The sequence below is a fragment of the Rattus norvegicus genome, chromosome 3, assembly GCF_021556685.1.
Source record: "Rattus norvegicus strain SHRSP/BbbUtx chromosome 3, alternate assembly SHRSP_T2T, whole genome shotgun sequence".
Classification (NCBI taxonomy): Eukaryota; Metazoa; Chordata; class Mammalia; order Rodentia; family Muridae; genus Rattus; species Rattus norvegicus.
Window position 1 is genome coordinate 146,746,239 of NC_141536.1, and position 61,258 is coordinate 146,807,496.

General features: G+C 48.9%; 1 protein-coding gene and 1 long non-coding RNA gene across 4 annotated transcripts; both read left to right on the forward strand.

Moving 5' to 3' along the window:
* The first annotated feature begins 923 nt into the window (after positions 1-923).
* Positions 924-7,394, forward strand: LOC148006580 (uncharacterized). Its single transcript, XR_015683935.1, has 2 exons — positions 924-1,457; positions 5,586-7,394. It is a non-coding gene; the product is annotated as an uncharacterized LOC148006580 (long non-coding RNA).
* Positions 7,395-21,162: 13,768 nt separating this feature from the next.
* Positions 21,163-48,190, forward strand: Lbp (lipopolysaccharide binding protein). Of its 3 annotated transcripts, NM_017208.2 has the most exon segments (15): positions 21,163-21,307; positions 23,607-23,721; positions 24,514-24,642; positions 27,963-28,118; positions 28,663-28,726; positions 32,693-32,756; positions 35,722-35,813; positions 36,304-36,480; positions 38,112-38,171; positions 40,623-40,790; positions 42,025-42,092; positions 42,503-42,545; positions 43,695-43,758; positions 44,474-44,550; positions 47,756-48,190. In NM_017208.2, coding segments are annotated over 15 exon segments (1,446 nt in total). In that variant the 5' UTR covers positions 21,163-21,183; the 3' UTR covers positions 47,801-48,190.
* The last annotated feature ends 13,068 nt before the right edge of the window (positions 48,191-61,258 follow it).

Below are 61,258 nucleotides of genomic sequence, written 5' to 3' on the forward strand. Positions count from 1 at the left end.
AGGCAAGCGGCTAGGAGAAAAACATGGCTTAGCACCACCAGCCCTATGAACGGGGCTAGCCACGTGAAGAGTGAAGTCTGCCAGAAAGACCAGAACGAAGGTGTGCCCTGGTTGCACTGGCGGAGTTCTTCAGACGATCGGTGGTGGAGTGATTCAGATTAGTTCCCGCCAGGCCAGATCCATTGATATAGTAACGGAACTCTTCTCTCAAGAACACACAGGTGCCTCCCACGTCTGCTTCGAGGAGGTCCATTACCTTTCAGTTCTGCATGGCAACCGGGGCCATGGAAGTGATCCGAAGCTGGAGGGAGGCCAGTGAGCTGCCAAGTTGTTGATGGCCTTTTGGAGACAGTCGCATGGCTCTCTGATCTCATGGCTTACGCCGATTGATCACTCTTGTGGAGGCCACAGTAGCAATGCCTGTCAGTGATGCAGTGGGGATGGTAGAAAAGGAGAGGATGACTATTCCAGTCTTCCCAGATAGTGTTAGGTCTGGTCTCAGCATCACAGGGCTACATGGAGAGGATGGGTCACCAGGGGATAGTCTTTTGACACAGGGTCGTTGTACCAGGAGAGCACCCACTGGAGGTGCCCAGACAGATACCTGTGTTAGTAGTGAAAAGAAAATTATACGAATTCTAGGTTTATAAATATAAAAATTAAAAAATAAACCCCAAAAGGCCACAGACCCAGGGCTAAGCCCTGCAGCCAAGACTAGCAGGCCATAAAGATAAAGGAGCACAGGAAACACTGTTCAGGCAGGACTGAAAAGCCATAAAAAAAAGGAATGCAGGATCCAGCTCAGGCTATCGAGGACTGACCCATAAACCATCCAAAGACGTCCCCCCAGCTTACTCAGAGTCATACTTTAACCAGATGTCCTCCAGACCCTGATAAGCCCCTACTTGTGCTTTTCAGCCATTGTGTCCTACAGAGAGCACTCCAAGAAACCGGACAGCCCAAGCCTAACCAGAGGTGTTTCAAATACAAATGCTCCATCAGTTTTGACAAACGTTTAAAAATAATGAGGACCTGAAGACCCTACCCTTCTCCTGATTTAGTAGCTCTGTTCCAGGAACCAGGGGGCCATAAAACCTTCTGGCGTCCCCTTATCTCCTGGAGCCATAAAACAATCTTGTAACTTGTGGTACATTCCCCTTTGACATCCCCCATCCCCTGGTGCTCACAGCCTCTGCCTTTAAATACTCTTTTTCCCAGCCTCTCGGGGCCGACACCTCTGTCTCCTGCGCGGGATACGTGTCGGCCCGGAGATCTCTGTAATAGGTCTCCGTAATAAACCTCGCCTTTGCTTATTACATCCAAAATGGTCTCTCTGTGTCTGGGGTCCGCGATTTCCCAAGACTTGAGTAAGGGTCTCTCTGCGTGGGATCTTTCATATTTATGGGGGCTCGTCCGGGATCTGCGCGACTACCCCAGACTCCGAAGACCCCTTGGAGGTGAGTTGGATGTTTGTCTGAGTGTTTCTGTGTGAGCGGCGCCGCAATTGTCAGTCTGTGTCTGTCTCTGTTTTGGTTCCGCCGTGTGTGTATATATGTGTGTCTTAGTACTGGTCAGTGTTAAGAGGGCAGATGGGTATTCCTGCCCTGTGGTAAGAGGGCAGATGGGTATTCCTGCCCTGTGGTAAGAGGGTGGATGTGTATTCCTGCCCTGTAGGAGAGTGGATGTGTATCCCCACTCAGTGCAGCTGCCTTTGTGGTCCGTGAGGACCCCCTGGCTGCGGAAGGGGGGACGCCCCGGGCCCGCAAGGCTGCAGCCCCTGGAAGACGTTCCACGGGCGGAGAACAGTCGGGAGAGCCCGGCTATGGACAGTCAGGAGGACCTGACTCTGGTTTTCTGGAACAAAGGAGATGGAATGCTCCTTTTACCTAGGCGGGAGTGGACGAGGAATCCCACTCCGTCAGAGGTCGAGTTCAGCTGCCTATTTAAATATAGGCACGGACAAGTGTGCTTAGTCGTTAGGACAAGAGGACACTCTGGAATCCTGTTGGGAGGTGGAATCAGATGGTCCATCTCATCCCAAAAGCAGCTAAGGTTAAGCTGCAGTTTGGGCCACGTACTGAAGGTACCAGGCATCTGTGAAAGTTGGTTATAAGATGCTTTGTCTTGATATTGTTTGTCTGGCTTGTTTTCTGTGGTATTGTCGAGTGTCTTTTTGGCTTTTGTTTCGTTTTTGAATTTTGGACTGACGACTGTGTTTGAATTTGGACTGACGACTGTGTTTAAAATCTTGGACTGATGACTGTGTTTGAAATCATGAAACTGTTTGCTTTGTTCGTCAAAGAGTTTTGCTTGGTCCTCTTGGTGCTTAAGTTAAGAGTTAAAAATAATTTACTTGAGAAAAATTGTTTTCTGCCAGGGAGTTTTGTCTTTCTCTCTTGAGCCTCCTCCCCAAGGAGAGAGGCCCCTCCCTTTACTCCCCTTGATCAGCCTAGCTGCTGTTAACAGTTGTGTAAACAGACATTAACAAAAACCTTGAGGACAAAACCTCTCGTAAATAAAAAAGTTCCCCAGATTAGGCCTCCGGTATAAAACAAGTATAGTGAGTAAGAAACTTAATTTTATGGACCCCGCTCTAGTGGCGGTGTGTTGGTTGATAGCCAATGTTAAGTTTTTAAAACATAGTGTTTTATCTGTGCTTGTGCTCCCAACACACAGTAGGGGGGAGCGAAATTAGCTGCGGAGCTGCTAAAGCGAGCATGGGGACTTCTCAAGTCTCACCCAATTTTTCTGGCTCTTCAAGAGCTGTTTAAAAGGAAAAGGCTTAAGGTAAAAAGAAACACTATAGAGAGATTTCTTAGTGAATTACTACACCTTGGTTCGCGATCTCTGGGAATCTCACGATGGACAGCTGAGATAAGCTAGAAAAAGATTTAAATTTTGCCTGGGAACAAGGAATCTTAAAGGCGGAGTTTCAGCCGGTATGGCACTTAGTGCGCAGCTGCCTAAAAGATCAGAAATGCTGTCAACAGGCTATAAAAAAAGGGACAGGCTGTGTTAAAAATGCTACAGGAAGAATGATCTAAAAAGGCTGAAAGTGAGGTGGGGGAGGACTCTAAGAAAAACAAGAACAAGAAAAGAATTTCTGCTTTTAGTGACCAGACCTTCAACTCTTGCTCACAGAAAGAGGGTGCTCATTAAGAGAAGTTCTTTAAGGAGCCTGCCTTATCTGCTGGCCCTATTCCAAGAGAGGAGCCAGTCTCCAGCATTAAATTACTTTTCTCACTGGTCATCATTAGCATGGAGAATGCCTTTGATCCTATCCCCACAGCAGCCAGTTCCTGCCCCTGTGGTAGAAATGTCCCAGGTTGGGGGGCAGAGAAGCCCCTAAAATAGTTTCAAAGAATCTACAACAAACTGTAAAGAACTTTGTTTTGTTTTGCCAGTTTGAATTTAGAATTCAGGCTTTGGCTGTGGCCGAGGTCAGGATTAATGTTTTCTTTTCCATGGGCCTTTAGCCCACTGAGAAAGTTTGGTAAAGGGCTGCTACTGAGGTCCTGAAAGCCCCAGGTGAACTGGTTACAATTCTTTTGTCAGCTGCTTAGTATCTAACACCCAGGTTCTATCGTCTCTCCATCCTTTTATTATTAGTTGTTACTGAAAGCCTAGTGCCATTTAGAGGATGGGTCTCTTGAGTGATAAAGCCACTGAGCTGGCACTAAAGGAAGGTACTCCTTAAGGGAAAATCTAAGTCCAGAGAGACAACCGGTAACAGATAGACTGCCCCTCTGCTCACTTTTCTGTTTCACAGACACAAGGTCTTTTTGTCCCAAGAAAGCCTCCTGGCTTAGCTGTGTGACTAAATGCTATTTGCCCTCTTCAGTGGACCTCTATTCTCAAGATTCTCTTGTTTTCTCACCATCCCATTTGAGATGCTTGTTAGTAACTGTTACAGGTCTTCTTTACCACCGAGGAAAGACAAAATCCTACTAGAGGCCAGAAAAAGTGTTCCAGAGATGGATGGAAGGCCCTCACTTCTGCCTGCTCTTTTCAGACGCCTAAAGGTAGGGAGTGCCAGGTCTGCCGCCAGGCTCCAAGGGTGGGTCTCTGAGGGGCTAAAAAATGCCCCACCAATCTGGCTAAGATAAAGAAAGGATATGAAGAAAAAGTTACAAAAATTTAAAGGGTTAAGTTAAGTTGCTGAGAGTTAGTACAAGTTACAGAGAAAGAGGTAAAAAGAACAGAAAGCTAAAAAAAAAAAAAAGAGACAAAAAGAAGAGGAAGTTAGAGAGATAAAAGACGAGAGAGGAACATATACTGGCCACAGTAGTTAGGGAACCTAGGAAGATAGTACCTGGCAACAGAAGAGAATTCCTGACTAAAGATCAGTGTGCCTAATACAAAAAAAAAGGATATTGGGTCAGGGACTGCCCCAGAAAGAACAAGAGGGGACACTGGAGAGCCTCTTGGTGCTGGCTATACACAGAGATAGAAGGGAAGCCCGCCCAGTTGTTTTTGTGGATACAGGGACCCAATGCTCTGTGCTCCTATGCCCCCCTGTGGGCCAATATCCAAAGACCTTGAGTGCAAGGAGCCACTGACAACGAACAATACTTATGGACTGCCCGAAGAACAGTGGACCTTGGCGTGGGCCGGGTAACCCACTAGTTCATAGTCATCCCTGACTGCCCCCATCCCTTGCTCATGAGAAAATTGCTCTCCAAATTGGCTTGCGTGGGCTGAAATGGCTGGATGAGGCCATGTGTATACATATCTATAGACTGTGTATGTGAAGCTTAAGACCTGTCTCAGTACACCAGTACCTGATGCTGGGAGATGTGTGGCTTAGTGCTTTTCGGCCTGAAACACATCACTCCTGCCAGCCGGGCACTAACAATTATCACCCAATCCAGGACTTAAACTGTGATAGAGTGGCTGATAGAGTGTCCAAAGATGGGACCACTGGTCAGCTGCCATGGACTAGATTCTCCACCGGTTGGGGACAATCTGGTCACCTTGCTGCCCAATCCGGACCTGGAGCCACCACAGCACAAGTGTCAAACACTGACAGAAGCACATGGGTGGAGGAAAGACCTCTGTGACTGGCTGATTGACCCCTGCTGAAAGCCGAGGACCTTGTCCACAGACGGGAACAGTTCTCTTCATGAATGAAGATACCTTTCCAGGGATAGATAGAAGCTTTCCTCACCAAACGAGAGACGGCCTCTACAATCATCAAGAAGATACTGGAAAAAATCTTCCCCAGGTCTGGAATGCCCAAGGTAATCTGGTCTGACAGCGGCCCTACTTTCGTTGCCAAGGTAAGCCAGGGTGTGGCCAAGTATTTAGAGGTCGATTAGAAATTACATTATATTTACAGACCTCAAAGTTCAGGACAGGTAGAGTAAATAAATAAAATTTTAAAAGAGATCCTGAACAGATTGACCATGGAGACTGGCACAGACTGGGTGACACTCCTTCCCTCTTGCTCTCTTCAGAGCAAGAAATACCCCTTCCAGACTCAGCTTTACCCCCTTTGAGATCTTATATGGGGCCTCAGCTCCCCTGACTGTATTAGATGATGTTACTGAACCAACATGTCATAGTAATAATGATTTGTGTGCCAGGCTAAAAGACCTACAGGTGATACAGAAAGAAATCTGCTCACAGCTGACAACAGCCTATGCCCCGGAGACCCCTGAGACATCCCATCAGTTCCAGGTCGGAAGCAGCTACACTGAGCCCAGACACTCGATCCTCGCTGGAAAGGACCATACCTGGTGCTGCTGACCACCCTGACAGCCGTCAATTCTCAGCCCTCACCAGCCGTGTACTAGCTGTTAGGGCTGAGAGCTGGGACCTAGAGAGAAATTCAGTCATGTTTGTCCTGGGTTCCATCGAGATAGGTGTGGGGATAGGCTTGATTTCTATTACAAATGATGTAACATTACATATGTTAGTACTCCTAACACTTCTTGGGACTGTGCCTCAGGGATCACAACCTATATAAGTTTAGAAGTTCTGAAAGACAGTCATGACCTTGGTGTATAGGTTCAGATAGTGTCCAGATTGGAATCCTGATGCTAAAGACTTAGTAAGAGACAAAAAAAAAGGAGTTGAGAATTACTTAGGGCTAGGGCTATCTAGGTGCTACAAGGGCAGCACAAGGACATCTGCTGTTGCCCTACAATACAAGGCTTATAGAGAATTCAGAACTGCCATTGACTCAGATATAAAAAGAGTAAAAGACTTTTTAGCTGACCTCCAAGAATACCTAACCTCCCTCTCAGAGGTAGTCCTTCAAAATAGAAAAAGATTAGACCTGATATTCCTTAAAGAAGGAGTCTGTGTGCTATACTAAAAGAAAAATGTTGCTTCTATACAGACCATTCAGGAGTAATTAAAGACTCCATAAATAAACTTAGAAAAAGGTTAGACAAAAGACAGACAGAAAAACACATCAGAGATAGTTCGAGAGCTAGTTTAATAGATCTCCCTGGATGACTACCCTACTCTCTGCTACAGGTGGGCCATTATTAATAATTTTCTTGGTTTTAGTTTTTGGCTCCTGCGTGACAAACAGGTTAATTACTTTTGTTAAAAATCGAGTGGGTGCTGTGCGGTTGATGTTGTGAGACAACAGTACCAGTCAGTTAGGACAACTGGTGAGACCAAATACGAGACTTGATATCAAAATTCTAAGATTAGAATTATTTAATAGGAGAAGACGGGAATGAAAAGAAAATTATACGAATTCTAGGTTTATAAATATAAAAATTAAAAAATAAACCCCAAAAGGCCACAGACCCAGGGCTAAGCCCTGCAGCCAAGACTAGCAGGCCATAAAGATAAAGGAGCACAGGAAACACTGTTCAGGCAGGACTGACAAGCCATAAAAAAAAGGAATGCAGGATCCAGCTCAGGCTATCGAGGACTGACCCATAAACCATCCAAAGACGTCCCCCCAGCTTACTCAGAGTCATACTTTAACCAGATGTCCTCCAGACCCTGATAAGCCCCTACTTGTGCTTTTCAGCCATTGTGTCCTACAGAGAGCACTCCAAGAAACCGGACAGCCCAAGCCTAACCAGAGGTGTTTCAAATACAAATGCTCCATCAGTTTTGACAAACGTTTAAAAATAATGAGGACCTGAAGACCCTACCCTTCTCCTGATTTAGTAGCTCTGTTCCAGGAACCAGGGGGCCATAAAACCTTCTGGCGTCCCCTTATCTCCTGGAGCCATAAAACAATCTTGTAACTTGTGGTACATTCCCCTTTGACATCCCCCATCCCCTGATGCTCACAGCCTCTGCCTTTAAATACTCTTTTTCCCAGCCTCTCGGGGCCGACACCTCTGTCTCCTGCGCGGGATACGTGTCGGCCCGGAGATCTCTGTAATAGGTCTCCGTAATAAACCTCGCCTTTGCTTATTACATCCAAAATGGTCTCTCTGTGTCTGGGGTCCGCGATTTCCCAAGACTTGAGTAAGGGTCTCTCTGCGTGGGATCTTTCAGTAGCACTGCAAAGGGAGCAGAGTCCTGAGTAGCAGAAAAGGACTTGGATGTCCAGGGAGGCTTGGAAGAGGGGTGCATCTTGTGTGGTGCTGCCCTTGGTTGGGGGGCGGGGGTCAGTCATTGGTATCATATAGGGACTAAATAAGGGCACTGTGATCAGAGCAGGGTCACCCAGAGCAGCACAGAGAACGCAGTTGCTAAGGTTGGATGGAGGCTTTAGCATGGTTAAGTAGGGTTGTTCCCTCCTGGATGAGGCCCAGTCAGGAGAAAGGTTCTTTTATTTTAAATCTGAAATAAAGAGGGGTCTCCCAGGTATGATTGGAGGAACTCCTTCTGCTGTTGTATGGCCTTGGTGAGGTTTGAGAGACTCTGGAGGAGGGAGGACGGGGTCTGGACATAAGCTCTCCAGATTTCTGTTTGTTCACATGGGTGTGCAGACGTGTCCATTTGATAGACCTGCCGATTACTCCCTGTGCCCACCGGTCATCCCAGAGGTCTTGACTATCAATGCAGTGTTGTACCATAGCAGGAGACATCAGACTAGTTTGGTGACCCGTTCTTGACCCTGTCAGCCACCAGCAGTATTTTTGTTCACACAATCTTAGGAGGTTTCTTTTAGAAGAGCCCCATGGGCAGCTCCCATATTCCTTGACCCATTGGGTACAACAGGCCTTGTCTGTCTGGTCATAGGCAAAGCAAAACATAGGGTAATTATAGCCCTTTGTGCATTTAAAGAGGGGTACCGGGATGAAGATAACTTCTTGGCATCCCTCAGGAGGACAGTTGACCTGGTCCACAAAGTCATTGTGGGTCTCATCGACTCCATGGTCCAAGGATCCCGAACATGGAAACACCAGGAGTATGTTGGATCTGGGTGAGGACTGAGATGACTATAAGCAAAATGGCAACCTGGCATGGGTGTCTTAGGGCCTGGCACTTGCTGCAGCACAGGCAACAAAGAACAAACACGACCTAGGAAGAGAAAGAGGAAAAGGTGAATCCGAGAGTGAATGCAGTCAGGCCTGGACCATTCAGACCTGTTCTTGGGGATCTCTGCAGAACCTGAGTGAAGTAGGTCCCATATGTTGGGTGGACCATCCATCCTGGGCGAGGGACTTCTTGAGCCCAGATAGATGGTACCAACACTGATGTCCCTGGAGTTCATCAGTCAAGGGTCTGGTGAGGATCACAGTGTAGAGTCCCATCCACCAGGGCTCTAAAGACTTAGAAGATAATTGTTTGAGAAGTGCCTGGTCCCCTGGACAAAGCGGTAGAGGATCCACAGTGGTTGTGTCCACCAATGTGGGAGTAGGGAGATGGTTGTCAGAGTGCGAGCTGAGAGGGAAGCATGGGAGGCAGGGTAAGTAGACAGCCAATGGGGGAGCTTGGGTTAGGAGGTGACTTTTAAAGAGGAATGGCCTGTAAAGGTACTCAAAAGGGCCAAGGCCTGTAGGAGACCTTAAGAGTGGCTTGGGCAAAGGGAAGAAGAGAAGACCAGGACAATCTGAGCTTGAGGAAAAGCTTGGTGTGTTGTTTGATGAGGCCATCAGCTCTCTCTATCTTTCCTAATGGCTGAGGGCAATGCAAAATATGAAGTTTCCAAGAGACGTTCAAGGCTTCAGAGCTGAGTTCGATGATCTTAGAAATGAAGGCTGGACTGCTGTCTGTCTGGAAGGTCTATGGCATGCCAAGCAGAGGAACGATGTGTTCATGGAGCTTCTGGGTCGCCCTGCCTGCTGTTTCCCCGAAGGCGGGGAATGCCTTGATTCACTGTAACAACAAAAGTTAGGAAATAGCGGAGTTTTTTGTGTGGGCATGTGTGTGAAGTCAATTTGCCAGCCTTCGCCCAGTTAATGTCCTCTGAGGTCATGCAGTGTCTGATGAATCTGGAGATCCCTCTGGAGGTTGGTCTTGGCACACATCTGGCAGGAAGTATGGACCTGTAAAATATAGACTCTAAAATCGGTGGGATAGAAAAGGGGGCTCTGGAAACTGGAATAGGGCCTTGGGACCAACGCATAGGCTCTGGTGGATGTCAGAGACGGTGGAAGGCACCATTTCTGAGGAAGAATAAGGTGGTTATTTAGGTAAAGTCACCCATCGTTTGCTTGTGTGGTCCCTTTGCCAAGGAATTTGTTTCTTTCCCTGGCTGGGGTTTGTAGGAAGATATGGGGAAGAGGATGTGTCCTGTGGGTCTGGAAGCAACCCCTGAGCCATTGAGTCAGTCCTGCATTACCCGGAGCTACAGGTCTGTGGAGGTCTGGAGCCCCCAGCAGTGAATTATGACCACATCTGCTGGGAGTCGAAGGGCCTCCAAGAGCTTTGCTTTAAGGGGACCACTGACAACAGGAATGCTCTGGGTGGTGAAGAAACCTCTTCCTTTCCATAGGACTGAGTGGCTATGAGTTATCAGAAAGGCATCCTAAGAATCAGTGTAGATGGTATCATGTTTGGCAATATGGAGTTCCCTGGTTAGAGAAATTCATTCAGCCTTTTGAAGAGGTTCCCACTGGGAGACGTTCACCTCAGTTGTTTCAGCTGAGGTGACTACCGCATATACCACTTAGTGGGTTCCTGAGTTTTCTGTAAGGGAACTTCTGTCCACAAAAAGGGTGAATTGGGGGTTTGTGAGAGGTAGGCCCAAGAGGCCCCAAAATGAAGGAATCTGATCTGCTGTACTTGGAGGTTATGGGTCCCTCAGAGCCCATGCTTGGTCAAAGGTGAGAGTCTTAGAGCAGTGGCTAAGTTGGCTGCTCAAGTATACTATAGTTGGAGAGCATAGATGAGATTTAGAGAGGGAGACGTGGTACCGCGGGGAGCCAAGAAAGTTTAGAAGTAAAGAGGTGGCCATCTGGGACAGACAGAGTGGGGTTGGAAAGTATGAAGTCATCTACATATTGCAGAAGTTTACTAGAGTTAAGGTCAGAACAGTCCATGTAGACTGAACAGTCCATGAGGGAGAACTGTCCATGTAGGCTGTCCCACAGCCCATATATCAGGGTCCTCCCAGGTGAAGGCAAAGAGAAAAAATGGGTCAGGGTGTAGGGGGACAGTAAAGAAGGCACCTTTGAGGACCAGGACAGTGAACTGGGAAGTTGTGGAAGGGATGTCCGAGAGGAGGGTGTAGGGGCTGGTAACCACTGGGTGGATTGGGATGACTGCCTCGTTAATGAGGCCAAGGTCCTGAACTAAGCAGTAGGCACCCAGAGGGCTCACACACCAGGAGAATGGGAGCACTGCAAGACGAGTCAATAGGGAGTAGGAGTCCCTGAGACAGAAGGCAGGCAGGTAGTGATGGGCTTGAGGCTGCAGAGATGGGCTTCAGAAATGGGAGACTGGGGTCTGGAAGAGAGGGAAGAGGGGTCCTTAAGGTGAATTAGGACCAGCTGGTAGTGAGTAGCAATTACCAGGGTAGAGATATCCCGTACTTGGGGGTCGACATGATCAGGTAGGGTAGGGACAGGGCAGTCTGGGGTAGGGATCTCTGAGGTAATTGGGGGAAGGAGATGATGATTATGGGGACCAGGGAGAGGGTGGCTCCAAAGCAGCTGAGGATATCAAGGCCAAGTTAAGGCACAGGGCAGACAGGCGTGACCAGAAAAGAATGGGAAAATTGTCCTAGAAGAATCGAAGGAAGTGGCAGGGTCTTGGGCGGAGAGGAGGGGGCTATGTCCACTCCCATAACAGAAATTAGTGATGGGACTGGGCCGTGGAACCCAGTGGGAAATCAAGGCAGAGAAGGTAGCCCCTTCCATCACTAGGGACATGATGGACTTACCCACTACCTGGAGCTTGGTGAGAGAGATGGGAATTTCCAAATCTGGGGGCTGTCAATCCTCCACCAGACCTCTAAGGCTAAGAGGGCCTGAGATGCCTACACTGGTGGGGCTGGACCTCCATGGTGTGTCACAGAGGATGAGCTTACATTAGGGCACTCTGACCTCCAGTGGCTGGGCTACCAGCTGATAGGGCATGGCTTCATAGACTGTTGAGGGTTGGTATGGCTGAAGGACCAGTGGCTTTTCATGCCTTGAAGGAGGCAGCAGACCATGACACCCCACCTCCCTCAGGCCATTTTGACCCAGTTGATAATCCCAATTAGGTCCAGTAGCTGGTGCTTCAATGTCACCCATGGAGGACTACGTGGTCCACTAGGTAGGTTTGGTCTAAGTATGTCTGGCTGCTGCCTGAACCTGTTTGTACTTCTTGGGAGTGAGAGTAGAAGCCCGGATGACATAAATGCCATGTTAAGTCATAGCAAAGGTAGCAGAACTCCCTAATCTAGGCAGATGAATTGGCAGAGAAGGAGCCTAACTGTTTTTCAACCTGGGAGAGGTCTTAGTGGTAGAAAGAAATGTGAACATGAACAACTTCTTCAAGTCCAGCCACAGGCAGAGCAGGTGATGGTGTAGAAAAGGGAGAGGTAGGTGAAGAAGGAGGAAGGGCAGGGGTAGGTGGGGAAGAAGGAAGAGGTGGGTACAAGGAAGAAGGGCGGTCACTGGGCAGAGCATGTGGTGGTGTAGGAGTGGGAGGAGTAGACGGGTCTCAGGGCAGGGGTGGTACCTCAGACAGAACAGAAGGTGGCTCAGGGCCTGAGTCCCAGATGGATGCCACGACCCTGGCCAACAAGACTAACATCATCAAGCACTGGCTACAGAGGGAGGAGCAGGAGCACAGTTCCCCCCAAAACCTGGATATAAGGGAGTTTAAGCCATTTGTCCATACCCCAGCAGAAATTTTCAAAACCATGAATGCTCTGGTCAAGAGTGCCCACTGGGAGACCAGTTGGACTTATTGTCCTAGGTGTATTGTGGCCAAGACACAGAGCAAAGAAAAACTAAGCTCTTTGGATATACAATGTGAGACAGCCCCGATTTGGATAAGTTTCATAGCAGGCACCCCAAGGGTGACTGAGGCTTGGGTTTAGACTTCGTATTGCCCATTTTCAAGCCTGAGTCAGTAACTAGAATACTATGACACAGTGTTCTGCATGATAGCCTGGGGTTGAACAGTGGGGGTTAGGGGGTAGCCCTAGAAAGGACTTCTCTGAATTCAAAGGCTCCCTGGAACAAAGATTGTCTTTGTTTTGGAAAGAACCGACTTGCCCTGGCACAGCTGCAGCTTGGCAGGGGATCCCAGGAGTCTAAGACCCAAAAGAGGCACCTGGAACCTCTTGAACAGCTGGAAGAGGTGACTAACCGAGAGTAAAAAACTGATTATGTCGAGTAGAGAAAGAAAGACTCACCACTTGGCTGGGCACTTGACCCACCAGGCTGGGGGCTCAACTCCTCCCAGGTTCTTGGCACCAAGATAATAGGTTTTCTCCACTGAGGCAATAAGCCAATTCAAGCTGAGTGGTTTAAATAAACTTGGCCCATGGGAAGTAGCACTCTTAGGAGGCGTGGCCTTGATGCAGAAACTGTAGGCAAGCTTTGAGGTGTCCTAGTGCTCAAGCTCCGCCCAGTGTAGAAGAGAGTCCTCTCCTGCTTGCAGAAGATAGTCTCCTTCTGGATCCCTTCACACCAAGATATAGAGCTCTCAGCTCCTCCAGCCCCATGTCTGCCTGAATGCTCCCATGCTTCCCATCATGATGATAATGGACTGAACCTCCAAACCCCAATCAAATCTTTTCTTTTATAAGAATTGCCTTAGTCATGTTGTCTCTTCACAGCAATGAAATCCTAAGACAGAACTTGATACCAGGAGTGGGGTACTGCTGTGATAGGCCAGACCACATTTTTGTTTGGAATGTGGATTTTGGGCCTTTGGATTTGGAAAGCAGTAGAATGTTTCAAGTGGGGCTTAATGGACCATAGTATTAGGAATATGGAAACATTGGTGCTGAGGGTGATTTGAACTCTGGGGACCTGGCTGAAGAGGTTTCAGAGGAGAGAAATTTTAGTGTGTTGTAGATATTTTTTTGCCCTCTTCTGGGGAGTCTGGCTGAGGCTAAGGTAAAGAGATTCAGATTAATTGCATTGAGAAAGGAAGTCTCAAAAATGCCTAGCATAGACTCTGCCCTATGGTTCAGTCTTTTGAAGAGAGTTTTTATCTATTGTAGCAAGCTGAGAAAGGAAAAATACAAAATATATGGTTCAAAGATTAAAGGGGCACCAGGAAGTAAAATGGAGCTAAGCCCTGTGTTCAAGGATATTAAGTGGAATTAAGGGACTTTGGAACAAAATCCTACCCAGTAAGCTTATCATTTATGTGTTTGTAGTTGAACAAGGGATGGTTATATCATGTTAGTCATTATTATTGCCTGGTTTTTGTTTTAATTTGAATGTAAGGCGATATGACTATGCGTCAAATTGACAAGTCATTAATGGATTGTTATGGCTATTCTCAATTGTCAATTTATCTAGAATGAACTACAATCCAGAACTTATAAAGATCTTGTGGAAAAGGTAAAGAAAGACTCACACCTCTAATCCCAGCAGTCAGGAGAGAAGAGACATGCAGATATCTGAGTTCAAGGTTAGGTTACAGAGTAGGGTTCAGGATGGTAAAGCTTGAGCATTGAAGAGATTGGAAAATAGAAAGCTGGAAGCTGGTGATGATGTAATAGAATGGGGAGCGGGGCATATTCTAGCCTGAGCAAGCAGCAGAACTCTGCAGTTTGGGTAATGTAACTCTGACTTTAGAGTTAAGAATAGAATGGGTTATTGAGAAAATTGATGCTGGTTGGCTGGAGCTAAGAAATTAGCAGAAGAGATTAGCAACTGTGGCAGGACCTTTCTGTAATGAATAAAGATATCAGGGGATCAATCACTGGGTGAGGAGTAGGTGGGGCTTCTGGATCCAAGAGGGGAAGAGAGGACGCAGGAAAAGGTGACTTGCCTTTGGACTGGGGGGCGGGGGTGGGAGAAGAGGGGAGTTGGGGGGAGCTAGGAGGACAAGATGTAGCAAACAAGTGGCCCCCAGTTTAGATTCGCCACTGGAGGATTTTACTTAAAATGGCTTACAAAATTAGGATGCTATTTGCTGCGCCCATGATCATGTTACCTGTTGATTCTAAATTAAGTTTGTATGGTGTTTTCCTTCACGAGGTGACTCAGCTGGGTTCCAGGGAGAAAGGAACAACAGTAAGGCATGGGTTATCGAGAAGTACAAATCAGCTAGCCATGTGAATTTGGATGTGTGGGGCTGGTGTGGCAGTGACCTGCCATGGGAACTTAGCGAGTTGGGTGGAGAGATTTTAGAGCACCAGGTCAGAGAGTCTGCCAAGGTGAGAACATGCCAAGGCCTGCTGGCCTCTGTGCCAGTGGTAGCTTTTTTAGTATTTCCTGTTACAAGCATTAGTGAGGTAAAAATCTTCTGGGAAGTGTTTTCTGAGAGCACAAAGAAGCTGTGTTCCAGAGATAGAGATTGTGCTGACAGCCATACTTAGTATTATGTAAAAATCACCCAGGTGGTACTGGCTTTAAAGGCATGAAGGGGTCATGGAGAGCAGCTAAGGCTTGGCACTGTGAGAGGCCATGGAAGGCGGTTGGTGAAGGTGCAGCCTCAGTTACATGACCCCAGCTGAAGAGGACACGCAAAGGAGTTGAGGCTTGGCACCATGAAGAGATCCTAGGAGAGGCTATAGGTGAAGCCTAGTTGCAGTGGAAAACCCCAGCATATTGGAGATGCCGGTACCAGGGGATGCTCACCAAGAGCAGCAACAGCAGTGGAGTGGAGTTAGCGAGAGCCTAGAATGCGACAGAGGGCAGAGCTGGAGAAGTGATCCAAGCCCTTTGGAGGAGCCCAGAAGACCATGTGTGGATCCAAGACATTAGAACATGAAGCTGTACAGTTGAAGTTGCCTTGGAGATCCTAAGATGTTAGAGATGTCAGAGCCATGGGATTCCTGCCAAGAAAAGCTGCTAACAAGGAGTGGAACCAGCCCAGGAGAGAGAGTTTGTTGTAGTCAACAAAGATGAAAAGAGTTGGAGATCTGAAGACAGCTTTGACGTCAGCCATGGAGATGCAGAGTTTGGAGTTTGCCCAGCTGCTTTCCTGTCTTGCTTTGGTCCAGTATTTCCTTACTATGATGTTTTGGAGTGGTAATGCATATCCTATGATTTTGGAAGTATGTGATCTGCTTTTTTATTTTATAGGAGATAACAGTTAAGAGATTGCATGAATCTCAGAAGAGACTGAACTTTGGACTTCTAAACATTGTTGCAACTGTGATAGATTATAGGGACTTTTGAAGTTGAACTAAATGTATTTTGCATTATGCTATGCCTTGGTATGCCCCCCACAAACTCATGTATTTGAACAAGCCTATGGGGGCTAGGGAGTGGAATGTGGTGGTTTGAATATGCTTGGACCATGGGAAGTGGCACTCTTAGGAAGTGTGTCCTTGTTGGAGGAGGTGTGTCCTTGTCGGAGGAGGTGTGTCCTTGTTGGAGGAGGTGTGTCCTTGTCGGAGGAGGTGTGTCCTTGTCGGAGGAGGTGTGTCCTTGTCGGAAGAGGTGTGTCCTTGTTGGAGGAGGTGTGTCCTTGTTGGAGGAGGTGTGTCCTTGTTGGAGGAGGTGTGTCCTTGTTGGAGATGTGTCCTTGTTGGAGGAGGTGTGTCCTTGTCGGAGGAGGTGTGTCCTTGTTGGAGGAGGTGTGTCCTTGTTGGAGGAGGTGTGTCCTTGTCGGAGGAGGTGTGTCCTTGTCGGAGGAGGTGTGTCCTTGTCGGAGGAGGTGTGTCCTTGTTGGAGGAGGTGTGTCCTTGTTGGAGGAGGTGTGTCCTTGTTGGAGGAGGTGTGTCCTTGTTGGAGGAGGTGTGTCCTTGTCGGAGGAAGTGTGTCCTTGTCGGAGGAGGTGTGTCCTTGTCGGAGGAGGTGTGTCCTTGTCGGAAGAGGTGTGTCCTTGTTGGAGGAGGTGTGTCCTTGTTGGAGGAGGTGTGTCCTTGTTGGAGGAGGTGTGTCCTTGTTGGAGGAGGTGTGTCCTTGTTGGAGGAGGTGTGTCCTTGTTGGAGATGTGTCCTTGTCGGAGGAAGTGTGTCCTTGTCGGAGGAGGTGTGTCCTTGTCGGAGGAGGTGTGTCCTTGTCGGAAGAGGTGTGTCCTTGTTGGAGGAGGTGTGTCCTTGTCGGAGGAGGTGTGTCCTTGTCGGAAGAGGTGTGTCCTTGTTGGAGGAGGTGTGTCCTTGTCGGAGGAGGTGTGTCCTTGTCGGAAGAGGTGTGTCCTTGTTGAAGGAGGTGTGTCCTTGTCGGAGGAGGTGTGTCCTTGTCGGAAGAGGTGTGTCCTTGTTGGAGGAGGTGTGTCACTGTGTAGGCAGGCTTTTAGATCTAGTGCTGAGGCTCTGCCCAGTGTGAAAGAGAGTCCCTCTCTTGGCTGCTTGCAGAAGACAGTCCCCTGGATGCCCTCAGACCAAACTGTAAAGTTCTCAGCTCCTCCAGTGCCATGTCTACCTGGATGCTGCCATGCTTCTCACCATGATAATGGACTGAACCTCTGAAACTATAAGCCAGCCCCAATTAAATGTTTTCTTTTATAAGAGTTGCCTTGGTCATGTTGTCTCTACACAGCAATGAAACCCTAACGAAGGCACAAGTCAAATCATGTGGGACCATGAAAGGTAGCCTGGGTGAGCTTAGGCTTGAAACCTGGAGACTCTGAAGGGACCATAGGAGTTTCACCTGCTCCCAGGTACCAGGCCCCTGTCACTAGCCACAACCCCCATAGATTTGTGGCTATCAGTCACATAAGGGCAACGCCCCAAGGCCTCCACATGTAGAGGATGTGACCTGTGGTCACATAGGCTCAAGACAGATCTCCATTTTAATGAGGTACCTAAAGGCCTGGAGGGCTTAGCCTATAAGCTTTCCTTCCCAGACACTCCTGCTGCAAAGGGTATTTCATCTCAGGCCCACCCTGAGAAGTGGGGTACGGTTTTACTCATCCACTTTCCGCCATGACAATAAATGCCTTAAAACCATGGACTGCCTCTTTTCTTCGGGATCTGCCATGGGGAACCATGGAGAAGGCCTTCACCCATAGAGCCACCGTCTAGTCTCCCGTAGAATGCCTCTCTGTGCTCCCAGTCAGACTACCACCTTCAAGCCAAGAACTCTCCCTGCTCTCCCTGCAGAACCAGCCAGAGCTCCCCTTCCCACTCTCCCCAACTCTCCCAGATCCTGGGCCAGATCCAGCCCATGGGCCCCACCTCTGTTCTCAGCTCTTCCGTGGCATCCAGGGGTACCTGGATGTCCTAGAGCCTGAGAACAAGTTGGCCCCAGTCTCCTTGCAAGTCTAGGGACCCCCAAGCCAGCTTCAGCTGTCCTGTGCCTCAGACTGAGCTTTCCCACCCCCAGAGCAGTGTCCCAGTTTTCCTATGGTCCAATACCCTCCCTGTATCCCAGCTCCCAGTGGCCATGCCCTGTGGCAGAGCAGACTCGGGACCCCATAACCGCACAAAATCAAGAATATGAAAGGATGTTTATTGAAAGATAGCTCTCGGGAGGATTCACCTAGCTCACAGGAGGAGGTCAATGCAGTCATAAAGCAGGGAGTTTTCTAGAGCTTAGACACTAAGGTCTCACCAGCATCAGGGCTATGAGCTCCCTGATGTCTCTGATGAATCTTCGGGCACTGGCAGGGACCTAAGCCAGAAAGGCCATCAGTGGGTGGAGTAGGAAGTCCAGGAGCAATAGCACAGTGACTGGCAGCTCTGAGGTCCAAAGGTCATTGCTGTGGGAATTTCCCATTCCTGCAAACAGCTACTGGCTGGGAACATCATCCTCAAACCACCTGAAACAGGAAAAACAAATTCCCATCCCCACCAGGCCTGCAGTCTCCAAACAGGCCCTCTCTGCCTCTAAGCTGCAAAGCCCAGGAGAATCTCCCATTCAACACCAGCACTTCACACAGGGAACTAAGGCCTGAAGGGAAGAGGCAGCCCAAGGAAATGAGGAAGGAGCTGAACATAGCAGGTTCAGGGGAAGCAGAGACTCCTTGGAGACTCTAGGGCATGAGCTCTGTTCTTCTCCCAGGCCTCTGTCCCTGCTGTTGGAACAACTCTTCTGATCCTAGTGCCTGGCCCTAGTACAACACCTCCTCGAACAGGTTTTCCTTGCCCAGCATGTGGGGATGGAACCCCACAGGACCTGCTGGTGGCCATGAGCTACACCAGTTACCCAGTTACCAGAGATTAAAGTACACACCCTAGAGAGCTGAGCAGGTAGAGGAAGGAGTGTGGGCTCAACCAAGACCTCAATAAACACAGCATAGCAGCAGCCACAGGGTAAAAGCTTAAGGGTAATGAGGCTTAGGGGCCGGCCCAGGGATAAAGGCCTCCACAATCCTCTGCCCCTGTGACAAGGACTGCATGGCACGTGGAGCAGGCAATCCCGTCGGGTTGCCTGTGCTGCACACTTAATCCTAGTGCTGCACACTTAATCCTAGTGCCTTCAGCCCTTCCTGTGTGTCACACCGTTATTCCCTCCACACTCAGTCTGATGAAGTTACTGAGGCAACCCAAGTTCATGGGACGTGAACAGGCTCCACCTTTGATTTTTTTTAATTAGTTTTTATACATATGGTTATTTTTCCTGTACGTACGTCTTGCGCACCACCCGTGTGCTGTGTCTGGGGAGGCCAGCAGAGGGCGCTGAATCCCCGTGGACTGTGAGCCGCCATGTGGTTGCTGGGACTCAAACCCTGGACCTCGGGAAGAGCAGCCAGTGCTCTTAACCACTGAGCCGTCTCTCCAGCCCCCAGTCTCCATTTTCAATAAAGAATACCAGGGAATCTGCAATCATGTTTCTAAGTAACCACTGTCACCACAAAGCAGACTGTGGTTAATGTCATGCTGGGGAAGACATGCAAGGGTTTCTGGGATCTCAGGGAAACATGGGAGTGGTGAGGGAAGGGTTCCTGGAACCAAGGGTGGAACAGAGTTTAAATTTTACTGGAAATTATGGAGAAAAGCTGAAAACACAGGACCTCCCTATTGTAAAATTTTTCTGCTATGGAATTTTATTATCTTTACTGACTACAAACATTAAAAATCTCCAGGACTACATCTCAGTACCCAGTAAACTACAGAGTTAAATGTCCTGTGTGTGCTGGGCAAACATTCTACCACACACTTCTATCTTGAGCCCCAAATACCCACAATCCTCCCCACCTGAGCAGAGACAGCCCTTCATAACTCCTTGACAATTTTGACTTTGATCAAAGGCATAGAACTCTAAAATAGTGTCATTAGGCATGACAATTCCCGTTTATGTCTGCAGTTTTGTCACCAAACCAGTCCCAGATGCTGCCCCCCTGCCTCTCGGAATCTGGTCCTTGGGAGATGAGAGCTGGCAGGTGGGAAGTCAGTTTTATTCAAGGGCTGGCAACCTGGATAGTCCAGGGAGCTCTAGCCCTCAAAGCTTCAATGTGCTCAACACAAAGAGGTTTCACAGGGAGACAAAAGACTAGACTGTGAGCAGGAAGGTTACCCATTCCTCAAGGTCTTCATGACCCCAGGTGAGAGTCGTTTTTATTTTCCTCTTACTTTCTGGCTGCAGAACACTGCAGTTTTGGGCTTACATACATGGGACTTTGCACATGCCTTAGCACTGTTCCTCAGAGCCTCGGCCTCCTGCGTTCACATCACACGCTTAGAACTTTGCTGTGTCAGGCCTTGGAGCAAGCAATTGGGGGAGCTGTATTGGTTACTCAGAATGAAAGGCTGAAGAGGGCAGGCACTGCATGCCGTGGTGCAGAGTGAAGTTCCCTGTTCTGTAAATCTTAGAGTGCTTAGCAGTTAACATCGTTATCATAAGCTGCATTTAGAATCCTAGCACTAGGAAAGTGGAAAGGGCTTGAAGAGGATCGAGAGTTCGAGACCAACCTGAGCTACATGGGAAGAGGTCCCCCCCCCCCCCGTCCCTCATCTCCAAAACCAAAGAAACGGAAGAATTTTCTAGAATGCAGGGAAACAGGGAGGACATGTGATCCTCACAAAGGGTGAAAGAGAAGGAGGGAACGGAAGAATGGCACTGCCATGCCCAGCTCTCAGAGGAAGGGCACCATTGCAATCTCGCTCGGAAAGGCGCAACCAGTCAGTCCCCTTCCCTGACTCCTTAGCTGGTGCTCACTCCTCTGCCTGGATCACACAGCGGGGCAGCTGACACATTAGAACATGGACTGTTGTGCACAGCAAGTTCCAGAAGGACTATTGCTGAGGTCATGGGGCACGAGGCTGTTTTGAGAGCTTTGTGGGAGGTGTTTGGTTTGGCGTGGTGCTGGAAAGATTTGCCAAGCTGCTGTCCAGACAGTTATCCCATAACAAGATTGGGAGAAGTGCCTATTTAAATAAACAGCTAAAAGAACGGAGAGCAGGAGAAGCCAAACCTACTTTTCCTTCCTGCTTTCATGGGCTGGGCTGTGACCCTGAGTGCACCTCAGTTTCCTGTCTTCCTTCCTAGCCCAGAGTCAAGAGATTGGCTGAGGCAAGGCAGAACCTCCAAGGAGTGTGGGGTTCCCCCCACCTCCATGCAGGGGAAAATGGGCGTGGCTTATCCCCTTGGAACCAGGCCTACCCTCCTAACCTGAGCAGCGGTAACAACAATGACCCCAGTGGTGTCGCAAGCAAACAGGTTCCAGTCTGTGGGCCTCTCTTTCCCGCTTCCAGGAGACCGCCCTCCCTCAAGAACCGCCCCCTGGCCCTAGGCTTTGGCTAGTTAAGGGCACCAGAGCCAGCCCACATTGTCACAGTCCTCACTCACCCACGGAGCATCCAGGATGAAGTCTGCGACTGGGCCTCTGCTTCCTACATTGCTGGGGCTACTGCTCCTGTCTATACCAAGGACTCAGGGTGTCAACCCCGCCATGGTGGTCAGGATCACCGACAAGGGCCTGGAGTACGGTAAGCAGCCGTACTGTAGGCTGGCCTAGGAGGTGCAACACCAGGCACAGCCTGGATGTGGAGGGCATTGTCCCTCCTCTGATAGGGAGCCTGCTATATGGATATGTGGCATCAGCTGCGATTCTGACTGGTCACTCAACACATGTGTGACCTCAGCTCATAGCTTGTCTTTTTGGGACCGGGAGGAAGGTTTTGGTTCCAACGCTGAAGCAGGAGGTAACAGAAAAAAGCAGTCAGCAGTGGGCAGATAGGCTGGGAAGAGAGGGCAGACAGCCCAGCCGAGAGAGCTTGATAAACCGCCTGGGACCGATCCTTTTTGGAAGAGTGGAATTTGAAAACGTGACCTAAAACCACAAATCATAAGTGGAGGCAATTAGAGACTGGGAGAGACCAAGCAAGGCTTGAGATGCGGCCTCGCGTCTGAATGGCAGTCATGTGACTCACGAAACATTAAAACTTATTGATCAGCACCTTCAAGCTGAGCGCTCCTAAGCGCTGCCTTTCTCTGCTACTCCCCGACTGCTTTTTTTTTTTTTTTTTTTTTTGCTTTCATTCTTTGTTTCTTCCTTTCTCCTTTAAATTCTCATGTCTTGCCGTACCAGGAATTGAACCCAGGGCCTCGCACATGCTAAGCAGCTACTCCACCACAGAGCTGTGGCCGCAGCTGCGCCTTCTCATTTTCGAACTTTGGACAGCAACTCACTGAGTTACCCAGGCTAGCTTTGAACTCACTCTATAGGTCAGGCAGGCCTTGAACTTAGGATTCTCCTGCCTCGGCCTCCTAAGTAGCCTCGGTTACATTTCTGCACCACCAGGCTTGATCCAACTTTACAGACTGAGGAAAGGTATTTGACAAGGTACTGAGAGTGACAGAATTGTTGTGGCCAAGGGATGAGGGAGCTGGGATGTTTGTACAGCCCACACCGATCACTTCAGTAGAGCCTCCATTGCCTTAACTAATGGAGGTCCTAATGCTCCTTCAGTTGAGTAAGGATGGTGGGATCTGAAACAGGCTATGAACAGAAGGGAAAATCAGGGATGGCTTCCAGGGGGAGGCCAAGTGGAACCAGTAAGAACGAGCCAGGGACAAAGGGTGGCGTTCCATCAGAGAGAACCTGCCAGAGACATCCTAAAGAAGAGGTCTCATTGAAAAGGGTGAAAACGAATGTCGATAGTGACCTGTGTGCACTGCCCGGCTGGGGGCAGACTCGTGGGCAGAGCCCTGTCAGAACACAGAGTGGGGCCACCAACTACATTTGTTTGGGAACCCCGAGTCAGGAGCATTTGTCTTCTGCCCCTAGGCACACATTCCAAGTGTGCACCCGACGCTCTGAAGTTGGGTGTTTGGTTCTTTCCACACTTTTAGTAACGTTAACCTCCTGTGTTATTCGGGGCATTTCCTGAACACCTGCTCCATGCCAGCCACGAGCCTCGAGTGACTGTGGCCGCTGGTTTGACAGGTCGGGCTCCAGGCTCCACTATGCCCATGAGGAAGGGGTTATTGTTTCTTGGTGGATAGAGAAAGTGATGCCTGGTGTCACAGTCAGGGTTTCAATTCCTGCACAAACATCGTGACCAAGAAGCAAGTTGGGGAGGAAAGGGTTTATTCAGCTTACACTTCTACATTGCTGTTCATCACCAAAGGAAGTCAGGACTGGAACTCAAGCAGGTCAGGAAGCAGGAGCTGATGCAGAGGCCATGGAGGGATGTTACTTACTGGCTTGCTTCCCCTGGCTTGCTCAGCTTGCTCTCTTATAGAACCCGGGACCACCAGCCCAGGGATGGCACCACCCACCATGGGCTGGGCCCTCTCCCTTGATCATTAGTTGAGAAAATGCCTTACAGCTGGAGGCATTCGCTCAAGGGAGGTTCCTTTCTCTGTGCTAACTCCAGCTTGTGTCAAGTTGACACACAAAACCAGCCAATATACCTGGGGACTTGTTCAAAGCCACTTGGTTAGCAAATTTTCACAGTCAGGATTCTAGCCCTGAAATCCTCCCAGTGTGTTTTCTACACAGACCTAGCTCTAGGGAGGACAAAAAAGAGGGCCACACCCCAGGCACTCAGTACAACTTTTCTGGTTGTGCTGTTGGTAAAGGCCTCTCTGACCTTATCTATAAGATGGGCCCACGCCCTGACAGCCTAGCACGACACATACCTGCTGACTTCCGTGCTGCCTGGCACAATCGATTGGGCTCGGCAGCCTGTGCTGTGACTACGGTGGGAGCAACTGAAGAATTTAGAGCACAGGGCAGGAGGCCTGGTGGCCAGGCTGATCCCAACTTTTCCTTGTCTGCAGCGGCCAAGGAGGGGCTGTTGAGTCTGCAGAGAGAGCTGTACAAGATCACACTGCCTGACTTCAGCGGGGACTTCAAGATCAAGGCTGTGGGCCGTGGGCAGTACGAGTTTCATAGGTGATTGGAGAGGGGACAAAGCCTGGGGAGTGGGTCCTGGAAACCTCTTGGGTCAGGCATTGGGTGGTTCAGAGGGGCTTTCTTGGAAGGAGTTGGGTCCCTGCGTTCAACACACGGCTGTGTTAATGCCTCCTGAGCCTGTGGCCAGAGTCCTTTTCTTTGTCTATATGATGGAGCTGATGCTGCTCTCTCCCTTAGAGGGCTAATTCAGGATCTGGAAGCTTCGAGTGACCCAGAAGGGAAAGACAGGCTTAGAACTTAGAATGAAGTGTCCTGAACACTAATATTGCCTTTTGTGGAGCAGTCGGGGAGATTTCTCAGAGGAGGGGAGCCACCTAAGCTGAGTCTTCAAGGCTGGCACCTATGGTTTCCCATGGGCAGCCCTGGCCCCTCCTAATCTCCTCTGAGGGCTATCTCAGGTTATCTTAAATCTGGCCCCTTTCCTCGGCATGAGAAGCACAGGGCTGTAGGAAGGATTAGCCATCTGACACAGTGTATGTATGGGCCCCAGGATACTGTTACAGGCCACCGAGGATCACAGGGCCCAATTCTGTGATCCTGCAAGCCACCGAACCCATTTCTCAGAGTCTACTCCCCGTGTTGTGAAAATGGGGCAAGCCCAGCACCAGCCTGCTGCAGGGCCCCAGGGACGTAAGGAGGGTTGTCCAAGGCTTACGAAGAACTCTGAAAGTCAAGGAGCCGGGCGCTGTACCAGACAAGGCAGTGAAGGAGGAAGGGTGGTACCTGGGGCAACTACGCCGGGCCTGATGTCTCCCTCCTATCTCCCTGCAGCCTGGAGATCCAGAGCTGTCAGCTGCGTGGCTCGTCCCTGAAGCCGCTCCCAGGCCGAGGCCTGAGTCTCTCCATCTCTGACTCTTCGATCAGCGTCCGGGGCAAATGGAAAGTGCGCAGATCCTTCGTGTAAGTTAAGTTCCATCCACCCTTGGGCCCATGACTTTGACCTTTGTTCCTTCTTCCTGGGTCATCAGAAAGACCGCATGATGGACAGACAGGGGTAACCCAGGCCACAGTGGAGACGCGAGTCCAAGTCCCAAGTCTCTTTTTCTTCTAGATTCCACATCTTTGAAGGGGACAGACCTGCTTCCCCGAGGGTTCTGAGTGAACTAACCGAGAACACATGGCCTGTTCCCGGTTTGTTTCCTACACACAGATCTAGATCCTAAGGCCAAGGCCTCCCATGATCTAGAGCTGCTCTTGGGAAGAGGCCTTCTGCGCTCTCCCTCAGAGAGAGGCCCTGAACAGGAGCTGTAAGCTTAGGGACAGTTGGAGCCCACGGAGCAGGAATGCTGAACTGTGAGAGACATCATCAGCCACCCTAGCTCAGCCTACTCACCCTCCTTCCTCTGCCCTGCATCAAGGGCTATTCAGGGGGTCTTCAGCAGTCCAGTCCCTGGATGAGGTAGCCCCATGAAGAAACACACATGGCTGAGTCAAGGGCTGTAGAAGTCAGAAGGTGAAGGTCAAGGAGGCAGGCCTCTCTCCTCAGCTTGCACATGGCTTGTACTTGCCAGGTTCCCATGTGGGCTCTGGACAGCTCTGGTCTCTCTTGATCTCTCATCTTGACCTCCTATGCCTGTGGTTCTCAACCTGTGGGTTTCGACCCCTTTGGGGGAGTAAATGGCGCTTTCATAAGGGTCACCTAAGACCATCGGGAAACACAGACTGTACATCACGATTCATAATAAAATAGCAAAATTACAATTAAGAAGTAGCAACAAAAATAATTTTATGGCTGAGGAACCTTATTAAAGGGTCACAGCATTAGGAAAGTTGAGAACCACCATCCTATGAGGACCTGCTCTCCTTGCCTCTGCTAATCTCTCCAAAGAGGCTGTCTCCAGGCGGAGTCACTACCAAGAGGTATAGGGGCGTGGCTTTAACATGTGAACTTGGGGACACAATCCAGTCCCGGGCGGAAGAGCTGGCCAGTCTCAGCCTGGTGATATGGTCACGTCTACTCCTGAGACCTGCAGTGTACGTGGCAGTTTCCTGTGTGTCTTTGCAAAGTGCCTGGCATGAGCAGAGCCCCCACCAAAAGGCTGAAACGGCCAGGTTTACAGAGCTGGTGTAAAAATGGAGGAGGCACAAATCTTAATGATTCTTACACGGGCCGCTGAAGTTTACACACTGAAATGGCATATCCATTACTACACTTACATGGGCGGCTGGAGAGAGAGCTCAGCAGTTAAGAGCACTGGCTGCTCTCGAAGAGGACCTGAGTTCTGCTCCTGGTTTCCTGTCAGGGAGCTCACAGCTCACTGCAACTCCAGCTCCAGGGGATTCGATGCCCTCTTCTGGCTTCCTCGCGCACCCAAACACACATGCACATAAGTAAATATTAATCTCCAAAAATTAGTTTTGCCTCTTTCCCCGTCGTTTCAGTGTGGTCAGGAAGCGTTTGTAAGTGGCCTGTGTAACCCACATCCTGTGTCTGTTGAAAGCACATGTGTGTGTGGCAACGGTATGCCCCCTCCATTTTCCCAGGGGCATTGGACCACACCTCTTCCCCCAGCCTTTGTCTCAATCTGCAGCTCACCATCTTTCGCCACGAGCATATGAAGTCCTGTTCTGTTATCCTTTAAAATTGCTTTTTTTAAATTTATCAATTGTTTATCTGGTTTTGTTTTTCTGAGGCGGGGTTTCTCTGTGTAGCCCTGGCTCTTCTGGAACTCACTTTGCAGACCAGACTGACCTCAAACTCGGAGATCCACCTGCCTCTGCCTCCCGAGTGCTGAGACTGAAGGCTTGTTCTACCACCAACCGGAGCCTTTTTATTTTTTTTCTTGAACCTCTCAGAGGAAAATACTGATCACTTGACACATGTACATTAGTGGCTTTCAAGCACAGACACAGGGTTGTGGAATTATGGCCTCTATGCAGTTCCCAATCATTCCTGACACCCTAAAGAACAGTCATAACTACTCCCCACTTCCCCACTCTGTCCCCCAAACCCCACCCTGCACAGCCCCTCCTGCCTGGACCTCTGCTATGAACTTGATCCCACCACACCACATGCCTGTTCCTGTCACCTAGGCTTTGAAGTTCATCCACATCACTCTGCAGGTTGGATTTTAGTCCTTGGATAGAGTCTGCCTCAAGTAAACCATATTTTGCCTTGTTACTTAAAAAAGCTGCCTGGGACATGAATGCCCAAAACATATTCAAGCTATCTATTTTTTTTTAGGTTGATTTTATCTTGAATGATGGGGAGGGGTAGTGAGCGTATAGTGAGTGGGTGGGAAGGTATTCATTACTGTGGTGGTCACAGGCAACTCGTCTAGATCTGGACTTACAGACGCTTGGCAGTCCTCTGACGTGGCTGCTGGGAACTGGACTTGGGTCCTCTACAAGAGCAGTACACACGCTTAACCTCCGTAGTCTCTCCAGGCTGGCCCAGACTGCTCCTTGTCTTTCTTTGGGTTTTTGTTTTTGTTTTTTTTGTTTTGTTTTGTTTTTTTGTTTTTTTTTGGTTTTTTTTTTTTTTTTTTTTTTGCTTTTCATTTTGTTTTGTTTTGCTGTTACCCATGATGCTTCAGTGGGCTACACCCCACAGACATCATCAGGGAGAAAGAGTTGGGAATCTGGTGTCTGGGCCTGATAGTGTGTTCTAGAACTTGGATAGCTGTGCTGAGTTGTTCCAGAAAGTTCTCCAGGGTCCTCTGGGGGCCACTGTGCCTACGGTGTCTATTTAGCTCCATCTTTAAAAGTCTTCTCAACCCCTGTGGGTGGAAATCGGCATTAAGTTCATTTCCCACAACGTTTCCTATTAGAAACGTTCCTATTAAGTTCGGGGCTTGGGTTCCTTCTTGTTTCTTTCTCCCTTATTAATTCATTCATTGTGCAGATTAAAGAATGAGCCCCTATATCTGCTCATATATTAAGAAGTTGCTTGCACTGTCTTGGGAAATGGTTCTTTTCACTGCGTATATTATGAAATTTTGTTCTCCAGTGTGCAGTGTTACCAGCCACTTCCTTCCTGACTTTGAAGAGTCCAGATCTTTCTAGAAGTACCCCTGTCAATCCCCAAGGCGTTCTGCTTGCTCCTTTCTCTGTGATTACATCTGTTTTATGTACGATTCGATCTTTTTTTTAATTTGGGATTAATTTGTAAATCATTGCTTGCATCTACTTCTTCTGAGTAAGAATCTGGCTTCTTTTCTATGCCTCAGTGGTTTCAGATCCTAGCCGCTATGAATAACTGGGCCTCTGACCTCCTCCAGGAAACTTCACGGCTCCTTTGACCTGGATGTCAAAGGTGTCACTATTTCAGTGGACCTCCTCCTGGGTGTGGATCCCTCAGGACGGCCCACAGTCACCGCCTCTGGATGCAGCAACCGCATTCGTGATTTGGAATTGCACGTATCAGGAAATGTGGGGTGAGTCTCTCCCGGGACTCCCTGGGTATTGTTCTTGGTGGGCTCTGGTAAGTGTCCAGAACTAGGAAGCATGCTCCATGGACACAAGACCATCCTTTGAGGACCCTGCTGGGGCAGACGGGTGAAGACTCAAGGCAGGAGAGCAGAGGTGCCATTTTAACAAGTCAACAGACTTAGGGGTCCTTGTCAGGGGAGGAAGCTTTGGGTGCTGGAGGGACTTGTGGCTTAAGTTCAAGGCCCTGGTCAATTCACTCTGCCTCCCCGTCTCAGTTCCCTTGCTAGAAAACAGGCCTCTAGTTCCAACCCCCAAACCCTCATCTTAGCAGATCTGGCAGAAGACTGGAACTAGCCATACTGACTGTGGCAGGGTGCCAGGACACTGTTGAGCCACCTGATGTGGGTGCTGGGAACCAAACCTGGGTCCATCTGCAGGAGCAGTGTGTGCCGTTGCCCTGCTGAGCCTCACTCCATCTGGCTTTCTCCATCCCCACTGTCCCTGTACCCAGTGGCAGACAGCTGACTGTGTGCTGTGTCCCCTGCACAGGTGGCTGCTGAATCTCTTCCACAACCAGATTGAGTCCAAGCTCCAGAAAGTATTGGAGAGTAAGGTAAGAGAAGCCAGAGGGGGCCAGTGGATCTCCCCACAGGCCTCTGGACAGGCTGTCAGGGTCCATAGACACATATTCGATCACAGCTCAGAGAGGAAGAAACACTTGCTAGGCCATAGAGCCAGCATACGGTGGAGCTGGGCAGCATTCACGGCTCTAGATTCCATCCAGCTCCACCCAGATAGGCAGAAAACAGCCAGGCGCCTGGCCAAAGTGAAACGGGGTGTAGAGGGGCAGAGACCCCATCCCTCCCCTTCTGGCCTTGCCTACCATGTCTGCACCATACTTCATCCTCAAATCCAAAGAGAAGTCACTGCCCAGGTGCCTCCAAGGACCTGGCAGGAACCTGGCTGGTGGGAACTGGGCAAAATCACGAGCCTCTGTCCTGGCTGCAGAGGGCAGTGACATTGTGTCGCGTTTCCCTGTGTAAAAACCAATATATCTCCAGGTTCTGTATAGCATTTATTTGTTTTATGCATACAAGCGCTCTGTCTGAATGGATACTGCACGCAGAAGAGGGTGTCTGATCATGTTATAGCTGGTTGGGGGCCACCACGTGGTTGCAGAGAGTTGAACTCAGGACCCCTGGAAAGAGCAGCCATTCCTCTTAACCTCTGAGCCATCTCTCCAGCCCCTATCTCCACGTTTTGTAAGCTTCGACCAGAACAAAGACTTTTTATTCCATGTAAATGTTCAGTTTCTATAAACCTACCTTCACCCTTCAGTTGTGAAATGCTGAATGCTGGAGCTCTGTCTGCAAATCTGACTCTGTGGGAAAGCAGAAAACGAAGGAGGAGTGAGTCTGTACACACACACACACACACACACACACACACACACACACACACACACACGGAGAGACATACAAACACACAGAGACACGCACGTCTGGCTTTGCCCGCCCTCTAGTGGTTGAAGCAGGAACATCAGAACTTACTTCCACACACGTGATCCTGGGGTCTAGGTGAACCTTACAGCCTCCCATGACATGTTGCCATGCTGCCGCTCCTAGTAATAATTAGTGATAATATAGTGATATGCATTGCAGTAATTATCACAAAATACAGTGGAATAATTATTGTTTTGCTGTGCTTTGGCCCAGAATAATGAGCTAAGTTTTTAATTTTTATTTTTGCATAATCTTGGTCTGTTGTTGTTGTTGTCGTCATCATCATCATCATCATCATCATCATCATCATCATCATCATTTTGATGTTTTGAGACAGATTCCTACTATATAGACCAGGTTGGCCTCAAGCTTGAGATCTTCCTGGGTTTATAAACATCACCACCAAACTGGACTCGACCTCAGACTTTGAAAGGGAGACTGGAGAGACTCAGAGAAGTGTTACAAGTTAGCCGGTGTGCTGTCTGGTTAGAGCAGGGTGGGAACCTTCCTAGCAGTGGGGCCCCTTGGGGCAAAAGCCTTTGAAGAGCTGAGTGCCTTGGAATGGTTGAAGATCTAGCTTGGCCCCTGCGCTCGCGCTCTCTCTCTCTCTCTCTCTCTCTCTCTCTCTCTCTCTCTCTCTCTCTCTCTGAGTTTTCAGACATCTCCTTCCTGTAAGCTCTCATCTGTGGCTGCTGCAGGACTTGCTCTTCTTCCCTGCTTAGGGTAGAATTGCACTTTCCAAACCTTCGGGGATAGGAAGGCATACTCTGGAAGACATGTTAACATGTAAGAAGCGCTTGGCGGGGGTTGGGGATTTAGCTCAGCGGTAAAGGCCCTGGGTTCAGTCCCCAGCTCCGAAGGAAAAAAAAAAAAGAAGCGCTTGACCTCTGGTCTTTCGAACAAGCAGAACACAGAGACGCGGAGGTCGCAGAGCGGTGGGTACTGGTGAGGATTTAAATGCAGAGGACTTTCTCCTCCTTGCAGCCCCCTTAGACATCATGCTTCCATGCCTCCAGAAGGCGCTGTTAAGCATCTGGGACCAAGGATGCTATGTTTCCCCTCCATAACTATTTAGGTCTCTGAAAGAATAGAGCACTCAGTCTCAGGATTTTGGGGGTTTGATGGGATGTTTATTGTCTTTCCAACGAAGGAACAACCCTAGGTGGGGCTGAGAGCCTCTCTGAGCGTCCCAGCTGTATTCCCCCATGTCCCAGACTATCACCCCTTCCTTTTGCTCTGTGGCACCTCACAGATGACTTCACTCCCAGCTGCAAAGAGAATCTCAGCTATTACCCTTGACTGCCCCGCCCTCATGGCCTTCCCCACTGCCTACCCCCTGACTGACAGCATTTTAGAACCGCTTGGCCTGAAGCCTGCGTTAGATGTGTCTATCCTCTTCTGAGAAGCCACCTCAGACCGACCATAGCTCCAGGGCAAAGCTTCTGTGTCACGCTCTTTCACTGCACAGGTGGGTACGCTGCAGTCGGTGGTGACCCACACATCAGAAAGAGCTTTAGGGCTGAGCATGGTGGCACACACCTACAATCCCAGCACCCGAATATTGAGGCAGGGAGATTTCAAGTTTGAGGCCAGCCTGAGGTACGCATAGCAAGAATCGGTCAAAATGGAGGAGAGCAGTGCAAAGATAGCTCAGCGGAGAAAGAACTTACTGTACACGCCTGAGGGCTTGAGCTTGGATGTCCAGCCTCATGAAAGCCAGTGGCATGGTGATCGGTAGCCAAATGCTATGGGGTTACAGACAGGCAGGTCTTGGGGGGCTTGCTGGCCATCCAGTCTAGCTGAAGTGTGAGCTCCAGGTTCAGAGAGAGACTGTGGCTCAAAAAACAAACAAACAAAGGTGGAGCGAGATAGAAGAAGATCCTTAAAGTAGACCTCTGGCTTCTGCATGCACGGGGATGTGTACCTGCAGGCATGTGCACACATACATACAACATACAATACCCACAATAGAAAGCAGAGAAATGCTGTTTGGAAGAAAACTCCTGCGCACACATAAACAAAGAGATTTTATGTATGACTGAGATGTCAGCAAATGTAAGTCGGCACAGATGTGGCGCTTTACGGAGATGGGCTCCTGGTGGACACAGGACTTGCCCTTTTCACCTGTGAAATCATCTTGCTGCAAACCCCACTTCTTCAACTGGCTGAGGTTGAAGAAGTCACTTGCAGTCTGTTCCATGCTGATGACCAGTGTTCACATTGATTGATTGATTGATTGATTGATTGATTGATTGTGGGAGGGAGACACGTGTGCCATGGTGTCCTATAAAGGCCAGAGGCTCATTTGCAGGGGTCATTCTGTCCTTCCACTCTGTGGGTCCTAGGTATCAAACTTGGGGTGTCAGGATTGGTCCCAAGTTTCTTTACCCCCTTGAGCCACCCACTGACCCCTACCTCTATATTTAGGACCCTTTTCCTCCTCCTGGCTTCTCTGTAGTCCGGAGGGAGCCACATAGTTAGCATGTTGCCTTTCAGAGTATTTACTTTTGGTTGTTCTCTCAGTCATATTTCATTGGCTTATATAATAAATAACTCAAGTTATTACAGCAGCCAGGACATCAAACAAGCTTGGAAACATATATTTCCCGCTCTTAAGAAGCTCACGGCTCCACTGGTGGCTATAAATTGTCTGTAAGTGGTTCAAAGACGTGACTACTGAGTATTTCCTAGGAGTACTCAGTTCGCAGGAGCTGCAGCAGCTGTCATGACCGAGCGACAGCCAGCAGGGGACGACTGCAGGCCCCCTCTGCCTACTTAGAACAGGTCAGCTGTTCGGCTCAGAGCTCCTGCCGCTTCCTCCCCTAAGAAGCCTGTGGTGGTGGCCGTTCACAAACCAGCTCCCACCAGTGCTTTTCTTTTCTTAGACTGCCAGCCTTGGACTTGCTCTGAACAGTCTCCTCGGACCATGTCGGGGTTGATACGATTTTTGTGCTTTGTCTGTGCCTGGCGTATGCTAAGCACTTAAGGATACTTGCAGGTAGTTGAACACAGAGCCAATGTCACCATGAGCTTCCAAAGGTGCGGACTCACAGCCCTTCCCTTCTTTTTCCTCTCAGATTTGTGAGATGATCCAGAAGTCTGTGACCTCTGATCTGCAGCCTTATCTCCAAACTCTGCCAGGTAGGGCACCCATGCACCCCCGGGGGGAGGTAGGGCATCACACACCCCTGGGGGGGGGTGAGTCTCTATTTCTCTTCATTTTTCGTAAGCCGATATTTGAACCCTGTCAAATAGTCAGAGACAAAAGAGTAAGAAGCAGCAATTTAAATCCCTTTTTCTCCCCAGCTTTTCTACCGTGAGGTACCCTTGACCTTGGGCAGGTGGTTCCAGATCATTTCTTTGCACGTCAAAGCATAACAACATATAAGCTCATGGCTGTGTGTTGTCTTGCACCCAAGTATGTGTGCGCATGCCTAATTGTGAAGACTTACTTCTCCATAGATGCAGTGCAGGCATTATTTGGATCTCTGAATCTGAATGACTGGGTGAGACTTCTGTGTCAGTATATGGAGAGAGAGGGAGGGAGAGGAAGGGAGGGGGAGAAGGGGAGGGGGAAAGAGAGACAGAGAGAGAGAGGGAGAGAGAGAGGGAGAGGGAGAAGGAGAGAGAGACAGAGAGAGAGAGAAAGGGAGGGAGGGGGAGAAGGGGTGGGGGAAAAGGGGAGGGGGAGAAAGAGAGGGAGAGAGAAGGAGAGGGAAAAGGAGAGAGAGACAGACACAGAGAGAGAGACAGAGACAGAGAGACAGAGAGAGACAGAGACAGAGAGAGACAGAGAGGAGAGAGACAGAGAGGGAAAGAGAGAGGGGGAGGAGGAGAGAGAGACAGAGACAGAGAGAGATAAGGAGAGGGAGTAAGAGAGAGAGGGAGAGAGAAGGAGAGGGAAAGAGAGACAGAGAGACAGAGACAGACAGAGACAGAAAGAGACAGAGAGACACACACAGAGAGAGACAGACAGAGAGACAGAGAGAGACACCAAGCATGCCCTGGACTGGGCTGTATGTACTCTCCTCCACAACCCTGGTTGAATGAATGTTCCAGGTCCCACACACAGTCACCTGAGCCAGCCTGGGCCTCGGGTTAAGGAGTGTCAGCAAGTGACTTTTTATTGCTATGCATGGTGTCTCACTCCTATAATCCCAGCACTAGGGAGGTAGAATCAGGAGGACCAGGAATTCTCAAGGTTAGCCTTCAGTACATAGTGAACTATAGGCCAGCCTGGGCTACATGAGATTGTCCCGAAAACAAATCCCACTATTACTACTGATGGAGAGAAATACTGAAGCTATAAACAAAGCCAGCCTCCAGATCAAAAAGGTCCCCTTCAGTCACAGTCCTCAGCAGGTGTCAGCTCTGCCCTGTTATACATCAGTGGAATCTCGCTGTCTTCTGAGACTCTCCCAGATGCCAGAGACCTTCCAAGTCTACCTTTAAAGCAGGAGGCTGGTCCACACTGCTGCCCCAGGGTGTTCATGCACTCTCCTTACTGATGATGTAAGCTGTCAGCACACACTCTTCCTTCCATCCACCTCCATGGTGCTGTTGAAGGCCCATTGGGTAGTTATTGTTACAGAGTGTCCTGGGCTGGACTGCAGTGAATATCCTGGGATCTGTGGCTGCAAGCCTTAGGGCGTAGATCTATGAATGATGTCACAAGCTTGGCTGTTCACGATTGTGTCCTGTCAAAAGGTTTCCAGAACACCTGAGGCAGCTGCATGATTTTAACAGTTGTGTAGTGTTCCACTGAGGGCGTCCTCGGGTATTTATTAGCCCCAGTTGATGAACATCGTGCCAGTCACTGTTCCACTGCCACAAAGAGACACCAAGATCAAGGCAACTCTGCAGAAAGAAAGCATTTAATTGGGGGCCTGCTTACAGTTTTGGAGGGTCAGGGAGTATGGTGGTTCATAGGCAGGTCCTGGAGCATCTGAGAGCTACATCCTGATCAGTAAACAGAGAGAGAGAGAGAGAGCCTGGGAGTGACATGGGTTTTTTAAACCTCAAATTCCACTCACCCCACCCCCAGTGACACACCTCCTCCAACCAGGCCACACATCCTCCAACAAGGCCACACCTCTTCCAACAAGGCCACACCCCCTCCAACCAGGCCACACCTCCTCCAACAAGGTTACACCCCCTCCAACAGGGCCGCACCTCCTAATCCTTCTAATCCTTTCAAATAGTGCCACTCTCCTATGACTAAACATTCAAATACATGATCCTATGGCGGCCCTTCCTACTCAAACTACCATAGACAAAAATTTACTAATTTTTTTCTTTTTGCAATGACCACAAGGCAGCTGGGAGTGTCCTGCATTTGCTCCTTGCCTACACCCAAGAGTACATCAGAGGAGCAATGTTTCCAGTCCAAGTTCCCGGTGCACATAGGAAGTTTGCACTTGACAAAGAGTCTGAGTAGTCTATAGTGAGGATCCTGGGCCCCTGGGTGGCACTTGTTAACACACCTTCAACTGAGGCTGAGGCTGGCACATCTGACTGTACATGGAACATTCACTCAACCAGGACTGTAGAAGGGATCTTCCCACTAGGCCCGTGGGGGACTATCTGGACTTCCTGGTCTTTTTGCTTAGCCTGAAGGTCTTTTGTGTGTGTCCCTCTGGCTGGCTGTGACTGCCCAACTCTAGAAACTGCTTATGCATGAGGCTGAGCCTCACACCCCACCAGTGCTTATCCACCGTGGGAGTGGAGAATTCTACCTTGTCCCGTTGTTGGAGAGCTGGGATGTGTGGGCAGAGGGTCTTTTATAAGATTTATTTTTATTATTTTAAATTGTGTATATTTGTGTGAGTGTGTGTGTGTGTGTGTGTGTGTGTGTGTGTGTGTGTGTGTGTGCCTGTGTACACGAATTCAGATGCTCTGAAAGGCTAGAGGTGTCAGATCCCCTGGAACTGGTTACAGGTGGTTATGAGCAACCTGACCTGGGTGCTGGGAATTGAACTCTGGTCCTCTGACCATCTCTCCAGCCCCCAAGTGGAGGCTCTTTAGAGAAGCACCATAGACATACCCTTCTTTACATGGGCCACACCTGGCCCCACTTCTGCCCCTCACTCTGTTCCTGCTCTCACAGTCACAGCGGATATCGACACTATCCTGGGCATTGACTACAGTTTGGTGGCGGCTCCCCAAGCAAAGGCCCAGACGCTGGATGTGATGTTTAAGGTGAGTATGCAGGGGTGGGAGTTAGCCACAGGACACAGGCCGGTATCCATTGGGTCACCTGCTCCCTAACTTCAGGTCTATCCTCATTTTGGTGGCTCTTGTTCACCAGGCCCAGAGTTATGGAGTGGCAGGTAGTGTTCCCTGCAGTAGGGGTCACACAGAGGGTCTCTATATCACCGTCGGCCTTAAAACTCCCACTTGCCCTCCCCCACACTGCCTCCAGCACCCTGTCCCCCCTGATGGGGGAGGGTATCGGAACTGAGTGGGGCAGACAGGCTGGCCAACGCACACCCTGTTGTTTCCACAAAGCAAGTGCTTCCTTACACAGAAAGAGACACAAAGTTTCCCAAAAGAGTTCATCATTAGAGGGGCAGTTAAGGATAGTGTTTCCAAGTCCGTGCCCCTCATCAACCAGGTAGGAAACCCCTGAGCTGAATGGCTAGCCATGGGATAGACTAAACAGTTCGACTCTCCCCATTTCTCTCTCCAGGGTGAAATTTTTAATCGGAATCACCGCTCCCCAGTCACTACCCCCACCCCGACCATGAGCCTACCTGAGGACAGTAAACAAATGGTCTACTTTGCCATCTCAGATCAGGCCTTCAACATAGCCACCCGGGTTTACCACCAGGCCGGGTACCTGAACTTTACCATCACAGATGACATGGTGAGAATGTGGGCTTCGCTGTGCTCCCCAGGGCAGCATGGCTCATCCTCCCATCCACTCTGTTTTGCTTCCACTAGGAGAAGAGTGAGTTATAGCTCAGCAAATATCAAGATCAGAAAAAATATATTAGTATAATTTCTACTTGTTTCTTGGGTCACCAGAAAACCCAAGGCTTTTCAAAGTTCTTTCTCCCAAATAACCATCTAAGGTTTTGTCTGTGCATCTCTGACCTTTCAGTCTAGGCCTGGTCTGGCTTGTATTTTTCTCTTGTTCTGAACTCCTGTGTGTCTATTAAAAAATAATTTAATGGGGGCTGGAAAGATGGCTCAGTGGTTAAGAACACTGGCTGCTCTTCCAGAGGTCCTGAGTTCAATTCCCAGCAACCACCTGGTGGCTCACAACCATCTATAACCATAGTCTCGTGGACCCAAATGCATTCCTCTGGTATCCAAATGGACACACAGACAAAACACCCGTGTGTGTGTGTGTGTGTGTGTGTGTGTGTGTGTGTAATAAATATTCACTAAAAATGAATGGATGAGGCAAAGTCACATGACGGAGAAAGGAAATACAGAAAAAGTAAAGACAATTATGAAGACACTAGATTTGTAACTTTTTTTTAAAATTACAGATCTGTCTGGGAGCTTCCCTGAAGCCAAAGTGAAAAGGGTACCTAATTTAGTGATTTAGAATGAAAGAAAGAAACATGTCTTCTTCACGCATACCTTGAGGTACCTGTTGCCAGTGGAATTTGCAGACAGGAGAGTGCCTTTCACAGTAAACCACACCTGATGATGCCCTCGGTTCTTTTAGGTTTTCTAGGGTTCAAAAAGTTATTTTTTTAATAGCTCCTCTTAAGAGTTGAGGTCTGTAAACAATGTCACGGTGGTGGGGACACAGAGTGATCCCCCTGGCACAGGTGGGCAACGTCGTCCTGGAGGTGGATTCACTCCATTCCACCACGGGCCTTTCGTGTCTCTCACCTGCTTCACATGGTGCTCCATGCGATGGGTCCCTGAAGGTAAGGACAAAAAGCCCAGCCCAAAGTCACATGGACAAGCTGGAAGCCTGTCTCAAATGGGAGAACTCTGAAAGATGCCCATAGGTTCACAGCTACACCCCCATCCCCAGGAGATTCACTCGCTGTATAAGACAGAGGCCTCATGGTAGCCAAGGCAACTAGACCCATAGGAAGAAGCTTGACCTTCTTCCTTCTTGACCTTCCCCAACTGTTATGGTTCATACAGCTTGTCAACCTGACAGGATCTAGAATCACGAAGGAGACAAAGCTCTGTGTGGGATTTCCCAGATTAGGTTAACTGCGGTGGAAGTCCGGCCACCTGTGGGGGACACCATTCTCTAGACTGAGGTTCTGGCTGAATAGAGAGAGTGGGCTGACCACCAGCGCCACTCTCTGCTTCCTGACTGTTGATGCAGGATGAGCAGCTGCCTCAAACCCCCACCATGATGGACTGTGCTTTTGAACTGAGAGCTAAAATAACCTTTCTTCAAGTTGCTTTTGTTGGGTGTTTTCTTACAGCAATGAGAAGTGACTAACTCGTCCATCTCCACAGTTCTCCTCAGAGCTCTAATGAAAACCTCCCTAAATGCCCCGTGTCTTCTTGCTGCAGTTACCGCCTGACTCCAACATCCGGCTGAACACCAAGGCCTTCCGCCCCTTCACTCCTCTGGTAAAGCCCCTTCTGCCCTCCATGGATACAACTTGAGTCCACCAGTTTCCTAAAGTTTCTCTCTAGAACCTGTGGGACCCTCTCTGCTTGACCCAGAGTCAGAGGCTGGTGAGGAGGCTCCAGGGAAGTCCTGGAAACTGCAGACTTGGGGGCTCCTTCAGAGCTTGCAGCATGGGCCTGAGCTTCCCCGGTCAGTCTTCCTTGGGTTTCCCTAGTTTTGGTGTTAAGAAACCCAAGAAATGCTGGGAAGGTCACCCTAGTTAATATCACCTAACATCCAGAGAGGGTTTACCAGAAGCCAGGCATGCTTGGCTTGCTTTAAGGGGCTCTTACAGCATTTGAGGCGCAGGGGGTAGGACCCCAGGGTGCCCATATGCTCCAAAAGTTCTCTCCTCCTGAGTTACAGTTCAGCCCTCAGTTTCCTAATACAGGGTCTCCTATGTAAACCAGGCTGGTCTTGAACTTGCAATCTCTTGTCTCAGTGTCCCAGAAGCTTAGAACTACAGATATATACCAGTACAGCCAGTGCTGATGTTTTTTTCTGAACGGAAAAGGAATTCTCATATCTCACAATTCCTAAGATAGAAAAGGTGATGGAGGGAAAGTCTCCTGGCCCCCGCTTTCCCCTGACACCCACTTTGCATGGAAGGACTCCCCGGTTTCCCAACAGTGTCAGATTCCAGAGATTGGGAGGCTCCACACACAAGTTAGGAATCGAACCCAGATCTTCTGTAGGAACCAAATAAGCTCTTAACCATGGAGCGGTCTCTCCAGTCCCCTCCCCCACACTCCACACCCTGCACCCTGCCTCCTCTTCTACAGTCTCTACACCAGGCTATGAGCATCCCTCCTCCTGGTTCCTTTGGGCAGGCATGCATGCTCCGCACCCACCCTCCTTCCTGTCTGTGGAAAACTCTCCGTACTGTAAGATAGGTGAACTTCCTCACCCTTCGTGGTCACAATGAGGCAGCCTGCCCTTGTGCGGGTACAGTCCCGAGAGGATACGTGGGTTGTTTCCAGCCTGTGGTGACACCAGCGTTGGTTCTGCCACCACTAGACCCTGCGTATGTTACCTCAGTTGGGCTTCCAGATACCTTTCCTCCCTCAGCTCTTCTAACTGTGCCTTGTGGAAGGCTACAGTGCTGTGCAGAGAGGAATTAAAATGATGAGAAAGAATGTAAAAGCTTGGGCTAGAGCGATAGCTCTGCGGAAAAGAGCACCTGTTGTTCTAAACAGGAGGCTGGGTCCAGTTCCCAGCACCCACTTGGTGGCTCACACATCTCCACTGCTCCATTCCAGGGGATCCCATGCCCTCTTCTGACCTCTGTGGGCCTCAGGCATGCATGTGGGGTGCATACTTACATGCAAGCAAAAAGACTCGTAGACACACAATAGAATAAATACATTTCAAAACAGATTAAATTTTCAAGAAGGACTTGAATGGTCGAGTCCTGTACTGCCAGGGCATGTGCCTCCTCAGAGTCACAGAGTTGTCCCAGCTAGTTCTGAGGCATCCTTGATCACATTCAGGCTTGTCACCCCCTGACTCCCAACTGCCCTACCTCCTTCTTGCCCTCACTCGGCAAAGGGACCACCTGCTGCTTTCTCACAGACATAGAGCCCACCTCCTCCAGCTCCCAAAGTCCCCTGACAGTAACAGATGGATCCTGTGGTTATAGAACCAAAGGCTCATGGGAGTATAGTCTTCCACCAACTGCACCCTCCCCCGTCTTGTCCCAAGTTGAATTCTATAGTGACCATAATTAAATAAAATACCGAGCCCCCTTGCAGTGTTGAGAGCTGGTTAGGTCCGGTTTCTGAGAACTAGCACAGATGCTATGGGTCCCCCTCCCTACTGGCTGGGGAAGGTGGGCGTGGGGTGTCTGCACGGGAGCTATTCCTCTGCCGTTAGCAAAGCATGGGTGCAACATTGCTTTGTGGGAAATGCAACCAGCCCCAAAAAGTGTCCCCTTTATGTTTTCCCTCTAGAGCAACAGATCTCCTTTTTGTTGTTCTTATTCGAATATTTATTTATTTATTTATTTAATGTATATGAATGCTAAACCTATATGCCAGAAAAAGGCACATTATAGATAGTTGTGAGCCACCATGTGGTTGCTGGGAATTGAACTCAGGATCTCTGGAAGAATAACCATTACCCTTAACTGCTGCGCTATCCTGCACCATCTCCCCAGCCTCTGGATCTCCTTAATGCTGCAACCCTGCAGTACAGTTCCTCATGCTATAGTGATGACCCCCAATCGTAAAATATTTTTGTCGCTATTTCATAACTGTAAGTTTGCTGCCGTTATGAATTGCAATGGAAACATTTTTGGAGATAGAGGGTTGGCGAGGGGGTCGCGACCCACAGGTTGAGAAGCACTGGTTAGGCTGTGTGACTAGCCCTATTTCCTTTTTCTAACATGATCGATCTTCATATTCTACCCCCAGATAACCAGAAAGTACCCCGACATGAACTTGGAGCTTCTTGGAACAGTGGTCTCTGCCCCACTTCTGAATGTCAGTCCTGGGAATCTGTCCTTGGCCCCACAGATGGAGATTGAAGGCTTTGTGATCCTGCCCAGCTCCGCCCGCGAATCTGTCTTCCGGCTTGGCGTGGTAAGACTCAGAGCCTTCGCAAAGGCTGTTCCTCTTCATGAAGGTTTTTCTTTTCACTCTCTACAGCTCTTAATCAATACATTGAAACCCCAGAGAGGGCTTTCTGGACTCCTCTTACCACTGCCGCCGATCTGCCTTACCATTTGCACTTTTTAAAATATTCGTTTATTTTTATTTATACGAGTACACTGCAGGGTCCTCAGACATGCATAGAATCCTGTCACAGACGGTCGTGAGCCGTCGTGTGGTTGCTGGGAATTGAACGCAGGACCTCTGGAAGAGCGGTCAGTGCTCTTAACCGCTGAGCCACGTCTCCAGCCCCACCCTTTGCATGCATTTTTAAGTTTGTGGCACTCTATTAACTCTCTCCGGGGTGTTTATTGCCCAGGTATTTGTGTAGCTATTTGAAGGTTTTATTTAATGTGCCTGTCTTCCTCTAAGTCGGGGCTGTTGTGGGAGAGTTTTTGTCCTGTTGCCGCAACAATGTAACTGATCTTGAAGACTACATCTCCCAAGCTCCCTTACATTCTGACCTCCAGCTTTATCAGCCAATGGCAACATTGTCAGGATACTAGCTGGACTCCTACTTTTCGCTAAGTCCTGAGTTACCTCCTATGCTTTTTTTTTTGGGGGGGGGGTGTGCTAGGGAACTGAGGAAAAATGATTATCTGGCTTTTTAAGGTCCCTTCAACCACATAATCATTCCCCTGAACTAAATTCCTTCTAAATTAAATACTAAAAGTGTTTTTCTTTCTTAATGGCCCCGGCTAATGAACACAGATTTCAGAGGCTCTGTGCACTGGATGAAGAATTTTCTGTCTTGTTTTAGGCTTCAAACTCAACAAGGCCAAACTTCTGAAGGACAGTTCCTCAAAGGGAGTGTATCAGTCTTTCAGAGTGTTACTGAGATATCAAATTGTTTTTAGATAAAAATAGGATTCATTATCGTCATTACTAGAGTCGAGCTGGGTCCTGGGGTAGCCTGAGAGCTGAGTAAGGCTGCAAATATTAGGTCTTCTCATGGTACACGGTTCAAAGCTTATCTGCTGTGACCATCAGCGATTTCAAGTAACCCTGATCCTGTCCGAGTTCAGTCACTTACCGATCAAAGCGCTGAATGCCATGGGAAGCTGCAGTCCAGTGGGTGAATTTTCTAGGCTACAGTTCTGCACCCTCGTCCACAGCATCAGAACCACCATCATTAAAGCCTGTTTCTTTCCCCTACCTCTTCCAGGTCACGAATGTATTCGTCTCATTAACTTTTGACAACAGCAAGGTCACCGGGATGCTGCATCCAGAGAAGTAATGGACTTCAGGGATGGACTTCAAGCAGGAGGGAGGGCTTGTGCATGGGCTCCCAGCCACGCTGTATCTAGACTCTGTGACTGGTGTATGGGTGGGATATGACACACCTTTCCATGTTGAGGGCTTGCCACTTGGGAAGGAAATATAGTGTGTACTCTGGTTGTCTTAGTTCTTTTTGCTGTCCTGCCCCACAAGTTTCAAGTATCTGAATGGCTAACGGTGCCTTTTCTTAATCTATGAATCTCAGATCTCAATGTATTGGGTTACACTTCCTCAGTCCTCACTCATCTTCCCAACACTGCTGTATCTTTCTTCTCCTGCCCCTCTGATCCCCTCCTCCACTCCGGGGACCCCACTTAGCCTCTCTCTGCTGGGATGCTCACCCCTGGGATCCTGCTTTATTACAGGGCGCAAGTGAGACTGATCGAATCCAAAGTCGGCATGTTCAATGTGAGTTACCGTCCTTGGTTATGACATGATTAAGATGTCGGTTAATGAGGATGTTTCTGAAGCAGTTGCCATGGTGTCTAGAATAGGAATAGGAATAGAGATGAGCAGATCTCTGCTCAGAGCCCCTGTAGAACCTCTCAGGAATGCAAGACGGGGTGGAGGGGTAATTATGTCCCAATATAAGGTGGGCTATTGGGCAGAATTACTTTAACTGCAATGAAAAGAAATCCCCCCCTCAGACTGTCTTGAGCAAAGAGGTGAGGTTCACAGGGTCTCACACCTAAAAACAAAAGGTGAGGCTTAAGAGATAGCTCAGTGGGCAAAGTGTTTACCATGTATGAGGACCTGAGTTCAAATCCCCAACACACACGTAAAAAGCCAAGCTCGGTAATCCCAGTGGTAGGGAAGATCAGGTGGACCCCTGGAGCCCTCTAGTCGGCCAAGCCTAGCCTAGTCAGTCCCAGGTATCAATGAGAGGCCCTGCCTCAGAAAATAAGGTGGATGGCTCCTGAGACATGACATCTAAGGCTGACTTCTGTCCTTCATCATGCAAACACACACACACACACACACACACACACACACACACGCATGCATGTAAGTACATACACAGGTGTACATATACCTACACACATGTATTTATCTATGCAAACATGCACACACACACAAGAAACCTAAGGGTGGGCATTTCAGGTAGAGCTGGATCCAGGTTCTCAGGTCTGTCCATCAACAGCCTCTCCCCATCTCCCAGGTCTAATTCAGTCCGTGATGAGTTTATTAATAGACAGGTGCTTTTCACTGGTAGAAAACCCCAGCATCTCCTCTAATTTAATTTTTCTGGGGAAAAAAATCTTTAAGTTACCTCTCATTAGATTAAGGTTAGTAGTTGGTTTTGTTTTGTTTGGTTTGGTTTGGTTTGGTTTTGTTTGGTGATCAGGTCTCACTGTGTAGCCTTGGCTGTCCTGGAACTCACTGTGTAGACCAGGCTGGGCTTGAACTCAGAGATCCACCTGCCTCTGCCTCCTGAGTGCTGGGATTAGAAGAGTAAAGACTTGTAGTCAACTCCGTTACCACCTGGGCTGATGTAAACTGCTTACTGGGGCACAAAATGGCTGCGTGGTCACCCGCCCCGCTTCTCTCCTCCCCCAGGTGAACCTGTTCCAGGCATTCCTCAACTACTACCTTCTCAACAGCCTCTACCCTGATGTCAACGGTAAGAATGGCTCTAGGCCTTTCCAGGTCTGGAGTTGATCCCACTTCTGGGGAGAGAGTGTTTGCACCAGAGTTGGAAACCAGGGTCTCCTGAGAGCTGAGTGAGCCTGGGCCATCACTCCTCAGGGCTCAATGGCCACTGCGGGATGGAATGTTGAAAGCAACCTCATGTTCTTCCAGGGATTTGGGATTGCGACGAGTCTTTGATGCACAGTAAACTCCTTATGGGGAAGGAGAGACTTTTGGAAATTCCCACCAGGATTAGGTCATAGTAAGACAAGGCAACCACCTTGAATATACATTTTCCCAAGCCCAGTTTTGTGACATGCGATCAGCAGGCTACAACAGGAAGCAGATGGTAGGGCCAGAGAGCCAGCCGCTGGTCCTCATCATGCTCTTAGGTTACTCCATACCTGCCTCTTCCTCCATCAGACCACGTGCAGTTAGTGCTTAGGCACCCTCTCGGCCATTTAGGGTTCAAATCTGCCATTTTCTGGCTTTGGAAACTAGGACAAGTTACTTGGCCACTCTCTGCCTCAGTTTCCATATCTGTAAAATGGGAACAGTGATAACATGTACCTCACAGTCTTAGGTAATCACTGAGTGGGAACACACTCACTCCATCAAGCACCTGTAGAGCGCTGAGTCTTTGGTAAAAATCTGTCTATTGTTATCAGTCATCAACACATCTCCTCAATGATGTTGTCAACCCACAGATGAGCTGGCCAAGGGCTTCCCCCTCCCTCTACCAAGGCGTATTAAGCTCCACGACCTCGACTTCCAGATCCACAAGGTCAGTGGGTTCGGTTGGGGCTCTGGAGGTGGGAGGGGTGGGAGCTGGGCAGTCTGTCAAGTCTGGAAGCTACTACTCAGAGGATGGTCCCAATTCAGTCCTGCAGCCGTGAGACTGCATGAGGACAGAGTGTACCTGGAATTGAAATATGCCAGGAGATGATTTTGTGGCTGAATGCAAGTGTTGCTCCTTTAGAGGACCTTAGACTGTATCCGGGTCCCATAATGGGTGGTTCAGAGCTGCCTGTAATATACCTTCGGCTCGAGAGGATCTGACACCTCTCGGCTCCGTGGGTACCTCAACTCACACACGCCAACACCCATACCCCCACCTACACACACACACAGAGGCTGCAGCTCCCTCTCAGCCTCATAAATGTCCTTTGTACCATCTAAATTGTCTCCCCTTGACAAAGGACACAGAATCGTGAGCTCCTGGGCTTCGCTTTCTTGATGTTCTTGAGTCTCCACTAGCTCAAGGGGTGGGAACTGAGCCAGGTTCAATTCTTCCACAGGGACCCACCACAGACTTTAATGGCCAAATGCCCATACTTGATCTCAAAATTCTAATAAACATGATAATGTGTGATAAATCTTACAGCCACTTCCTGGGTGCCCGACATAATAAACACACCAATTACACACGCAGACACACAGATCTCGGCACTGTTGGGCAGGTGGTATTTGACACAGCCTGGGGCCTTAAAAGGCTCACTTTGAAAATCCCAGCCTTGCCAACAGGTCATGTCCCTGCTCTTACCAGGTCATGGTAAGTTCTAAAGATTCCCTGGTCTGGTTTGTTTGTTTAATTTTATGCTGTGCTAGGTTTCACACATGGTAGGAAACCCTTTAGCACTTCTTCAGTCTGCTTCTTGATTCTTAAGTGAAAGAGCTGTACCCCACATGCAGCTTGGAGTACCCCATTCTAAAGAAGTGCTATAACCTCATACACTCTTTTTTAACTGTCTGAAGGCTAGCCATTACTGCCTACAAGCACAGCTGGGCTTTGGACTCGCCTCCAGTACTCTGGAGTTAGGGTTGGTTTGTTTTTTCTTTCCCTGGGATATTCTTAATTTTTATTTCTATTTATTTATTTGCTGTTTCAGACAGTATTAGCTCTCAGACCATTGTATGGTCTCTCAGTTCTGATCCGTTTGAATTTATTCAAGAGACAGAGGCAGTTCAAAGAGAAGTTTATTTAGCAGGAGCGAGATGGGTCAGGGGTCTCGTGTGGGTGTGTATGTGTGTGTGTGTATGTGTGTATGTGTATGTGTGTGTATGTGTATGTGTGTATGTGTATGTGTGTGTGGTGTGTGTATGTGTGGTGTGTGTGTATGTGTGTGTGGTGTGTGTATGTGTGGTGTGTGTATGTGTGTGGTGTGTGTGTGGTGTATGTGTGTATGTGTGTGCATGTGTGTATGTGTATGTATATGCGTACGTATGTGTGTGTATATGTGTGTGTGGTGTGTGTATGTGTGGCGTATATGTATGTGTATGTGTGTATGTGTGTATGTGTGTGTATGTGTGTGTATATGTGTGTGTATGTGCATACATACACGATACATACATATGTGTGTATATTCTTACATACATACATACATGTAAATATAATTTAAACGGCTAGATAAACACTCCAAGGAGACTAGAACAGTCTTTCACAAGGTGTGCAGTTACTACTTTGTGGACTTGAATGTGTTCACGAATGTGAGACAGGGAGCATAATTCCCAGGATAACCTTTCTCCCTCCCAAATCATGGCGGACCAGATCTCCTTTTTAGGGCATTTCTTCCCAAGATCCTCACAAAGCAGGGAGGTAAAAACCACAGTGCAAAGGATAATAGAATCATTTTGGGGTCAGTATGTGATGTAGACCTTTTATTAGTGTGTCTGTCTGGGAGGAGGCCTTGAGGCCTCAGGTTCTGACTTAAAGAGAGCAACCTAACTGCAGAGGTTGACCCTCAGGAGATACAGCTACCAGGATGCGACTACAGTTTTCTTCAATGTCCTCATATCTGACAACTGTCCTTCTAGTATCAAGATTAATTTCTTTTTCTTATATAAATATTTTATATATACATATATGTATATGTGTGCATAATACAGTATATTGATATATTATATATGAACATTAAAGTGTTGATATATTGTTTTATATATACATATATTGTATGTTTTACATATATACGTATATATGTATGTATATATACATATCATCATCATCATCATCATCATCATCATCACTCCTTGGACTTGTTCTTCTCATATCTAGCTTCTTCTGCCCAGGGACAGATAGTTGGGTCCAGTCCCATCTGACATGAGAGCAGTGTTTAATTCCATCAATACAGCTCTTTCACTCTTCCTGACTACTGTTGTGATGACCTGTTCGGGGGTCTGTCTGCACCCTGAGTCCTAGTTCCCTCTGTAAGCAGCATGTTCAAGATGAGATAAAGGGCTGTCAGATGTATAGACCCCATTGGGGATGCTGTGGCCTGTGGCCCACATCCATCTGATCCAATAGACTGAGGCTATGTGACCATTCACAAAACTGGCCCAGGAGTGTTTCCTCTGTACCTAGGGTACAGCTCAAACATCCTAGAGATTTTATGAAAGTCAGGGGCCAAGTATAGAAGCTTTTAGTTCACCGTCTGCCACCTGGGAAGTGATTGTAGGGTTTATCATATATTATCATGTTCATTAGAATCTTGAGGTCAACAATGGCCTTTGGACTGCCAGAGAGAATGTTGGATCACCGAGAAAGGAGTCCCAAGCTGGCTTGGAGCTTCACCCTCTAGATAGTGGAAACTTAAGAACAGCAAGAAAGCGAAACCTAGGAGCTCATGAATTCATGTCCTCTGCCAAGGAGACGAAACTTAGGTGCTGCAAAGGACATTTATGAGGGCCTGCCAGGAAGCTTCAGCTTGGGAAATGACAGATAGGTTGGGAAATGAGCACTGACCCCACTCTTGCTTCTACTAGAACCTGTGTTCTTCACCGCTGGTATCTTTTTGGAGTAAAGGATTCATATTCTTTGTCCATCCGTCTGTCTTTCCTTCCCTCCTCCATCCTCCCCTTCTCTCTTCTCTCTCTCTCTTAATAAGGTCTTTCTTCAAATCCGTAGTCCTCCTGCCTCAGTCCCTGGGAGGCTGGACCTGTAGGTGTGCATCACAATGCCCAGCTTAGAGGACGCTATTTTTTTTCTTCCCTAGAACTTCCTATACTTGGGTGCCAATGTCCAGTACATGAGAGTCTGAGGACAAGAAGAAAGATGGGCCTCAGAGGCCACAGCGGGACCTGCCATTTGTAATTCCAGATGCGTAGCACATCTCCAGAGAGTCTCAAAATACAAAGAAGTTTCTGTTCCTGGCTCTGGTGGATCCTGTCCCCACAGTCCTCTTCACCAGGTGCACCCTCAGCCTGGACTTGACTCTGACCTCTCCAGGGAGAAGCCCTCCCCCCACCAACCTCTCCAGGGAGAGCCCCTCCCCCCACCAACCTCTCCAGGGAGACCCCTCTCCCACCACTGACCTGGAATCACTTAAAGAGCAGGCACTGTGGTTTTGAGTGCACCTTCTCACCTTCATGTCTGACGGAGTGCTGGCACTTAGTAGGTCCTCAATAAATATTTATAGAATGACATGACAGCCCAGCTGAACCTCTTTATTGCTAGACCATCTGGTCTGAGCCAGCCTTAGATGCTCTGTCAGAGCTGTTATCTCCAAGGCTAGACCACCTTTTCACTCTTGTTGGCCTCTGCTATGAGGGCCTCAACAAGGGAGTGAATGACTACACACACACACACACACACACACACACGCACGCACGCACACGCATGCACATGCATACACTCACGCACGTGCACGCACACACCACTCCCTTCACCAGCACGTGTCTAGGCTTCTAGCCTTATTCCCACAGATACCTCCTCCTTGCCTCCTGCTTGCTGCAGACAACAGACCCAGAAGGAAAGCAGAATTGTAGCCCCCCGAGGCTGTCCCCATGGAGGTCTGTGCAAGTGAGAAAGAGATGGAGCCAAGGAAGGTTTTGGTTGGACCCAAATCAAACGCTCATCGGACTGTTGTTCACGAGCCACATGCCTGCGAGGAGAGACCATGATTTCTAACTACCGAACAATAAGCCTTTGATCAGACTTAATAAAGAGTCATTTCCGTGTTATGTAGTTAGGGCCCCAGGCTGGGAGTCGGAAGCCTCATTGGAGTTGTTTTTTGTTAATTGTGATAATGAGCAGATGGATAGCGCTGCCGGCTAGCAGATAACTCATGGGGAATAGACCCATTTACTCCGTGCATGACAGAGATGGGCTCTGAGACTGGAGGATGTGCTGTCACGAGCCGGATGGCAGGGTGATGCATGGCTTTTCCTCCTCCCTACTCCTTGCCAACCTTGTGAAGAGTAGAAGGGGCTCAGGCTTCTTCCTGTGGCCCAGGGCAGGTCACTCCCACACTGCGCCACTTGTCTGTGAAGATAATGGTGACAGCAGTCATATCCTCAGGTCACATTAGGTCATATCCATACAAGCGTAACTAGAAGTCTGGAGTTCCTGTCACCTGCCACCTGCAGTACTATGAGGCAGGCACAGCAACTGAGTCCTCGAGTTTTACTTTATTCAGGGGGGCTGATGATGCAAGAAGATGGCGGGTACTACTCTCCTGCCGGCAGGTCATATAGGACAGGAAACAAAGGCATCTCAGAGCTGAATGTCTCCCCCTCTGGTCAGGTAGTCGGCTGAGTTCCAGAGGCTCATGGTATCACGCAACTCTCTAACCTCCTCGACCTCTCTCTAATTATGTCTCTGACTGAACCTTTTAACTGCACCCTCCCCGCGGGTCTAGCCTCAGCCACCCTCTGCTGTTCAGCCTCAACTATAGTCTCCAAGGCCACAGTTGACATCCTTTTTTGTCAGCTCCTGTGATAGGGGATTCGTGGAGAAAGTAGAGGGTTCAGACACTCTCAGGGATGCTGACTTTGGTTAGGGTCTGCTAGAATCAATCCAGCCTCCCTCCAAATCCCACCGGGGCTGGGGCTTACCTCAGAGCAAGCCAACACTGAATGGTGTATAGGAGCTATTTCCACCACACAAAGTATCAACGTGGCCTTACAGAATAGAAAGATGGCCTCTCCATACTCCCCGTCCTTTTAACTGCAATGAAGACTTACTGTCCTCTGGCTGCAAAGGGCCAGGCAGCACAGTCCCAGCTCCAACCCTAGCTTTCTGAAAGCACTACCTTGGGTCTTCAGAGAAGAGTCAGTCTGGAGAGCAACTGTCTTACCCTGGGCCTTGGGCCAAGTATCTCTGAGCCTCTGTGTCCTCACCTGTCAAATGAGGCTGGGAATAGCTCATTCCCTGGCAATCTGGCAACACACCTTGAGGTTCACGTCAAGTTCCCATGAGTGCCCAGGGCACAGGCTAGTCCTGCAAATGGCAGATATGGTTGTCACCTGTGCTGCCCTGGGCTTCCCCGAAGCAGAGCCCAGGACAAAGGGAGTGTTGTGTATTTGAAAGAGGATGCCGGGGCTGGGGATTTAGCTCAGTGGTAGAGCGCTTACCTAGGAAGTGCAAGGCCCTGGGTTCGGTCCCCAGCTCCGAAAAAAAGAACCAAAAAAAAAAAAAAAAAAAAGAAAGAAAGAAAGAGGATGCCAGGAAGTATAGTGAGGGGTGGGGAGCAAGAGGGAAAAGCAAGGGCAACCTATAAAGGGTGCAAGCAAGCCTCCACAGCGGCTGCAGTTCATGAGGAAACTGAGCCCATAGGGCAACCCTCAGTAGACCCCTACCCCACCCACTGTATATGTCTGTCCCTGTCCTTGTCACTAGGACCAAGTTAGTGGCAGAACTGCTTAAAATGGGTGAAATGTTCAGTTTGGCTCATGGTCACGGTCACGCCAGTGAGTCTATATATGGCTGAGCTGAGCAGTTCATGTCTTGGGGCCCAGACACAGAGTCAAAGAGAAAACTGGTTCTCAGTTTGCTCCCTATTGCCAAGATAAACGACCATGACTAACAGTAACAGAAGAGGGTTTATTTAGCTTACATGTTCCAATCACAGTCCACCACAAAGGGAAGTCAGGGCAGGAACCTAAGGTAAGAACTAGGAGTCAGGAACCAAAGCAGAGACCAGGGAAGAACACTGCCTACTGGCTTGCTCCTCATCGCTTGCTGAGCTAATTAATTTCATATCCACCCCAGCATCACCTGCCGAGGCATGGGACCACCCACATCAGTCATTAATCATGACTATGTCCCACGGGGCCAGTTCCTTGGTTGAAGTTCACTCTTCCCTGATGACTCCAGCTTATTTCGAGTTGACAAAACCAAGACAAAACAAAGCAGAATGCCCTCACCCATGCTCAGTTCATTTTCATGTTCTCTCCTCCCCACCCCCATCATGGTCCCCAGCACATGGTATGGTGTTGCCCGTACCGAGTGATGGTCTCCAGGTTCCGTCAGTGCTCTGTGGAAACACCCTCATCGATCTCCTAGGTGATTCTAAATCCAGTCGACTTGATGTTAAGAATCGACCACTGCAGAAGTGGTACCTGCCTAAAGTCACTTCTCAGCATCCCTGGAGGACGGTTTCCGGGGATGTCCCGTCCCGTGGGTACCAAACGCTGCGGCTGTGCGGAGTCCATATATGAAATAGCACCGTGTTCGCTATGACCTACACACATCTTAAAAACCATCTCTAGGCTGTTGACACCTACTATAAGGCAAACACCATTGGCCATAGCTATACTGTATCGATGTTCTCGGTCATGAGTTGGTCAAAACCATGGGTGTGAAGCCCTTAGATACAGAAGTCTGGCCGTGTCTAGGGAAGCCCCTGCCCGTGCCATCACAGCAATTCTTGGACCCTGGGAAGTCACTTTTAAGCCCTTGGGACATTTGGCCTGATAAGAGTTTCTGTTAATGTGTGAGGAGTGGACCGTGCCATGCACACTGATAGTGGAAGCTATGATGGGGACTTTTGATCATGGCAGGAGCTCGCCTTCTACATGCGTTGAGGACTAAGCACTGGGATTAAAGGTGTGAGCCAGTGCCTTGCCACATTCACTTTTTCCTTTGTCTTTTGCCCAGGCTGGCCTGCAGCTCCCAGCACTATCACTGATCCTCCTGCCTCAGCCTCCTAAAGTGCTACGGTTACAGACATGGGCCTCCACACATGGGTCTACATGTTTAAAAAAAATTTAAGCCTTCAAGCTTTTCTCAACCAAGTAGCAAGAGGTCAAAAGCCAAGTCCCCCTCCCCCCCCCGAGAAAAAATGGAGACTAGGGGACGTCTACGGCCAACCTTCTTCCCGTGGAGGGTGTTGGTAATTGATTGGCTGGAGCCGTGCTGAGCTATGGAACAGAGGGAATCTGCATTAACAGGGTTTCTACTGCTCTTCAGAAGGGACTATAACTTAGAGGTAGGAAAGGTCCAACCTGGTGCACCTGCCTTGAAAACAGTTCTCTTTCTGTGTGCCCATACACTCCCTGGGAGTGGGCACTCTTCGGTGTTAATGAGAAGCATCTGAACTCTGAGGAGAGAACTCAAATCCTTCAGAGAAACCCCCTCCAACACAAGTCTTCCCACAATAACAACAGCCACAGGTTAGGTCTGGACCCTGGTTGGTAGAACACCTCCCTGTCTAGCACGCATGAAGCCTTCAGGTTAATCTCCAGGACAAAGAACCTGGACATGGTCATACGTGCCTATAATCCCAGCCCATGGGAGGCAGAGTCAGGGGATTGGCCTCTATCAAGTCTCGACCTTCTTCTTCTCTGCCTTCTCCCAAAGGGGGCCAGCCTATAAGACAATGAAAGCTGTCTGTCTTAGTTGTCTGTTGTTGGGATGAACACTGTAACCAAATACAACCTGAGGAGAAAAGGGTTTATTTTAGCTTACGGGGAAACCAAGGCAGGGACCAAGGGCAAGAGTATAAGGCAGAGGCCACAGGGAACTACTGCTTGTTCAGTGGTTTGATACCAGGCTGACTTCCAGCAATCCTTGTCACACAGCCTGGACTGTTGTTTCTGACTGGTTTGGCCCACATTGGGCTGGGCCCTCCTCCATCAACTGCCAATCAAGGAAACTCCCCATAGGTAAGATCCCAGGCCCTCATTCCAGGCATGTCAAGCAGCTAGCCGAAGTGAGCTGTCACACTGTTCCGGGCCCAGTTTCTGGCCCAGCAAAAGGGAGATCCTTGAGTTGTTCAGCTGTCCCCTGGCTGTGGCTCTGGCATCTGCTTTTGCTCACTGCATTTGGAAGGCTGTACTTGGCCACTGTGTTGGGAAGGTAAAAGGCATTGTGGGTCCCTGCTGGAGCCCAGAGCATCAATCCCCCGTAGCATGCCCACCTGGGCCTGCCTCTCCTGGCCCTCTGAGGAATGGAGGTAGTAAAACACAGCGGAACAGATGGCTGCCTTATGAACCAGAAGAAAATGACTTCCCACCTGGGGCCACTAAAGAATCCAAGGCTCCCTTCTCTGGTTTCCTTCAAGAAGGTATGCCTCATCTTGAGCGATCTCATGGGGCCATAAACATTGCCTCTGTAGCAGAAAACCCGGGCATGGGTGCTGCAGAAGGATGCTCTCACCTGCTCACTCTCAGCTCCAAAGCATCCGCATCCCCCAGACCCAATCAGGGCTAGCTTTCTTTCAATGCTACCCTCTCCCTTGAACCCCCACCCCCACCCCAGCCCTGGCAGGCTTCCTAGGGAAATCAGGGCTCTGAAGGCGGCCTGCTAAGTAAGAGTCAACATAAAACAACGGTTAAGAAAAGGCTCCAACAGAGAGAAAGAGTGCTGAGTGACTGGGAGGTCATGCACTGCTAGTGGGAGCTGGTCCAGCCATTGGGGGCTGCAATAAAGAATTACCAGACTGGGCAGCTTAAGAAATAAGCAAATAGGGGGCTGGGGATTTAGCTCAGTGGTAGAGTGCTTACCTAGGAAGCGCAAGGCCCTGGGTTCGGACCCCAGCTCCGAAAAAAAGAACCAAAAAAAAAAAAAAAAAGAAATAAGCAAATATTCCTTGCGAGAGCTAGCATTTTTCCACCAGCCTCAGACAGCCCCTTCCCATCCAGAAGGGAGGGCAGGTCTGGCAGTTCCTGGGGTCACCAGGAGCCTTGTCCTCACAGCAGGTCTGTCTTAATGTTATCTAAAGGAATGCGTTTCAAGGACTCTGACACTGCTCTGGTGTGTAGCGACCTGAGGCTCACCAATGCCCCCGCATGCCCAGTTTCCATCGCTGTAACCCGCCCTTTATGAAATGTATAAAACTGTACTTTACAGATTGTTCGGGGTCTGCCTCTTCTCGAGAGGTAGGTCGACCCCAGATAGCTGGAAATAAAAAAAAAAATTCCTCATGCCATTACAGTGGTCTCCGGTCTCGAGTCTCATTCACGGGAGTCTCTTGGGTTGAGTCTTACATCCTCACAGTTGAAAAGGATGGCTGACAAGACTAAGGTGCTGACAGACCCACTGCCCTGTGAAGGCGTCTGCCCAGTTGGAAGTTGGCTCTCTTTTCATTGCACCCTTACATGACAGAAGGCAAAGAGGCAGAAAGCCAGTCTCTCTGTCTCTTCTTGTAAGGGCACTAACTCCGTGGCGAGGGCCCCATCCTCCTGACCTACTTGCCTTGCAAAGACCCCACCACATACATGAATTGGGGCCACCGATATTCAGTTCGTAGCAAAGGGGAAATGGGTACAAGTGTCAGATGACAGTTTGGATGCTGAGATTGAACGGGCACACGCCCCATGACCCCAGGTCCACTCCTCAAGGCACGCTTAACGGAAAAGCCTGCTTGTGTTCAGCAAAAGCCACATGCCAATAGGGTCATATGGTGGTCTAGAATGGCCTTTGGAAGCTCACATAGTTGAGCTCACAAGTGTACCTGTATCAATGAGCTCTGGCTTTGGGATTCTGCTGCAGAAGACTATGGTAGAGTGGCTGGAGAGATAGCTCAGTGGTTGAAAGAACTTTTGCTCTTCCAGAGGTCCAAATTAAGTCCCCAGCATTCACATGGTGGCTCACAACCGTCTGTAACTGGTTGATCTGACATCCTCTTCTGGCCTCTTCAAGTATGTGTGTGTGTGTGTGTGTGTGTGTGTGTGTGCACATAAAAATAAAACCTTTTTTAAAATCATGTATTGGTCTCCTGTTGCTGGTGTAACAAAGTGCCACAAACTCATTAACTTAAAATACCATGAACTTATTGTCTTCTTGGGATGGAGAAGGCAGAGAACAGCTGCCCAAGGTCTCACAGGCTGCCTATTCCTCACTGCGTCATTCCTCCATTCCTTCCACCATCAAAGCCAGCAAGCTAGATCTGCTCTCCCCCATGACCTCCACCTCCCATCGTATACCTCTCCCCTCCACACTGACCCTGCTTCTTCCCTCTTACCTCCTGCTTGCCAGCCCCATGTTGACAGCCATAGCAACTTACACCATCATTTGGACTTCATTATACCAGCAGAAATAAACTGCCAGGAGCAGAAGTTGTGTTGTTTACAGAAAAGGATGGCAAAGCCTTCCTCTGCTCTGTGTGGCAATGTTTGCAGAGTATAAAGAAGTCTTGAAGGCAGCTTCCTCTTCCAGGATGTTTAAAATCCAAGAGTGCTCCCCTACAGAGACTACCCACCAAGACTAGCCAACGCCGCCTTCTCCTGCTGGACATAATAAATACTCTGAGATTCTGGGTTCTCGTAGAGTTGGTGCTGCTCCATTAGAGCCACAGCATGGCCCATCCGATCTCAGCCTTTCTGTGTGTGCGTCTGTGGGTCTGCCCTCTCCTCTTTCCTTCATCACCCAAGTCAGGTTTCCAGAACCAGGCCGTGCTATGTGTGCTGATAAACCTCTGATACAGTTAGGCTCTGAGACTGGGACATGTGCCCTTTGACAAGGGTTGGCTTTAGCTAACACAGAATGTAGAACAGGAAGGACAGAGACGTAGAGGCATTAAGGTATGGGAGTTGCTGCCTTCTGTAGTAAAACTCAGCAAGCGGAGTTTATCCCAACAGCCAGGTGCTCAGAGCTCTGCAAACTGCAGTGTTTGTTAACCCTTCCTTTCCCCCAGGAAGACAGCAGGCTTCTATCCATGCCATGAACAACCAAATAAGCTCTCCTAGTTCACAACTCCGGTAATGTTTGTCGTTACCGCTGCAGCTCGTTTGACAGCTAATGGAGATACAGGACTGTGAATCGCTGTTTAACTGCTTTGCCATCTCCTTCTCCTGTGTTTTATGTCTACGTCCTAAATAGATTATAATTGCCTTGAGGGCAGAAAGCAGGCATTTCTGTATCCTCTGTGACTCAGTGCGGGGCTGGTTGGGCCCTTCATGTGTACTGTTGATTTGATCATTTAATCCACCGCTCCAATCCTCCTGTGGTATGGAGCTGCCCTGGGCCACGGTCGTCCCGTTTATTGCCAGCTGTAAGTGATCTCGAATGCACACACTGCACATGCTCAGCTGCCCCTGTTATCCCTACAGACCACTCCTGCTCAGAGCACAGACACCACTGTAAAAGGATTAGCCACTCTGTGCTCACTCTTTCCAGAGGCTCAGAACTGTCTAGGGACTTCAGGGGATAACGGGAAGGCCTACAGGCTATGAGATGTCAAGCCCGGAGGTGGAAGCCCGAGACCATAGGAAATAAGGAAGGACCTTTCATAGGGTGACCCTGAACCAAAGCTACTGGAGGCCTGGAAAGTGGATAGATTTTTATCATTGCTGGCTTACTGGTGAGTTTCCATGGCAGTGTCCCATTTCAGAAAAGCCTGGGCATGGCTCAGACATACACACGCGCACACACACACACACACACACAGACACTCACACACGCACACACAACAAAGATGAGCATGGCTCGGACACATGCACACACACAGAGACACAGATACACACATATGCACACACATGCACACACAATAAAGATGAGCATGGCTCAGACACACATGCACACACACAGACACAGATACACACATATGCACACACATGCACAAGCACACGTGCACACGCACACACACATGCACATGTACACACAGCAAAGATGAGATGGAAAAGCTCCCTGTTAGCCACAGTCTTTCATGAGTTGCAGCTACTTACCCATACAAGTTGATCTGGGACGCCCATCCCCAAAGATATGCGGAGGTCTCAATCCCCAGAATCTCCAATGTATGATCTATTCCAGGAGTGTGATCCAATTTTTGGAGTGTGACCCTTTTGGGGGGCATCTTGAGAGAACTTGCCAAGCTACAATGGAGTCCATTAGGATGGGTCCTCATATAATCAGGCTGGTAGTGCTATATTTGGGACCCCTTAGAGACACGTACAGACAGGTGACTTGGACACAACCGTGAGACAGTGGAGGCTTGAGTCCCAGAAGCCAGGAGGTGATCATCTTCGGAGGTACATGACCTATGGACACCTAGATTTCTAAGTTCTGGTCTTCAGAACTCTGCAGCAATGTATCCCCTGTAGGCTTAGATTTTTCAAAACCTACTTTACTAAGGGTTCTCAAATGCTTTGACCCTCCTTCTAGCCCACTGTCCAAAAGTAGGGGAGAAAGATGGTAAACAGGACAGGGGATGTGGACCTGGTTAGGATAGTTCTTTGGGGCGATTCTAGTCTCCTTTGTCAGGATACCAACTGTCCAGTTCAAAGAATGTCACTGAACACAAATCAGCAGTGGCAGCATGATCCAGCAGAAACATCTAAGCTTCTGCTGAATCTGCACGCATCAGCAAGAAGAACCAGAACCAGCAGGAACACCAGGAGTTTTCTACCGTGCCAATCTCAATGAAGTGAAGATTAACAAAGAATCCAGACCCAAGAAGCACTGAACAGAAAGCGGTGCAAGCCCCCTGCCCCACCCCCGACACTATTGCGATCTACTTAGAGGCTCCCCAAAACATCATGTGTCCTCTCCATCCCTTGCTGCTTTGATCCACTTGGTGAGTGGCACCATTACCCAGCAGCCCATGGATGTGCCGTCTTTGTCCCTTTTCTGTACCCATAGGTGGGCATGAATGGGAGTGGGAGTGCTTCAGCTGTGATTAAAACAATGCTGTGTGTGTCAGCTGTCCTCTCAAAAACCACCTCCCAGGTGGTTGCACAGAGAGCACCCCATTGCAAGAAAAACCATCTGAAGTATTGCCAGGCTGATGGCCCCCAGTCTGCCAAGCTCTCTTCCTGGGGGAATGTTCTAGGTTGCTCAGCTTTCCCGGGATTCTCCCTGCCCACCTACATGAGTCTCGGATGCTCTGAAGCACAGGTTCAAACTGCCGAGATTTAGTGTTCAATGGTTTGGAAAGTTCCATTATTCTTCCCAGCAGAAAAGTGAGCGTCCCATGGTAATGGGAAGAGGAGAGAGGATTCAGTCAGTACATGCATTTGAGTGTACACCGCGGACCTGATGCTCTTGTGGTTATCGAGGATGCCCTATATGCTTTGGGGCATGTGATCTTTGATGCCCCACTTTTGCAAAATGTATATTCTACTGGGTGGAAGGCAGGCGATGAACAAAAATGTACATTTGACTGGAGTTCAGATGATAGCACGGCAAGGATAATCTGGCCTTGGTTTTAGTACTGAAATGGCCCCGGCGTTAGCCACTAAAAATGGCCTCTCTATACTCCCAAAGCTTTTGGCCCTTCGCCTTCTGCATGCTTCCCTGCTCTGGAGCACCATAACTTGAGTCAGGCTACCTGGAATTTCCCTTGCCACATCCCAGAATACTCTTCTCCTCAGACAATTCTGTCTCCTTTTACGGGCAAGTGGACCCGAGAGGCCAAGATCCAGTCAGAGGATAACAAGATGTGCCCAGTGTTGCTGGGTGTCACTGCCTGTGGGACTTCTAAGTGGGCAGAAAAAGGGCATTCGAACGTATTTTGGCCTCTGTGTCAGTCTATGTGTGTATATATGTATATGTATATTTATTTAGTAAAAACCATGGTTTCTATCACCATTCCTGATCCCAACCCAACACTCCATGGAGTTCACTCTATTTCTTTCTTATTTGCTATTTTTGAACTCCGGGCCTCACAAGAGCTAGGCAAGTCCTCAACCACTTAGCTACAACCCTCAACCCTCCTTACTTGTAACTTTTTTTTTCTTAACAGAGAACCCTGGCTCTCATTAGACAGGGTTCATTTTACCAAAGAGCCCAATTGCCCTATATTCGTATTTACAGGACAGAATGTATCTCTGTGTGATCCTTTTAACATATGGTCTTACATCCTCTGGTCAAAATGCTGTCTTTAGGGTCCTGGCTTACTCATCAGTAACAGGGGCTCACCTGGCACCCCTCACTGGCCTTTGAAATAACTTGAGAGCGTCAGGAGGAATGCTGACATCATCCTTCACCCATCTTGGATGGATCATCGGCTAATTCCAACCATTTCCGGTTGGTTCCCAGACATTATCAGCCTTGTAGTCAAGTTTTGCAATTTATTTGCTTAAGGTTACTTTTCATTAAATCACCCTTACTTTTTAAGGAAATTGGCATTGCGTTTCTTTTTCGATGTATTTATTTTCTGTATATGAGCGCTCTATCTGCATGTACACCTGTGTGTGTCAGAAGAGGGCATCAGATCTGGGTTATAGATGATTGTGAACCACCATGTGGTTGCTGGATTTGAACTCAGGAGCTCTGGAAAAGCAGCCAGTGCTCTAAACCGCCGAGCCATCTCTCCAGCACGCATTACATTGTTTTACTCTAGTTTTCCAGTTCAATATCAAAGCATGCTCTGGCCTCGCCCCTATGCCCACCTCCACCCCGCACCTCAGAACCGAACTGTGGTTGGAGACATGACCTTTGGGACAGTGACTGAATTAAAATCTGGCCAATCACTCCAATCGCAATAAACTCGAGGACAGGAAGTGCAGGTGAGCAGAGACACCGAGGTACTTATACCCAGGGAGACAACAGCATGAGGGACAGCTAAGGAGAGCAGTCTCAGAAGAGTGGGTGCCTTCCAAGGCTTCCCTGCTTCTTAGATGCCAGGCACCCAGCCTGCGGTAATCTGCCGCGGTAGCCCTGGAGACCCTGTGAAGAGGGCCTCGGCATTTTGCTCTGTCTCTAGTAAATATGTACCCATGCATTATTTATGAAATTAATGTGCATATTAAGTGTCTTGAGCTTATTCTTCTGGTCTCCGTGCTAATTGTGCTTCCTCCCGGTATGTTCCTTTGGCCCTCCTTAGGCTGCCTCGTAGCGCCCTCTAGAGGCTTGTGGCCCGGCATCGTGTTTATTTCCGTGAAGGACCCGGATTCATTCCTTTCTGCCGGTTTTCACTCCGTCTTTCCCCACATCTATTTTGTTACTCGTTGTATGTCTTTATGAGTTGAATGCGCAACTCGTTCGCCTTCTTTCTTCTTTTTCAGCAATGACTGTTTTCCTTTTTCAATTCGATCTTAGCTGAATCTCATCACTTTTTTTAAAAATAAAGAGATTTATTTTTATTTTATGAGTATTAGTGTTTATCAGCATGTATGTCTGTACACATGGGCCTGCCTGATGTCTGCAGAGGCCAAAAGAGGGTGTCAGGTTCCCTAGTCCTGGAGTTATAGTTGGTTGTGGGTTGCCACGTGGGTACTGGGAACAGGACCCGAGTCCTCTACAAGAGCAGTCAGTGCTCGTAACCCCCAGCCATCTCTCCAGCCCCTGGATCTCATCACTTTTGATGCAATGCGGTTTTGGGTTTTTTCTCATTTGATTTTGAACTTGCAATTTTGACTTCCGTTTGTTCTCACATGGAGCTGAAGAGGGGGTGTCAAATGTTTTGGGTGTTTGACCTTTGTGTCCTTTCTACTTTTGTTTTAATTGCTGTTTGGCTGACTGTTAAGTAACATGGCATCTGGTGTTTCTATCATGGGAACACACTGTTCTAGCCACTGTGCTAGCCACTTGTCTTGTTGCGATGGCAAAACGCCCTGAGAAAAGTAGCATAGAAACAGAAAGGCTTGTTTCTTCTGGCTTACGGTTCGAGGGTGCAGTCGTCGTGGTTTAGGATCCAGGATGCTGGGAGTTTAGGGAAGCTGGTGGGTCACTTTGCATCTGTAATCAAAACAGAAATGAACGGTGGTGCCCAGGTTGCTCTCTCCCATCCATTTAGCCTGGTAGCTCAGGCTATGAAACAGTGGGTACCTCAGGCTATGAAACGGCACTCCTCACAGAAAAAGTGAGCTTCCCAACTTAATCCACCTAATCTAGGTAACCCATCGCAGCCAGACCCAGAGGTTTGTTTCCTAGATGATTCTCGATCCTGTCAAGTTGACAATGTGCACCACAAGTCACCATAGCCCCCGTCTGTCTTGTAAATGCGTCTGTGTGCCTCTACTGTAAAGCATGGTCCTCTGTGTCCAGGTCACTTGCTATGGCTTGGCTGTCTATTCAGTTCAGATCCCCAACCGGACCTGTGACTGCAGCTCCTGTGTTAGTTCTTGGCCACCTTTGACCTGGTGTGGGTTTGCTGATTCGTTTGTTCAGCTGGACTTATGTGAGAGTGATGTTGGTCATTTCTCTTCTCTCCCTCCTGTGCCCTGGGTGGCTGATTAGGTGAGGCCCACAGTACAGATAAAAATCACAGGGGACAAATAAATAAAACCAATAACCAAAAATAAATAAAAATAAAAACATAAGGCCAGGCTGTGGTGGTCCAGGCCTTTAATCCTAGCACTTGGAAGGTAAAGCCAGGCAGATCTCTGTGAGTTTG

Bases quoted from the DNA above. Each gene is read 5' to 3' on its own strand.
- Lbp (XM_087650394.1), top strand. The intron at 38,172-40,622 runs GTAAAGCCCCTT...TTCTACCCCCAG, and splicing joins TCCGCCCCTTCACTCCTCTG to ATAACCAGAAAGTACCCCGA. The intron at 40,791-42,024 runs GTAAGACTCAGA...TACCTCTTCCAG, and splicing joins CTGTCTTCCGGCTTGGCGTG to GTCACGAATGTATTCGTCTC.